The sequence below is a fragment of the Chelmon rostratus genome, chromosome 9 (assembly GCF_017976325.1).
Source record: "Chelmon rostratus isolate fCheRos1 chromosome 9, fCheRos1.pri, whole genome shotgun sequence".
In the NCBI taxonomy this organism is placed as follows: Eukaryota; Metazoa; Chordata; class Actinopteri; order Chaetodontiformes; family Chaetodontidae; genus Chelmon; species Chelmon rostratus.
In genome coordinates, this window is record NC_055666.1 from 14,041,620 (window position 1) to 14,104,695 (window position 63,076).

The window sequence follows — 63,076 nt, forward strand, 5'->3', positions numbered from 1 at the left end:
GGGGCCAACTGTCCTTGAAGATGTGGGACCTCCTTTACGCACCACTTTGTTGTGGGAAGTTGATGCAGTTTTAGACTGACGTTGAACTGTCTTCACCCTCCACTCAAGAAAACCTTTGTTGCTCTGGATGTCATAGAAATGTTCCTGGAAATAATAATATCTGTGGTTAGAGTTCTGACACTTTAAAGTTTCAAAGGAAAGCAAATAGTAAAATTCTGAAAAAGATCAGTATTTCACACTGTATTTACAATGCAAACTCACATATCCCTTTTTTGAGTATGGATCCTTCAAAGATGGGAAGAGTGACACAATCCCAAGAGCATGAAACTCCTTGGTTGTTTTGGCTACTGCTCTCCTAAAATATATAAAAACTGTTTGTGAAAAGATTCTTTCCTTCACTGAAAAAAAAGAAAATTTAGGTACTAGCATCAAGCTTCTTACCCTTCCTTTTCACGCATGTGAGCCACAATGATGTTCACCATTAATCGCCGAGTTGAATCTTTCAAACTCCCTGTGTCTTCATACTCCTTGATCACGGTCATCCCTGCTGGCTTTGAGGTCAGAATCTGCTCCACCACCTAATTGGAATAGATTTTTAAAAAGATCATAGCAGCCAAAAGTACTGATTATTTAAGGAAACATCAATCTGTCACAAAAAAATATCAATTAGGATTAGGCTTTCAATATCTGTAGTCCCTGAGTTTAATCTGCATCCTAAATTACGCTAACCAACTGGCAAACTGTCAAGAATGTAAATTATTACACTTACACTTCTTGCACGGGTGCTGTCCATATCAGGTTGAGCAAGTTGATATCCGGCATCACTTGTTTCACTTCTTGGGCTGCTTAAGCTCGAGATGGACAGTGTATCTGTTAGACTTGAGGAGGAGGATCCTTCACCTGGCTGCAGAAGTGCGAAATCTGAGGATAAAAAAAAAACATCAGTGTATAAGGCATAACCCTGACCACCAAAATCAACATTACTACTTGCTATCAACAGAGAATAGTTACTTAGTATTTTCATTCTGAACACAATAACATTCCCTACCACATGGTGTGAGTGTTATATACTCGGCCAGGTCTGCACTGTCAGCGTTGTCCTTGGAAAGGTCTGGTGGTTGGAGGTCTGAAAAGCAGACATTTGGTTGTACTTTTTTTAAAAATATTAAATTATTTTGATTAAAAAAAAATTAAACACTGACACATTTCTTTCAAAGGGAACATTTTTCTCAAGAATATCATCACTTAATAATAATAAAACAAACTGACACCACTTTACCACCATCAGTGTAGATGACAAAACAGACATCTTTAACTGTCGCAAGCTCCGGAAAGACATCCTCATCCACCTCTATTCCCTGGTCATCTGTGATTTTCAGCATTGTATCTTCTGGTATCAGAAATTTCTGATGAACTGAAGCATGACAAGCAATACTCCATTAACACATTATCATTACAGCCCCATGAATTACTTAATTCAAAATTAATGTAACTTACCCAAACCGATAAAATCGGAGAAGCTGATTTCATCCAGTTTAACATATTTCCTTGTCCCTTTGTATTTCACCTTTATCAGCATCTTGAGCACTTAAGGGAAAAAGGAGATTTAATATAAACATGAATAGCAAAGAATGGATTGTAACTGTAACAATCTGTCTGTGTTGGGGCTGTTACAGTATATAATGCATTATTTTTAACCATTTTTAAAGTAAAGGAGGCCCAGTGTGGTGTAGGCAAAAATTATATTTTGAGAAAAAATTGGGTGGGCTATCTTTTCCCATTTAAAACCATTTGCCAGTAGAAAAAAGTTACTGGCAGACTGAAAAACAGCAACAGTTTGTGTAAAAAATATGCTTATGCTCAGCATAGCCAATTTACAGAGCTTGCAATCTAATGTCTGCACACAACAGCACTCTAAACAATGAACTGTTATCACTGGTGTTCTCTATTAGCTTAGTCTGCATTTAATCACATTATTTAGCACTACTAGCCGACCGTGTTTCCACCATTTGATTCACAATTACAGTAGTCACGGTCGCGTTGCTTGTCAAAGTTTTTCGTGGTAAATGTGAAGCATTACTGTTACCTGTCAGTGTTCCTCTCGTGAAGGCCCCGGTGTCCTGTCATGCAGCCTTAAGCCGCGGCGTGTCCAGTCCGATGTTGTTACAGAAGTTAGTCTAAAAACGACACGCGCAGTAAATACACAGTAAAACATAGAAACAACCTAACGCGAAGCTAGCAAAACTACTTTTTAACGACACCAGACGTAATGAGAAGAGCCAGTGTTCATTTAATACATGAAATATGAGCGCGACTGGAAGAAGCTAGCTTACCCAGTTGTCTCACTGATAGCAACGTTCAAACACGTTCTGCAAGAGTTGGAAAATTGACATTCTTACTTACAAGTCAGTTAGTCCTGGCCAGTATTCAGTTTTATATTACATAAACCGAAACATATCAACATTAACAACGGTTTAAGAAGTAAAACTGGTCACGTACCTGTCTCTGTATAAGTAGGAGCGAGAGAAACGTTGTGAATGAACTCTCAGGTGGAGGTGATTGACTGCCCTGAACACCCAGTGAATGTACTACTTTTTTCCACACTGCTTAAGAGTAACAGTTAACACGAGCTGGAGTTTCAATGTGTGAATAAACTCCAAAAATTTTACTCCTTCACTGCTTTTTGTCCAACTCCTGATTTTTTCACTCTAGAAATTTGCTGTGTTGCAGCTTTATTCTCATTTATCAGCAACAAGGTCCTGTTTCAGTGAAACCCAGAGCAGAACTGTGACAGTAGCCACCACCGTGCTGGAAATCTATTACCTGAAATCTCTCATGCTACCACATTTGCCGATGTCACTGCCAACGGGATGATGTCGTGATATTGTCAGGTTTTTAAATGATTTTCTTCGGAATGAGAGAAAAAAGAAAAGAAGTAAATGGTAGATAGAGAATTGGAAGATGAAGGTGAAGCCAGGAGAGGAAAATGAGGAAATGCAGGAAGCGCAAAGTGGAGTGATCCCCGCTTTATGATTGAGTTATAGTTTTAAATGGCTCAAACTGCTCTTAGTTATTATTCTTCAGGGCTGCTGCTTCACTCTCCTTTACCCGTCCTCCCACACCTGTCTGCTCTGCTGACCTCTCCTGTTCTTCTCCTCCTCTTATCAGTGTCACAACATCTTTCTTCCCCCTCCACTTTTGTGGTTCAGTCATGCGATCATTTCTCCTCTCAGCCTTCCTCTGTTTGACTTCCCAGCTTACTTTATCCGCCATATGTATGCAAACATTCAATCCCTGGAATAAGGAGACATTTTGCATTTTGATTTGTTGGTATTGGTCTCTGTGATCGTGCAGGTGTGTGTCGGCACAGACACTCATCTTAAATTGCCTTTAAACCTCTCTCTGTTATCCTCTCATCCCTGTTATCATTTCCTCACAGTGAAAATGTCATTTCGAAGTCAGGCAGGTCACCTCGAGCACTGATATATGGACTGAACCCGAGAGCCAAATTAAAAGAAACAAAACATCAGGACAGAGGCTGACAGAACACTTTGCCACATGGTAGAAAATGTGACGCGTTTTGCTGGTGTGAAGTTTTGACTTCCTACAACCTACACAGTTTGTCACATGGAGAAAGGAAATGACTGAGTGTTTCTTCCCAGTGGATCTGTTTCTTTGACTGTACATAAATAAGCTTTGACAACTTTATTGTATGTGTGTGGGTTTCATTTTCCTTCTGTCACCTCCTAACGTTTTTTCCATCTTTATTCTGCAATAGTAATCTGTTTTTTAGAGTCCCTGTGGGAAACCCAATACCTAGTGACCAGAAATAGACACTGGGCTGGCCTGAGTGATGCAAAGCTGTGATGTAGAAGTGTTATGCATGTACAAGCTTTAACTTAATGAAACATGTTTGTTTTATTTATTTAACCTGGGTAAGAAAAGGAGGGAAAGCAGCAAAGTATGTGATTCTGATAAGATCAGAAAAAAAAGATAACATGTCTGAGTGTGGGAGAATTAATAGTGTGATTTAACAGTAATAACCTTTCATGTAAACAGCAGCGCAGTGTGCGATCAGATCAGGAACTAGTTGATGTTCACATCAGACACCAGCTGTGGCTCAAAAACAACCCATTAGGCTCCTAATGGAGACAAGGCTGCTCTCTTCTTATGAAGTTTACAGCCACATGCTAATGACTTGTACACAGTGGCTTGTACTGTAAGTAACAAGTAAAAAAACATTGGTGTATCACAGTTTACGCTGCTGTCCTAATACCTAGTGTCGCACCGCTTCCTCTCCTGTAAGCTGATCTTACATCTTCCTCTATGGTCTCGTAGCTGTTACACGCTCGGGTTTGTGCATTGTAACAGCTTCTGTACATCTCTATTTAATCCTCCTCTTCTCTCTGCTTTACTGTCATTGTCTCTTTCTAAAACGTCTTCCACCTTCATTTGTTTCTTGTTCGTCTGTCACCTGAAAGTGGGTTTGTGCCGTTAGCCTAGTGTGAAATGACATAACGCTCAGACTGAGTGAGCTGCTTTGATCTCTGTCACCTTGAACGCCAGCCAGCTGTGCCGCGATGCCACAATGATAACATCACCATGGAGATTGATGTGGAAGAAGATGTCCTCATTAATTTTCACACACTACAGAAAACACTGTACATTTCATTATTCTTATTCTATCTCTTCTGCTCTTGTCTCTTTATGTTTTGTTGTGCTTTAAGAAGATGTGCCAGGTGGAAAACTGAAAACACAGGGTGCCAGTTCAACATAAAGGTTACAACTTGATCTTGTTTTGCTATATTAGGTTCACCATGTCAGCTCTTGACATTTATCCTGACATGGACTGTTCCTGTGCTGTATATCACACCATGAATAGAGCTGAAACAGACCTACAGTTTGCACACAGAAGAAGGTTCCCTGACCCTGTGCAGTCACAGCATAATAATGGTCTGTGTGGTCTGAATGTGAATTAATCACAAGTGTTTTATTGGTTTTAGGATGTTGTAAACTACATTTTTAGTCTGGCATCTCTTCATCTGCAGGTCCTGGTGGTGTGAAGAATCCCCGTCTGAAAGTCATCGTCCTTCTCACAAGATCTGTGTCATCCGTGACGACCAGACAGACATCTGCACCAATCACAAGCAGCCGACCCACAGGTATCATCAGCGCATGATGTTAAAGGAGCGGCACGTACAAACTCAATGTTAGGTCACAAAAACACAGCTATTATGATGGGGAACTTTAATGGAGGCATTGTGGGAGGATCCATGAACACATAAATTAAACGGTTTGATGTATAGAAAAAAAGTGCATTATTTTATTGATTGTACTTAAAAATGTAGGCTTATTTTACTTCTATGGTTACAAACATTAGTGACGTCAAATCATCAGAAAGTAATAACTTTAATTTAGGTGAGTGCAATACTAAGTTTGGCGATAGAGCAAAGCTATTATTTGCATTCAGCTCATGTGCTTTTAAAACTACATTAAGTAGCATTGTTTGTGGAGTCTTTCTGCCCCCTAGTGGTAATAAAAAGATATCCACTGCAAGTGTAAACAGAAAAAGTGCAGAATGTTCAAAAGACAGCGTTTTATTACCATAAAAGACACTTGAATAGTGCACCTTTTACTAAACCTTCTTCATTCTTTGGTCTCACTTCTGTGCTGCTCAATGCTTTCACTTCTCTGCCCGTATCACCTTCACTGTGGCAAAAGATAAAGGACAATACTACCTCCTTTATTATACACACAAACAGCTGGCACAGATGCCATGTGTAAAGAGTAAGGAAAGATGTGGGGTACTCTATCTTCTCGTGTTCTCTCCTCTCCACTGTTTTTGCATGAAATAAATAAGTGTTCAAACAGTCTTTCATTAAGACAAAATGAATCCAGAAAGAGTGTTTGTGTATGCCAGCAGTGACTGGGCGAGGTCATATCTCCTGGGTTTTCTCTCTCACTTTCTCCCTTCTTAGACAGTTAATTCAATATGTGGTAAACAGTGCTGTTCTTTTGTCAACAAATTTCATTAAGCAACATTAGCAAGCACTGAAAAAAGGTGAAGGGGTGCAAATTATGGTTTTGAATTATTATTTCTGGAGCTGAAATGTACTGTTTGGAGAAAGCAAAGCCTTTGTAAACCGTGTTTGTGTATAGTAAAACGTGTCAGCAGCTCCTCACAGGCAGGAATTTACATAACATCTCAGTTCTCATTAATCTTCTTGGAGGGATTGTGTAATTGGATTTTTTTTTCTCTAACTATCCAAACTATTTCTTATCCCTCACTTACTTGAAATAAGATTTATACTGTTAAATTTCATTCTGAAGTAGTCTTGCTTTTTGCATTGCATTAGTTTTGTACTGCAGTGAATAATAGAATGTCACTTTGCACCTCTGTGTCTAATGGTGTGTCTACATGGCTTTCTAATGACTAATCTGTTCATCGACGATACAACAAATAACCAATCCTGTCTCAGCAAAATCTTTTCCTCACTTTGCTCTGTGAGTTATGTGCCTGTGTATGAAACATGTACAGGCTGTGCTTCCTTTAAATTATTCATCAGTGCACCTGTGATGAGCCTTTATCCAAAGTGCCCTGTAATAGAGATGAGGACTCAGTGACCCATGGTTCTTTGTGTATGTTGACAATGTGATGGCGCGTTCCATTTGAACTGGGAAGCTGGATTTTCCAAGTTCCCAGTCGGAAACTTTTACTTGAAAACCCCCAAAGTCAGATTTCTGACTCCGGCCTCAAAATCCAAGATAGCTACTCTGCACAGCTGATATGGAATGACTGATTAAAACACAGTCAAAATGCTTTTTACACTATGAAATACGCTGAAAAGCTAACATTCCTAAATTGCCTTTATTTTTCTTGATGTTTTTGAGGTGGATCTCAAATTTGTTCTGGAGTTTTCTTTATTCCAAAGAAGACAGTCAGTGAAATGTGAGGGACTGTGTCCCTGTTTGACTGGTCAAGATCTCATCAAACCACCACACAAGACTGAGAAGACTGGTGAGAAGCTTCAGAAGTTAAGAGATTTGGGTGGGTTGGTCAATTTGTTTACATTTACTTCTCCTTATTACTCTGTTGATAAGCTCTTGCCAAAGCCATTTGCTGCAGCAGCTTTCTCCACCACCCCATTCTCCTCCTTATGTGCTGTTTTTGTGGCTTTACTGTACATGAATGTTTATAAAGGTGGAATTGCTCTCTCAGCACAGCCGTGATTGCTGGATTCTGCTGGATTGGATTCTGCAAGAGGTCCCTCAAAGCAGTAACCATTTGCCATAAATGGTCGATTCATAGCACACATAAGTGTCTGAATCTTTTAAAGTTTTGTAATTTTCATTAAGATTTATTTGCAGAACTCTCCTGACAGGACAAAGTAGTATGTAGTATGGAACTGAGACGTAACTTATGAAGCGTTAGCCAGCTAATCAATTTGTGTGTGTGTGTGTGTGTGTGTGTGTGTGTGTGTGTGTGCATGTGTGTCAAAGCTGCTGAGTGATGCCAAAATGATGTATTCATGCATATGGATGTGTCCTTGATTTCAGAGAAGACAAAAACTTCCTCTTCTGTCTTTTTGAAGCATCCTTCCTTTTTGTGATATGAATATATTTACTGCATGTGTGCATTTATCTGTGCATCTTCTTATCTGCCTGTGTATCTGAATGCTCAGCACTGATCCACTGTACTGTGACAACATGTATTATGACCGCCGCATAGCTTTTCCGCCTCGGCAGTTAGATTCAGAATTATTAAAGAAGTTTAAGAAGCTCTGAGAAAGTTAGAGATAAATGAAAACTTTCTCAATCAGAAACGGTCTTGGCAATTGTTATTTTTACAATATGATTTTGTGTCTAGTTCAAGTTCTCTGTTATTCTTAGTGGATAGGTTTTTTCTGTATTTCAACTTGGGTGTTTGAGTCTGGAAAACAGTGTTAGGGCATCAGTGATACATTGACCAACTAAAAAATGCTCTGATCGGCTCATACTTATCTGGCAGATCAGATGAGGTCATTTATAATAGATATTTTTTAACTGACTGTTTTGAGTTGTTTCTTTCTTTATTGGATTTGGGTTGCAGTCAGTTTAGCCTCCAGTGAACACATGTGAGTCCACAGTGTCCACAAAACTGATCTAAACCAATATATGAGCGTGTGTCTGTGTGCATGTGTGCGAGCGATTGAGAAACATTTGGCTGCTGTGTTTCCTTTGCTTTATTTCCATTCCCCATTGATCTCAGTTAACAAATACTGCATGAAACACAGAGAGTGAGCGAGATGGAGGGAAGAAAGAGGGAAGGAAAGGCGGGAGGGTAATTCCCAACCATGATCCGGTGTTTGATATCTGACTTGTGCCTTGGATCAATAGTGTGTGTTTGAGGGAGACACACAGCCTTCCTGCCTGACTGGTTACTACACCTTCCTCCTGGGTGCATGTGAAGCCCCCCGACACACAAACAATACCTTCACATACAAACAACCTCACTAGTCAGCCCATATACAGTCCATATTTGGCCTTACTTTATTTCTTCATGTCTGCTTCTTCCCCCTTTCTACCCCTCTCATCGTCTTCTTTGATTTTTGCAGTCACAGTTACTTTATTTCAAATCAAAACACAGTGAAAGCAGGTGAATTTTTGTCTGTAAGAGGCAAATGTTGTACCTGTCAGCTTGTGTTGATGTTTTTATTCATGCAGCCATATTAAGAAACAATATTTTTGATTCTGCTGATCACTTCTTGAAAGTAAGGGTTGGCCTTAATGTCTTTTTCTAAATCACCAGTTGCACATGCATACACAAACTCAGTGTTTGACATAGCTGGCTTGACCTTGCCTTGCAAATACTTCCCAAATGACAGACATAAAACCAAAACAACTAATCAGTGCACACAAATAATTTGAATATGACGAAGTGTTCACTGCATTTCACATGTCGTAGCTGACTTGCCCTGTGTACAGTATAACAAGAACCAGGATTTTCTGATCAATAAGCAGAGCTGGAATCACCAGCACTTCTCTCTGTGCCCACGGTTGTTCAAATCTCACTTTTACCGTTTTCCTTTCCCTCTCTCTCTCTCTCTATTGCTCTATCCAGCTCCATGTCATCCTCCCCTCTCCTTCTCCATCTGTTCCATTCTTGTGCTTTATAGTGGCACCTCTGCATAAAGGGCGGATGGATGACCTACACATCTTGACTGCAAAGATGAATTACTCGCCTCACCGTCTCTCTCTCTTGTTTTCTGAAAGCTCTTTCACACACGATGTTTGCTTTCTGTTTGTCTTCCGCTTTACTAGGAATGCTTCATGTTTACCCATGCCTTACCAAGCAAGATGTTTTTAACCGTATCTCGTTCAAGCTGTTAGCAACCTTTGTGATAAGTGCCCTATCCAATTTAGTGCAATTCTCTCAAGCAGAAACTGGACATATACTGTATAACATAACGTCACACAGTACCATAAAGTTATAATCAACACTTCTCTGACACGACCTGTCACACAGAATAAGCCTCTCAATTTCCAAGGCTGCATTGAGTTTGGATTCTGTTTACTTGGGCCTACAAGCTTATTTTTCAACTGTGCACCACTTTGTCACTAGTCACTTCTTTATGACTTAAATTGAGGAATGCTAATCAAAAATCTTTCTTTATGCTTTGTGTTTAGTGTTAAAAAGCAGATTCTGGCTCGTGTGATACAGTTTTTAAACTCAAATATGGGCATTAACCTTAACAATTTGAATATTTATCGGGCTCTGATGTCCGCCCCTTTACCATTTCTTCTATAGATGCAGCATAGTGTTGTTGTACTTCATTAACAGTTGTACAGCAGTCTATGTGTCCTCGCTCTCCAGTTGTTTCTTTTTCCTGCCTTAAGTGAAAAAGAAACTGAACAAGGTCTAGGATCTAAGAAGCTGCCAAGGTGGCACTGTGCTGCTCTTTTTATTCCTTTTCCCTCTTACTTTCTTCTCCTCTCTTACTAACTGTTTATTGTAGTTGTGTATCTATCTATCTATCTATCTATCTATCTATCTATCTATCTATCTATCTATCTATCTATCTATCTATCTATCTGTCTGTCTGTCTGTCTGTCTGTCTGTCTGTCTGTCTATCTATCTATCTATCTATCTATCTATCTATCTATCTATGATCCATTTGACTTTAATCTGTTAGTAATCTAATGTATTTATGGATCCATGTACAGAACTCTACTTTTTGCAATTATCATCTCAAAGAGTGCAGGATCAGCTATAGTCTTGTCAGCTTGGGGCCACTTGGCACACAGTGTCTCATTCAAGATGACTTCAGCAGGGTGAATGCCTCCCATCACAGGGGCCCCTTCTGAAGGTCTCTCTTACCCACTAAGCCCCCTTGCGCTTTGAATGGACAAGTGTTCCTCGTGTATTCCCTGTGGAACAACTTTGATGTCAGCTCTGTGTCAGAGTATGACATCTTTAAGCCAGCCTGACCCCGCTGTGCTGCTGAAAGAAACAGTTAACAGGACATGATGTCTCTGTGTATCCTGTCCTTTGTATGTGTGTGCCTCCCAGTGTGCAAATGTTTTCTGCTGCAGCTTTCTGACTCACTGCCCAGCAAAAGGACTTCCATCACAGGCAGCAGTGCCGTTCCTGTCCAAAACAATTTGGGTCACGCCAAGCGAAACAGAAAAGAGGGTTCCTTCGAGACTAGTAGTGGGCCACGGTGTCTAAAGAGAGTGGAGAGACAAAGATGGAGAGAGGGGGAAGCCAGAGCAGCAAGAGAATGAGAGGAGGAAAGAGTAGAGTGAGTGTCAAAGTGAACAAATTAAGTTTGGGTCCAAACACCAAAGACTGTCTAAGTGGCAAAATGGAAAAAGAGTGAAAGGAAACAGGGAAAAGAGAAGAACATGCCTGATTTTTCAGTCAGGAGAAAGTTCATGTTTTGAGGTAAACAGCATCTTTTGAGGCAGAAAATATATTTCTGTATGTTCAGTTATCATTTTATTTATTCTGATTCTTGTTGAGACACATGTCAGATTGTTGTATATGTTATATAGGAAATGTTTCAAATTGTATTCATCTGTGTATGTGTGTTTGTATGTTTGTGTGTGTGTGTGTATGTATGTGTATCTGTGTGTGTAGTGGGTGTGTGCTTGTGAGAGAGAGAAAGATGTTGAATCACCACCTGTTATGTACATGTTTTCTCTCACCTCTCGCACCCATTTGAGCTGTAGAAGTGTTATTGTGTTGTGTACGCACACAGACACATACACACACACACGCACACACGCTCATCACGTCTTCCATCCCCAAGTAAATCTTGTGTTTTCTTCACATGCTGCCATCTCTGTTTATCAATTAGTGCTGCCGATCAAAGGAGAGACTCACACACGCAGAGAGAGAAAAAAAACACACACACTAAATATGCAGGTCAGATATAATTATCAGATTGTGTTCCTATGGTAACAGTCAAGACTTTGCAACAGATTGTGTGTTTTCTGTGTTACATAGAAAGGAGAGTTAGATGTGAAAATCGAAAGAAGAGAGAGAAAAATAAATTATGTGCATGTTTCTTTTTTGGGCTCTACTTGTTAATTTCCCTAAATATTTTTTAAAGGTGATGTTTTTTATGTCTCCCTCCTTGTGTGTGTGTGTGTGTGTGTGTGTGTGTGTGTGTGTGTCTGTGTGTGTCTGTGACTGTAGGGTTTTGTGGCAGTTTCTCCGACTTAACCCTTCTCCTCATTTTGGAGTCACTCTCAGTTTTGAGTAAAATTTATGTGATGAAGTGGTAAACGAACCAGATAACCATGAATTGGGATGCCACTTCTTACCAGCCAGTAAGTGTGGGCTTCTATTATTTATTTCTTGAGTAATTTACTGTAATGACTGCATGCAATTTGTTTTGCATTACTGCCCTCTACTGTTCATCATGTTTATAATTACTGTTTACATTTGAAACCAAGTGTGGTGGTGAAGAATCTCTGCTTTTGGGAAACAGAAGGGCAAAAATTAAGGGGAAAGAAGGGATGCAAATCAAGTGTGAGTGTTTGTGTGTGAGAGAGAAAGAGAGAGAGGGAGAGAAAACGTTTTTATATCGAGCTCATTGGATTCTGTATACTGAAAGTGAAGCATTGATGCATTGCACAAGACTAAAGTTAAACCGCACAATAAATGCCCAGATGTTGTGGTGACTGACTGGATAGTTTTGTGATAAAGGGCACATGGCACAGTGGAAACAGTGGGGGCCTTTTGTATTACAAAAACTTGTTCCTGGAGCATTGTACCATACAAGTGCATTGTGGTACCCTGAGTCACTTTTTGTACCCACACCCTTAAGTGTACAAACTGTACTTTTCATGAGTGGCATAATCAATAGAAACAGCACAAAACATCACTGCATCCTACATCATGTTACTTTGACCTGGTTTCCAGCAAATGCAATTTTGGCAATCTGTGTCGCCGAAATACCCTGCCTGATTGCTGGTGACACACACACTGCATAACTCTAATGTGCTGTTACGTACAATTTGAGTCACCAGAGGACCAAAAGGATGTGAGCCTGAAAAACAGTTTAGTTTTCTGAAAAATGCCACTCTCCTGGTGCAAAGCCCTGCCATTAGCTGTTAAAATGGTGAGGGGCTTTTTTTGTGTTTCTAATGTTTTTGTGAAGACCATGTATTAATTTGTAAAATTTACCTGACACCAACAGAAGAGGATTTCAAATTTTAAAAAGATAAGTTCAGGATAAATCCTCTGATCCATAGGTAGGGAGTCATTTAGTGTTGAGCAGCCAGGGCTTAGAACAGTTAGCAGAGCCCTGGCTAAGCATCTGAGGTTGTGCTTTGTCCCATACGGGAGCAGCAATTCAGCACTATTACTGGGAGCTAAGCCATGAAGTGCTTTAAAGGCAATTAGTAAAATTGTAGAATCCATTCTAAAACTTACTGGTATCCAGTAAAGAGAGGCTAAAACAGGACAGATATGATCTTGTCTTCTAGTATTTGTTGAAGGTCTAGCATCTGGGTTTTGTGCTAGATGAAGCCTTTAAATTGTTTTTTGTCTTAACCCTGAATACAATGAATCACAATAATCTCACCGAGATGATGTAAATGTCTGTATGACCTTGTCAAGATCATGTCAAGAGAGAAAATATCAGATTTTTTCGGTGATTGAAACTTTTGTTTTGTTTTTCAAGTGAAAGGTCGCTGCCAATATTTCTCTACAAGGAGCCAAGATGTTTCGTGAAGCTGGGATCTACTTTGAGTAGCAAAAAGAATGATTTCAGACTAGTTTTGTTTAGCTGGAGACAGTTTGGGGACATCCAGCTCTTCGTCACTGGTTTTAATGGACACATATTTGCCTGTCATCTCTATAACAATGGTACTGAATTCTGTGTTTATTTGTACATCTTAGTGGCAGCATATTCAGTATACACAGCACAGCAAGGGGCCAAGGATGGAGCCTGGGGGAACACAACAGGTCAGATGGGCCACGGAAGAAGAGGCATCACTGCCTTTTACCGACAACATTCTGTTTGTCTATCACAGTATCTCTGAGACCATTGTAATATGGTTAGTCTGATTTTAGTCTAATTTTAGTCAGGCCAGATTTTGATCTCTGGTGAGATATTGGTTCTCAATATATTGTCAGTCATATAAATGAATGCACACATTTTCACAAACACCACCAATCAAATATTCCTCTCTGTCTGCTTCTGGTCTCCAGACTTTCTTACCCATCTGTATCTGAATGTTGGGGCTGAATGTTCAACAAGCCAAACATGATCTGTGACTTCCTGCTGGACCAATCAGAGCTGAGTGCCATCAACCTGAACAAGTATGAGCTGTGCATTAAGTCCCTCTTCAACTCCTGTGCCTCCATCAAGGACGGTAAGCTGTCTGACAAGTGCTGTTACTGCTTCCATAAAAGGGGGAGTGGGAGAGTTTTCCATAGCCTAATGAAGTCTGACAGAGGGAACGATGAAGTTGCAGACGGGAGTCAAGAGGGGAAGAAGTGAAAGATGCAGCACTGAATCTGTATTGAACAGTGAGGTTTGCAGGCATGATGGTGGACATATTTTAAATTGCACTCATTTCCACATCCTCAAACCATCCATAAATAGGACATTGTCTTCAGACGGTCTCTGCAGGATTTCGGGAGAAGTGATGGAAACATAAGTGGTTGTTCTGCTTGATGCAGAGAGAATGATGAGAGAAAGGGAGGCAGCAAGACAGGCAGGAATGAAAAAACTGATAAGCATGGAATGGTTTTTGTTGACAGAAAATTTTGAAAGTGTGATCCAAAAAAAAAAAAAAGTAAGAAATCAAAATGTATTTTATGTGTTTGTTAATCAAACTTTTTTGTGAAGCTGTATTGTTCTGTGTTCGTAGGTTTAACTAACAGGTGTCGGTCACTCGCCCCTGTCCAAGGACATAACATGCCCAGCTTGGATGCAAAACGCCACTATATATTTCACATTCTTATTTCTTAGATTTAAAGAAATCATGTTCTTGTGCATTTGACATCTTTTACACAGGTTCCATTGGCCAGTCATTTATTACTGAGAAACATCTTTTACATGTATCACTTAGTCTTTTCCTCAAGAGAATACACATCCTCAGAAGTGGCTTTTGTGTGAGTGTGTGGAAATATGTATGTTATTAAAGGTGACTGGCTCCCTTTCGGTAGGCTGTGTGGGCATGTGAAGGACATCTGTACAGATTATAAAACACAGGTTTAAGGACAAACATCAATTTATATCAAAATCATATCATTCAAATGTCTGCTGATCACTGACTCGTCGCTGATAATCAAAAAAACAAACAAACAAGAGCTAGCCATCCCTGTCCAATTTGCTCAAAACAAAAATACCACCATCCATCAACTGTTTGGGCCTGGGAATTCTCCTGTCTTTGCAGAATATCTCTCAGAGCTAGCTCTTTGATCCAGGTGGAGAGCTGTGAGACTGTCATCTTGCTGCCTGTGTAATCTGGACTGCTGGAGACAGCCTGCAGAGCTTCTCTTTAAACATTATACTGAAACACAGTGAAAATCGCAGTTACAAGTGTACTGTCTTTTAGAGGCACATCATAAAGTGGTGTGTGGGTGGCACAGAGGACACAGAGATTTGAAAGGTCCCTTAAGTACGTTTTGAACAGCAGAGGGACCCAAAGACACCAAAACAAGCTCACAGGAATGAGCCTCTGCACAGTATGCTGTGCAGCAACAAGATCTGGCGAAACATGCAAACATTTTTCGAGCACATTTCGTAGAAGCTACATGAATGTCCTTAATAGATGAACCTTTCTTAGTAGTGGAGTAGTGTAGGTTTTAAATTGTGGAGGGGAAACGGAACCAAAACAATGAGCTGATATTGCATATGGTGTTGATATGGCTACAGTCAGGAGTGCAGGTGCAAGGTTGGCAGTATTAACACGTTCACATTACTGGGAGCCGTTTGATTCGGTGTTAAATATATAAACATAGAAATTGAAAAAAAAAATCTATCCACTTGGGAAACTCTTCAGTGTATGCTAGTTTAGAGATATGGTAATTTTCAGTTACAATTCAGGCCGTAAAGTATATTGAATCTTTTATTAATAGAAAATATGTGATTCCTACCTCTGGGGTAAACAAAACAGCAGGTATTCTTATCATCATAATGCAATTGAATACATAATCGCCTAAAGGCAGACTATAGTTTGTGGTTCTTTTATGTTGGATCGCATTTCATTCTTGTGTGTGTTTGTTTGCTGTTCTTTTTACCTTTGAGCTCAAACTCTCATATAACTGTTTTCCCCCGAGGAGATGATAAGAAACGGCAAACAATCAAAAGCAATCTGCCAGCCTCTTTTTAAGTTCACATGTCTGTGTTTATTTCTCTGCAGACGAGGAACAGGGCACGTCAGGAGATTTTGGCTACAGACGAAATGTCAACCTCTTAGCTGACCAAGAGAAGGAGTCAGATCCATCCCTGAGGAGCTATTGAGGATGATGAAGACTTGGAGTGAGGATGAAACTAGATATGTTCGGATGCTCTGCCCCATCTACTCTGCCATTAGCCAACCAGGGCCCCATGTTCTCTCAGCACAGATTTGAAGCCATTTCAGTGGGTCCACAAACTTAAGGGTGCTTAATAATTACAGATCAGCCTCTTTTTTTGCTCCAACAGAAACTGCTGTCTCATTGCTCTCAACCCTGCTGAAACCCAAAATGTGACGTGACATGGACTTCCTCTTTTGTGTCACTTTTCCCTCTCTCTGCCTTTTATTTGTCTTATTTTTTACCCTCATTCTGTCGTCTCTTTCCTTTTGTGTCTGCGTGTCATGGTCCGATCCTCTGGTCTCTGTCTGCAAGGCCAGAAATATTAGCTTCCTGTCATAAATATTGTATGTTTCTTCCAGGAAGGCCAGATTCTGGCTTATGTTCTCTGTCTCACCATCATCATCATTCACTCTCCTCTGTATTTCACCAGCGGGCTCCTTTCAGAGGTCTACAGTGTTGATGCATCACTATCACACTCCCAGACTTGGAGATGCTTGTAATTTTTTTCAAATCATGTAATGATCTATATATGATAATGATATATATATATATATACACACACACACACACATACACACATAATATTATATATTGGGGGATCGTGAATGATGGAGAAAGTCCAAGACACAGAAAGATTTAAGAAGCATTCTTTCCATTGTCACTGACATTGTGATGGTCAGGTCAAGATGTATGTACAGCTTGACCTGACCACAGAAGGATAGTAATTTATCTTGACAGTGATCATGTTGATATTTTTGCCGCAGTTTGCAGCTGCAGTTTGCAGTTTGTTGCTGCCATAACAGTGCACCATACAGCCTTATTCTTTTTCTCCAAAGCTCAATATGCTGATTACGTGAAATGTGGAGCAATATTGCTGTCTTCATTTCATTGTAAAAAATATTCATCCAATGAAACACCAAGTCAAAATCACCTTATTTTTCTATATTTTCTTTCCCCTTCAAGTTCAATTCAGACTGAAATTCTCAGGGACCACCTAATCGGACCCACTTAAAACCCTTGAGAAAGCAGCTGCTTTACACAGACCTAAATGAAAAAAATGAAAAAGAATTCTGTGAGACAGAAAAGCATTAAGCAATGACCAATGATGGAATCAATGGTTGTTTGAAGAAGTCTGATACTTGCTGCCTGTGGTTTTCACCGAGCAAGATCAACTCCTTCTCTGGACTGTGACGTGGTGAAAGAGTCTTAATCATGTTTTTGCATGTCCCTCAGGTGAGCAACAACATTAATCTCTTTGCGTCGTATTACGCTTGGAATATCTCACGCAGTACACCAGTGTTTAACCTCGTCCTCTCTGATAAACAGTTATCTTACAGATCATGGCTTGCCTTTTCATTAAAGAAACTAAAACAGCATCTTTAGCAATGTGTTTGTTGTGACTGTGAAGTGATGTGTCTGCTGATAGCAAATACATTCGAATCGGTATGTCATCAAAAATATCAGTGGCTGAAAAACAACTGAAATATTTACCGAGTGGAATCGCTCAGGTCGTCCACTAACTGCACGGTTCATTCCCTGCTTTCTCCTGACCCCATGTTGGAGTGTCCTGAACCTGAAACGGGTGCCATTAGTGTGTGAGTGTGTGCTTGAATGGTTGAATGAGAGGCAAGTGCTTTGATAAAAAGGGCTAAAGAAATTCAGCCCGTACTCAAGCAGGAGCAGACTGCTTGTTTAGTGAAATTAGAAGAGTAGCCTGTTTGTGCCCATCATGAATTCATTGATTAAACTCAACAACATCGCCTGCATTTGAATATTAGAAGAGTAGCTGCCAGTGGTGAAAAACCTATAATATAAAGAAACCTCATTCTCAGTCAGCTGGGTTGGTCTCGCCCTCACTGCCATTCAAGCAGAATCAAAGTTCTAAAATTTTAATAACAGTCAAAAAGCCTGTTTAAAAAAAAAAAAATAAACACCACTGGCCACTTTCCTATTTTGCTCTCCTCCCTTTCCTATCTATCTTGTCCTTTTGTGTCCTTCCTGTGGAGCTTCCCCTCTCGCCTTCACTCAGTCTTCACCTTCAACCACGGCTCACTGACATCTATTACAAGGCGCTCCACTTTCACCGAGTCAATTCCATCGATTTCCCTTTTGTATATTTGAATGCAAGATATTGATTTACTCGTTTAAGAGACAAATACAGCAAATGAACATAACCTCAATTCTCCCTGTTATGTTCCACTTCGTCTTCTCTCACTTTTGAGCTGAGAAATGACATTTATATACAATGAATGAGCAACAGCAAATATCTTTCAAAGGAAATGTAACGTTTACTGAATTGTGTTTTGTTTTAACATAATGAGGAAATGTTAATTAATGGCAAGTCTGGCAAGTCGCAAAAATGTTGATACTGAACACATGTTCACTGACAACATATTTCATTTGTTTCAGTCTTGCAATGCATTGTGCGCTCAAAGTGATTACACAATTATTCAGCTTTTTCATGCTCATGTTTAGGCTCTAACAGCATTTGGTTAATGTTAGGGAAAGGATAGTTGTGAATAAATGTCATTTCTTGGAGGCAGATGTAAACAAGCATATTTTACAGATCTGTCTTTTACAAATACAAAACTTACTTCTATTCATATTTAGTTTTAACATTAGTTTTAACACAGTTTCAACTGAAAAAAAATCACTGTAGCTAGAGATCTTTGTCTCTCTATGCAAGCACAGTGAAAACGTTTTGTCATTTGCCTTAACATTTTTGAAATTCTAATGAAATGCTGATATTATGAGCGGGAAAAGGTTTTGGTTTTACTGTGACAGTTTCACAATGTTTATCTGAATACATTTACTTCTCCATCCCATGCTATCTGTTCACTGTCCTCATTTCAGCAACAGCAGTCTACATGTGCCAGCAGCTGACACTCATGCTTTACAGCTGACAATTTTGCCTGCACCAGACTCACACATGCATGTAGGCTGCATGCAGTGATTTGAGTACAATCCCGCAGAGACACTGTTCCAGTGTAAAAAGCATTTTAGAAAATAAAACCCATGCAGTTATTCATTTATACTATGTAAATGCGAGTACTGCATTTAGGAGATGGTATTTCTTTAACATACTTTCACTCTGACATGCATGCATGCCATCCAAATGGCATCGACTTTTGATCATTCCCATCATCATCCCTCAAAGCAAGCTCGCCTCACTAGCCACGCCTTTGTCTTCATTTAATACGCTGGATTAAATCCATTGTACTGATAATGTCCTTTCTGTGGTCAATTTGATTAATGCAGCTAGAAGAAAATCAATTTTCCACCATCTTTCTCCCTGCTTCATCCCTTCCTCCCATCTTCCCTTCCCTATCAGTCTATCTGTGAGGTTGTCATGGTGGTGGCGCCGATATAATGATTTCAGACTGGTTTAAAGCTGTGCTGCATGAGTGATGGCATGGATTACTGCATGTACTAGACTCACTGGTATGAAAACTTGATTTTCCTGGGGAGTGACAGCCAGGATCTCAGTATCTCTGCTGCCACCACAGTAAATGTTTCTGCACTGGTACTCTTTGTGGTATAGATTCCTCTGAAAGTGGCATTAAGCTACTTTGTAAAAAATATCATGTGACTTCCATGATACTCTCTTTTACATTTTCCATTCTCATGCTGAGAGCATGAGCACATTATAAGCACATGAACACAGCCATCGATTGAGGATCGGTGTTTATGCGTGGGGCAGACGTTGTTGGAACAGATGTTCCAGCAAAGCTGCATGTGCCACATTTTTGCATACACAAATATGTCTTTTTCTGCATGTGCAAATGTGTACATTCCTTCTGTTTTTCCAGTATAGATTGCAGGCAAAGATATTATACCATCAAGCCCTGGGAAAGATGTGAGATTGATGGGAGCATCTGGTAATCTCTCTTTGGGGAGTGATAGGTGGCATCCATTGCTTTATCAGCTGGATTTGTTTTACAGCACTATCCTCCAGGCTAACATTGACAGGTAGCACATTGTTTGCTCAAGCAACTCTGCTTTTCCTTTCATATTTATTAGTCTGCATTAAAGTAACAGAAAATAAAACAAAAAAATAATTTTGAAATCTGACTTAAAATGCAAAATACACTGAACTCCTTGAGCCCTGAGGCGTGAAAGACAATTGGATTATGCCCTGGGTCAGTGAGTGGTGTAGGCAGGCCAGCTGGTCCATATTACCTTTGGGTTTAACCCCTTTCCAATGCATCATTAAGATTGACTGTGTGTCCTGGCCTCTAAATTGAGGTTATTGGTCTTAATCCACTGCGCTGATAAACTCTTAATAGCCTACACTGTGTGGACATGCAGCATGTCTCGCTGAAGGCCTCAAAAGACCTCATTTATATTTATGACAACCTCGACTCTCCATTCCTGATTAATCTACTTAATAGTAGGATGCACATCCGTAAATCTCCTTCTGCCTTCTGTGGAGAGCAGTGAGAGAGCTAGTGGTGTGAAAAGAATGTCAACTCTGAGATTTGGAAAAAAGAAAAAGAAAAAAAAAAGACTAATTCTCACACCCTAACACCCATGCTACTGCAATCCCAAATCTTTGCACATGTCCCAGAACCAAAAACTCACAGCAGTGCACCAGATGGCTAGTAGACGCGGACAGTTGTACATTCTCATACGCATACAGCATGTCCTAAGAAGATTGGTTTAAGTCATAAGAAAGCTATTGAAGTGCTGACGATTATGATCCTCTTTTGCACTGGAGAGGACAGAGAAAGGGGATTCTGAGACACATACTGAGTCACAGATTAGTTAGTCAGCAGAGAGTAGGTGCTGCTTAATTCCCTCTGAGGAATTCAAAGATTTTCTCATCTGTGTTGATAGCTGCAGTTTTCATGGTAAAAGCATCAGAGATTTATCATGTCAGTAACAGCAAGATTTACCCGGGAAACAGGTCAGGTATCACAGAGCTTTGATTTGTTCAATTCTGAGGTCTTTTTCATTTTTAACTTTTATAGGTCCTGGATGTTGGACCTCTCTGTTAAGTTTCACAACCTCTGATTATGTAACTGTCTGCCTCTCTCTCTGGAAGTGTCTGATCAGATGCATCCTCACTCTGCCTGTCTTTTTACCCTACTCACATTTCTTGCGATGACAAGCAAGACTGTGTCCTTGAATACCCCTGAGAGTCCCTCTGTCCACCTTCACTCATCCCTATCTCCCCTCAACCCTACTTAAGCAGATGGCCACAGATGGGATAATAGAGCCCCGTGAACCTGGTGGCATCTGTTTTGGGTCACGCTCTCCATAACTCTCGCACATGCATACCTATACAACACACACACACACACACACACACACACACACACACATACATACACACTCTTTCTTATGGTCTGGTCACTATGACATCATTACCTGCTAAGAGCATGAAAGGTCTCTCTTGATATATTAGAGAGCACAGTGTGACATTCTGTAAAGGGCAGCCATATAGGGTACACATTTATTGAGCACTCCATTTAGGTGGCTATATATGAGGAAATAAGTTCATCATAACTGATGAAGATGCAATAACTCACACGTGCCTCAGAACTGTGCTTTAAATTTACATAATTTAAGTGACACACAGTCTGCTGAGATGGATTAATTCAGCACCATTTACACACATAATTTGTGTGTAAATGATGATGATAGTTTTGAAGAGACATACAGAGATCTAATTCTTGTATCAAAAGAGCTGCACAAAAACAGTAGATCTACCCATCAAGTACCAGTATTCATTGACAATTTAAATTAGAGGTTACTGCTTTGAGTGTGTGAGCAGTGTCGAGAAGGTCAAGTTTGCTTAATTATTCATTACAAATACAAGAAAGCACAGTTTTTCTAACACGGTTAAAATATCATTTATTCTGGTCAATTTGTAAAAACATCAAGACATGAGCACAAAACATGCAAAGCAAAAACAAAAAACAAAACAAAACAAAAAAACTGAATTTAATAAAAGATGGAAACCTTATTTATTCCTTAGAAACAATCTTGTAGATATGTGTACATACTGTCTATCCGGAGAAACAATTAAAAATGACAGGCACAGAATGAGGGAATTACACTGTGATCGTGGAAAAAACGTTTATTTTTTTGTAAACAGGACAATCATGACCCATGTTGTGTTGGGCTGCTGATTTATTGACTCTATTTTTATTTGAAAAATTATCAACAGGTTTCAGATATTATTGGCACAATGTCTATTTGAAGCTCCCGTAAAGCTAGAACACAGAATACTAAATTACAACTTATAATTATAAACTTATAATTGTGTTTCTCACTGCTATGATAAGAAATACAGTTTCTTATTCAGCTACAAAGCTGAGGATTCAACAACCTGTCAACTGTCTCTGCTCATCTCTATGTTCATGTGTGACGACCAGGTGAAATGAGGAATAGCGGCCCTGGTCAGCACAGCTCCCATGCACAGCACAGCAAGCGCCATCTATTTCTACGCGACAGATCATTACAGCTCTGATGGTCGACAGATGGTGATGAATTGGCGCTGAAACTGGAGCTGGACAATTTTGGAAGCAGTCAGTTGCACAAACTGCTATATCGCTTTTTTTCTCCATGATGTAGCCATCATGTGAGTGCCAGACCCAGACAGAAGCTCCACACACTCTCCCTTTTCACCAGACGTGGGTAACACCACAGGGATAATCCCTGGGGCTTGTTGCTTCATGCACAAGCACATGTTTGTTCTGATTAAATAAATAAATAAATAAAAAACAAGTGAGATACTGCAGAATTCATTCATTTGTCCTTAAACCAATGCTGCCATCTAGCGGTCTAAATATGTACAGACCCTAGTATTCTTGCATTGCTGCTCCATATAAATAAATTTAAAAAATAAAAAAAAATGCAGGGTGCGTCTTGGAAACACTTCAAACTTAGTGTCTTGTCTCCCCATATTTTTTTTGCTATTTTTACTTCTGATTGAGGCTGCCACCCTCATCTGGCGAGTATATTTTTTAAGTATATTTTTAGCATACCTTCTAATAAAGATAGTGAAAATGGAAATATAAACATTTCAGGAAAAGTGACACACCAGAACTTGAGCCCGCTATGTTCATTAAAAGAAAAACAATGTGCGTTGGAGGTTCCTTTAAAGCGCATATGTCAAACTGATTCCATAAAGGGCCGTGTGGCTGCAGGTTTTAGTTCCAACCAAGGAGGAGCACACCAGGCCAACCAATCAACATCAAGCGATCACTTAGTTATCATCTGAAGCCTGAGATCAGCTGATGAATTGATTCCAGCCTGGTGTGCTCCTCCTTGGTTGGAATGAAAACCTGCAGCCACACGGCCCTTTATGGAATCAGTTTGACATGCCTGCTTTAAAGGATACAAAAAAGTAGAAATACAATAAGATTTTGATGGTCAGAGTGTTTGCACAACTTCACTCTGCAACACCTGTCATCCACATTGGTCCCGTACTTTTTCTAGCAATCAGGGGTCTGAAGATAGATAGGGACTATGGTCACAACATGTGGCATATAGTCTAACAAGTTAACATAAATGTAGCATTTACAGTGAACGGAAACCTTTTAGTTCAAAATATTTCCAACATATCAGCTTTTATGATGAGTTTAAAGTGTGTACCGGTAATGTTTTGGGGTTTTTTTTTATCACCATTTATATCTCGTGTTTATCTCCTCTAGAAAGTACCAAATGTCATTGAGAACAAAACATTCTGAGAGACAAAAGGTCAAACTGATAAATTTCACTGAACATGACCCACCAGGCTCAGCAGTTAATTGCTGCGTTGCAGAGTGACCTGTAACCCTTAATAAGAACCACACCATACTTATACTGTACTCAAGCTGCAATCTCAGGCTTAAACATAGCTCACCCAGCATCCAACCCAGTAATTTGCACCTACATCATCAACCTCAACAACAGAAGGTAATTTGATTGAACTGCCTGGCTTGAAACACCATGGCGGATTTCTTTTTAGAAGAGGCTTCTATCCCACCAGTCACACTAATTGGACAGCTGACCTTTCTCTGCCTTGAAATTGCCTACTCATCAGTTTGGAAGCCACATTGTCACAAAACCCATAGGCTAAAAGGGTGGCTGAAGCCTGCTGACTTAGATACACAAAGGGGACACACCCATATGTGTAACATTCAAGACACCAGTTGCATCACAACATGTGGCAGTTAAACTTGACATCTGGTTGATGAGCAGGTGGACTGGCATGCTGCTGAGGACACCGAAATTGTTTTGGCGTTCATACACCGACACAATGAAAAGTAAATCAAACAGTATACTCTGCTGTAATGGCTTTTCTTGAATTGCCATTTGACTATCTATTGCTGGATATTTCAGAAAACATTCAAGCATATTTTGAACATGTGGAAATGGATTCAACATCACATACAGCAAATACATTTTTTTTTTTTTTTTTTTAGAAAATCTGTTAAAAAAAGCTGACAACTGAAGTGCTCGTTTCTGTTTGTATTCGTCTGGCAAACATGTTCTCAATATGGGCAGTAGATGTCACTCTTTACTCTAACTATTTAAGAAAAACATGCTAAGTAGGCTAATGACAAAGTAATACGTCGAAAATAAAAGACAACACCAAGTAGACGCGGGGAAAAGTCTACCTTTAAAACAATCTGTAACAGAAGCAACAGTAAGGAAATGTCTTCGCCGGTTAGGCACAACCTGTTAATTCAACGAAAGTCTTTGAGTCACGTCACACTAACTACAAATCCCATGATCTAACAGATATAGACGCCCACCCAGTTTCTACGAATTTTGTAACTTCTGTCCAATCGTTGTTTCGATTTTTATGAGTGACGTACCAGCCGAGAGCTGTCATTGGTTTCTATGTGGTTTCCAGGAAGTGAACGCCACTATTCTAACCACCTCCCACATGTGAGCCCTATCGATAGCACCACGCGCAGCGTGTGGAGGAGAGAGAGAAACCGGTCTCGAAGGCAACGTCACTCCTCGGACCACCGACTCGACGTAGAGCAGCGGATAGACAGCGGAGCGGAGCGGCGTTGTCCGAGGCAGGTACCGTAGAGACTCCATTTATGCCGATATATACTCAACGTTTGAAAAGCTGGCAGTTGGTTTCCAGTAGAACAGAGGAAAAGTAGGTCGTATTAGATAAGAACAGGGTGGACGCTAGGGCCTGGCAGACTGTAGGCCCGCTATTCTCCGCGCACTGTACTGATACAGACAGACCGGGGAAAGTCTTTCTATCACGGTCGGTCCAGCTGCCAGTAACGGTACTGGTCAGGTGCCTCAACGGACACCGCGCCACTAGTTTGGAGAGGTACCTGATTCAGATAATTGGGACCAATGTTTTGCTAGTCTAAGAAGACTGTGAATATTGGGCAATCTTGTTACTGGCCGGTTACCGCATATGTTTTGCTCTTCTTTTTCCACGTCTTTTCAGGTGCTGAAGCGATTACAGCAGAAAGATGGCGGACGACCCCAGCGCGGCGGACAGGAACGTGGAGATATGGAAAATCAAGAAGCTGATCAAAAGTTTGGAAGCTGCCCGTGGGTAAGTAATCGATTTGAGGTGTATTTTGAAGCAGTGGCAGTGCAAACTAAACTAGTGTTTATTGTCTAGAGTGATGGTATGAATGTTGACCGCCGCAACAGCTGGAGATCGGCTAAGTGGGGCCGAATTTGGGAGTGGTTAGCTTAGCATAGCTAACTTAGCTTGCCGTAGGTTTTGCTGCTAGCCTGCTAATGCTAAGCACAAACTGCTGTCGCATTTTGCCTGACTGAAGGTTGGAAACATTGTGTTAGTTCTGAGGAATATGTGTTTTGATTTTGTCAACGTTTGTGTTATGGGTGACATTGCGCGGCATGTTGTTCCACAAATGGCTTAAGGCTAGAAACGGTAATGTTAGCTGTGTTGCTAATGAGACTCGCTAATAGACGTCATCTCTGGAAAGAGGCCGCCATGGGTGTCTTTATCAAGAAAGCACGTTGATAAAGAAGGAAGGCCGGGTAGCTTACCGTTGAACGTCCACATGCCTCGTTGGACTCATCACACAACTTTTAAAATTACGTTTTCCTGGCCTTCATACATGTACGTTATTTCATAGAGCCTCTTCATTCGTCAAGAGTACACTAAGTCTGTTACCTCATGGCAGCCGAGCAGCTCGGTGTCAACGTACCATACGTTAAAGCTTCACCGGCTTCAAAATGGTCAGTTTAAAATAAATCAAGATCAGTTGTTTGCTGGTACAGCCACTGTGGCCTCCTTGAATTATCAAACACGACATATGAAATGTGGGTGTTGCTACATTGGTTTCAAGCTTGCTCTGCGACAGCTTGTCGTTTAGTGCTGCGCAGAATTTGCTGTCCTGGCTCCACCGCCTGCCATGTCACACACAGTTGACCATTTGCCCTACATTCATCCAGCTGCTGCTACCTGTCCGCGTGTGTGTGCGCTTGCGCACGCGTGTGTGCGGTGTCAGCCTGTACTGGCATACTTTGTCTCTTGATACTTGGTGAATGGAGAGACGGTGTGAAGCAGTGGTACTGAAACTCAGTCCTCTGCTCAAGGGCAGAGATTGCATACAGTGTAACTGAAAGCCCACCTTATTTGTCCCACAATCTTTCACGCCTTTGTCAAGGTGATATTTTACATGGGACGGTCGTGTGTTTACAAAATGAGATGAGAGTAAGAGGTGGAGTTACTTTTGAGATAATAAAATAAACAAGTTCAGAGTAGTTCTTCCGAATGATCAAAGTTGATTATAGTTAGTTTGGATAACACCAGTCATGCCAGTGACATTTTGACACAAATATGAATTATGTTGATGTGTTGTTTGACCTGTTGCACTCTAGTAGAGGTGAAACACAAATATTTATAGTGTGTTGCCAGACACCACATTCCATAGAGTCTTCTGTGTGTGTATGCCTAAGTGTAAATCTAAGCCCTAACATTAAATCCTTTCTCTCTGTTTAGTAATGGAACCAGTATGATCTCACTGATCATCCCTCCCAAGGACCAGATCTCCAGAGTGGCCAAGATGTTGGCTGATGAGTTTGGAACTGCTTCCAACATCAAGAGTCGAGTCAACAGGCTCTCTGTACTCGGGGCCATCACCTCTGTACAGCAAAGACTAAAACTCTACAACAAGGGTATGTGTTGTCAATAAAATTGCATACTTTTATGTGGGGTTTTGTTTTGCAGGGGCAGCAGTCAATTCCTATCATAACATATTTAAATGAAAATTGCCTTATATCCCCCTGTAAAGGCCAGATAGATAGTCAGACCATTCTTTCAACCTGCTACTTAATAAGAGGGCAATATATAAGTGGCAGTAGAAGTGGTGGTTATTGTATTAAAATTGTAAGATGGGCAGCCATAAGCATTGGAGAAAGGTATGTGTTACAGTCAAAGTCCTTCCATAATATCATACATCATAATAGAAAAATATTCCTTGGCTATTTTGTCACAGAATGCTGTGGCCTTTTTAGCATCTAGACAGCAACATGTGCTGTGACTAGGGTTACTACGGTAAGAGACTTTTGCAGTATGATTATGGTCCCAGAAAACATCAAGATATATAGTATTATTATTCTAATATTATAATAAGTTACAATGATCCTTAAACAATTAAAACAAGGTTTTTTTTAAGGGGGTGGGGCTGGGGGTTGTTGAACAAACACAGCTAATTTCACAATATGTCCAGACAGAGTGGTTTACCGCTGCAACCCAAGCAATGACATATTTGAGAACACTTGATTATGGTTGCTCCCACTCCAGAAACCATACATTGTGTATGCATGTGTTCAAATACCTGACATTTGTCTAATCCGTTGGTCTCTTACTTTTTCTCTCATGCCAGTGCCACCCAATGGTTTGGTGGTGTACTGTGGCACCATTGTGACAGAGGAAGGCAAGGAAAAGAAAGTCAATATCGACTTTGAGCCTTTTAAGCCAATCAACACCTCCCTGTACCTCTGCGACAACAAGTTCCACACCGAGGTGAGAGCTTGTTCTTGGTCTCTATGTCTGCATACAGTGATTCTTGGGACATTAACGTTGGTCTGTGTCTTTTTATTTATAAAAAATTACTTATAATGCTTTCTTGCACATTCTCATCATTCCTCCCTAACACAGGCATTGACAGCCCTGCTCTCTGATGACAGTAAGTTTGGCTTTATTGTGATCGACGGTAGTGGGGCACTGTTTGGCACACTGCAGGGAAACACCAGGGAGGTGCTACACAAGTTCACTGTGGACCTACCCAAGAAGCACGGTACTGACCCACAATGTTAACTCAATGCTGAGCTTTTGATGTTTTCAACTGCACAGTATGGATCTTTAGAGAACTGATCAAATATAACTCTTATTTTTAGTTTGTGAAACATTGTCAAGACTGTCCCTCTTATCTTTATTTTGCTTTCAGGCAGAGGAGGGCAATCTGCTCTGCGTTTTGCTCGTTTGAGAATGGAGAAGAGACACAACTATGTGAGAAAAGTGGCTGAGACGGCTGTCCAGCTCTTTGTGTCCAACGACAAAGTTAACGTGGCGGGAATGGTCTTGGCTGGCTCTGCTGACTTCAAGACTGAGCTCAGCCAGTCTGACATGTTCGACCCGGTGAGTCTGTGTCTGTGTGTTTTCTGAAAAAAAGCATTACCATTAAGTATTTCCTGTGTAATATATCATTAATTAACTAATGTGAATGACTTTCCAAACAATTTAGAAATTAGACTACTAGTGGGTTTAACTGGATGTTGTTTTTAACTTGCAGTTATAGCACTTAATTCAGAGGCTAATGGATCTTTTAAACTTTGTAAATAGTGTATACAGTCATATCATCATGAAAAGTACCTCCCTCAACCCACTCACATTTCAAGATCATTTATGTTGTGTCATTTAGTGTAATTTACCCTTATCTCGAGGTTGGTTTACACCAACAATGCACCCCAGCATTGTCTTGCAAAGGACAACTTGTAAAGTATATTGGTTACAACGAAAAACAACAGAAACGACAAACATATTTGAAAATGATTCCCATATCCCAGACTTTATTGGGAGCTTGGGTTGGCAGTTCTGTGTGGTAGTTTCAACACTGGCAACTCTTTAGTCAGCTTTGCACAGGTATCCTGCCACAGCTCTGGTAGGAACAAAACTGTTTCAAAAATATTTCTGTTGATAGCCTTAACCATTTTCCTGTGGGAGGGACTCTGGTGAAAATACCACGATTTAATTCTCAAGCTGCTGGGTTTGGAGAGAAAAAATAAGTAAAATGACTATTATACACATATGCACATTAGGTTTGCTTCTAATTATATCACTTTATGCCTGTGGATGTTTGGAAAGTGTGTTTAATCTTTATGTGTCTTTCTTTTCTACAGAGGTTACAGGCCAAGGTTTTGAAGCTGGTGGACATCTCTTATGGAGGAGAGAATGGTTTCAACCAGGCTATTGAGCTCTCAGCAGAGGTTCTCTCTAATGTCAAGTTTATCCAGGAGAAGAAACTCATAGGTGAGTCGTCCTATTGAGACATTGGAACAACTGTTTGTAGATGTCACTAGTCATTAAAGAAAACGAAAGCTTTTTTTTAGATTTTCCTAATGATTATCTTTATAGGGCGGTACTTCGATGAGATCAGTCAGGACACGGGGAAGTACTGTTTTGGTGTGGACGACACACTCAAAGCCCTGGAGATGGGTGCCGTGGAGATCCTCATAGTCTACGAGAACTTAGACACCATGCGCTACATTCTACGTGTGCATGGGGCAGAGAGCAACGGAGCGGAGAACGGTACACTATCACATTTTTCATTGTTGAGAAACAAGGCAATAAATATTATTTTATGATGACATTATGGCATAATCTTCACGTCTCCTTGTGATTTTTAGATGAGAAGACTTTGTACTTAACGCCAGAGCAGGAGAAAGACAAGTCTCACTTCACAGACAAGGAGGTGAGCACTACGAAGAATAGGCAGATTCCTGTGATTTAAGGTAGACCTGTTACCCATCATGCCATGTGTTCCTGACTCTGATTGTGTCTCTAGACGGGGCAGGAACATGAGCTGATCGAGAGCATGCCACTGCTGGAGTGGTTTGCCAACAACTACAAGAAATTTGGAGCCACGCTGGAGATAGTCACAGACAAGAGCCAGGAAGGGTCCCAGTTCGTCAAGGGCTTTGGAGGCATTGGGGGTGAGCACACTGTTGCTTATGACAGGGCTTGTGACACTGGAATTGTGCATTTCTACAGGTTAAGAAGATAGGATATGTGTAATTCAGTAGTTATTCATTGATAAAGGTTTTTTTGTGGCTTAGTAGATGTACTGTTCTTGAACTAGAGAGATTCAAGTCTCTGTGTATCCTCATGTATGCACTGTGCTAAAGTGTCCATGGGCAAAATATGAAGGGTACCTCTGAAAGGCTCTCCGTTTTCATTCCCCACCCCCTTTTTCCCTCTGCAATCTGGCATACAAGTTGCTTAACCTAAATTCATTTTATGCTGAGCTCAGCAACAATTAAGACATTGATAGCCAAGGTGATATGATTGCAAAAATGTCACAGTCTAATAATAATCATCTGCTTAACTTCCTGAACAGAAGACTATAACCTATGCAGAGTAGTTTATGGCTACGACTAATTCTGCTTAAAAGGTGCCTTTTCAGACTACTTTTAGGAACAAACCTGTTTACATATAACCCTGGCTACATCAAAGTCAAGTAATGTGGTATTGATGGTGTAGCGTGGAGAGACTTTTCTACTTCTCTTATATTTTTTCCTTGATTCACCTTCCTCCTGGCTCACCCTTAGAGTTTTTTTTAAACAGGAAGGTAAAGAAATTCCGCATAGTGAAGGCAAATGATATGAACGCACTAGAAATTTCAGTGTGTTCAGTTAAGTTTCACAATATCCTTCCTTTCCAAGTGTTTGAATGTTGTTTCAAACATTTATCTTGAAAGTATGTGTGAGTCATCCTGCCAGCCTCTCTGTCATAACTTTAAACATTAGTGGCATAAATCAAAGTATTCAAAATATATTTTAAATTGTTTTCTGACAAGAACTCTCATTCTGATGTGTTGTTGTCCACTAGACATTAGTCAGAGCGCTTAATCGTGCAAAATATTTTAATCCCTTTAAAAAATGTTTTTACAAATAAACAAATAGAAGTTTCCTTTACATTCCCTCCTTAACCTGAAAATATTTTTTTGTTGTTATTTTGTAAGTCAGCAAGTAGCACTAAAAAAAAGAGGATTTCAGGAATTCACCCGCATGGCTAATGAGAATTAATTTATCCTAATACAAATTCGTCTTTTGATGCTGCCATGATGAAACCAAACATGACATAAGATGGCCAGCCATCATATTACCCATGTTAATCTACCATCTTTGTGTTCCTCAGGTATCTTGCGGTACAGGGTGGATTTCCAGGGCATGGAGTACCAAGGAGAGGACGATGAGTTCTTTGATTTGGATGACTACTAGGTAGTCGGGGACTGATATTGAGAGAAAAAAGAAAAGCAAAGGAATGAATGAAGAAATAAGGAAAGAAAAATGCCACCTCTCTTGCAGCAAGTGAGAGGTGCAACCATGTTGACCATATATATGACAGACACACCTTCCAATTTACCTGTCGCATACACAAACTTGCACATACATTTCATCTCTACACAAGACAAAGTACATTACACAGGCTGAAGAGGAGTGAGATTTTCTTTCATCCAGAGAGGGAGAAAGCCCTTCCTGAATAAATCCCTGCCTTAGAGTGCTGGTTCCTTCCCCTAGTTGGATTGGACTCGACTCATTTTTGTTCTTTTTTTTGTTCTTTTTATTTTTTTTTCTCCTCCCCTCCATTTTGAATGAACACAACAGCAAGTTCCCAGATTCCTCGCTGCCCCTAACCTGGTCTGAAGATGAACTTTGGACTCCTCACATATAGAAAATATATTTTCCTTTCTTGCCTCATCATGTCCCTACCCTCTCTCTCTTCTCCCTTCAAAGCTTTCTCTCTCTTCTTTTTTCATTTCATTTTTTTACTGGTAACTGCTGCTGTTGTATTTTATGAGAGTGGGGGATTTTTTTTACCTGGGTTTCTGTAGAGAAAGGGGGACAAAGTATTAAATTTGAACTGCTGAAAACCATTGATACCTCCTCATCTGCTGTGGTCTCAATCCTGTGCTGTGTCTGTCCGGTTCATGAAAAGGCTGACCTTTTCTCTGCTTTCCTATCTTTAAATGAATATATTGTGATAAGCCATGTATGAGTGATAAGTATGCATGACTGCTTTTAGTTGATCTGTTGTCTCCTTGGTTAATCAGGACCCACCATCTCATGTTGAAACTGAATTAATTTTACATTTCAGAAGGATGTCAGATGTCTTGGATATAGGTATTCCTTAGTGTCCCACTTGATAGGAGTCATATTCAGGTACAATTAAATTCTCAGATTTTTATATATATATATATATATATATATATATATATATATATATATATATATATATATATATATATATATATATATATTTATTCAATTATAAGATTCTACCTATAACATATTTGAAAATGAGTCTGACAACTTCATGTAATAAGTAATTTGCTTGCCTCTATTAGGAAAATAAGATAAAGGATAGAAATAAAGTTTTCATTCATAACACCAAATGGTGAGGACAGAACTGCCTGAGGAGCTGTTACAGAATAGTCTTGTTGAATACACCAAACATAGATATGTTTTATTCTGAAAGAAATATGTATTCAACATGAATTCACAGGACCGGCTAAGGAAGTAAACTGCATTAAGAAACTTGCTTTGATGAATTCTCAGAGTAGTCAGTGACTGTTGAGGAAGGAAACAAAACATCCTGCACATTACAGCATTAGACATGTCCTGTGAAGATAACATTACAGTTCTGGGACTTCAGGATGTGAGTAATTCAAACATATGTGCTGTCAACTGTATTTCTTAAATTCTTGTGGGATTCATAGCAAAGCATCAACAAAGGTGAACTAAGGTAAAGGATAACTAACAAGTGCCTGAGTGCCCATCTTACTGAGTTTTCTGGGTAATGTTGCTGAAGGGAGCTTGGAATAGACCTGTTTTACAGCAATCTCTGATCATGCATTTCCAGGTTTTACTCTACAAAGCTAGCCAGGTAACTCGGTGACCGTGTCCATGTTTTTGCAATAGGTCCCTGGTGTAAATCTTATGTCACTATTTTTATTCACTTGCATTCATTTTAAGCATGTATCATCCTGTTTGGATTTTCTAAAATATGCAATAAGATGGAAATGTACTGTAACAGCCAAAACCTCTTATCAAAAAGTGTGTCTTGACCATATTCTCACAAAGCCATAGGAACGCAGAACCTTAAATCCTTCTGTGACAACTTCTGTTTTTATTTCATGGAGATGGATTTAAGTTACCAATTCCTTTAATCACACATGACATTAAAATAGCCAACATCCTGCAGCATCTTTTAGCAAAGCTATGCGGATGATTGATTTTTGCCTTAGTGTATTCCTCTTCAGGATAGCAACAGCATCTTCATCCATTTGCCCTTTTGTTTGGGGGAGTCACCGGGGAAAGCCTTGGTAGCACGGGTAACCAATCAATAAAAGGCAAAGCTGTGAAGTTACACCCCCTTTGACAAAATCCGTCCAATCAGAGCGTTTTTTCATTTCAGGGGCGTTCCCATCCCCCACCCACCCTTTTGACACTGCCCTACCAAAGCTGTGTGGTTGAGCGAAGTGAATGACGTCTCTGCATTTGCGGGCCGCCGACGCAGGGCTGGGTTTCCATTTTCAGAGCGAGTTTCGGGGGGGATCGTCAACATGGAGCCGGAGATGGAGGACAAAACGTTGGAACTGATGGTAAATTCCTTTTTTTATGACATCCTGAGCATCCGAAGTGTTCAGTATAACTCGTATATTGTGGGAAGCGCCGAGGCTCGACTCGACGGCAGGAATGGGCTGAAGCGGCTTGTCGGGAGAGGTGGAGGAGAAAGGAGGGGGGACCAGAAATCAGAGGGAGGGCCTGAAATTATCGATACATTTTGCTAAGAATGCTCCGCATACTGGTCGGATTGGGAAACAATACCTTTACGTCAAAATCTGGTTAATGTAAAACATGTGTTGTTTTGGATAAAATTGGCAAACAACGGGGAAATTAAAGGGTTGATGCACAGTCGTCGGCCGAAGACAGCCGAGGATTCTCGGGGTAGCGTTCACTGCGGTGACGCTGCGCCACTTTAACTGGGCCCTGTCTGATACTTAGCCGTCCAGCTAACACAGGGGAGAAGGCGATGAACCACGTAAATTTACGGGTATGTTATATTATCTAGTTTATGTTCAGACAGCCTACATGGCAATAGATGTGTGGAACAGTCAAATAGATTCCATAATATGACGGAATGTAGCTAAAATCGTAACGATGTGCTGCTTGTCTGTTTATATTTTCAAAGTGCGTAGAAGGAAGTGTATTGCTTTTTCATTCACATAGCGTTACCACGATTAGCGAGGTAGCAATTAGCTTAATAGCTAGCATGCTAAAAATGCTAGTTACACTTGACATCCGTTACCAGACCAAAACAGTCAATTGATCAGGTAGGTAGAAGCACTTTTGGTTACCAGAGACATCAATTGTCGTTATGATATTGTTTTCCTCTATACATGGCCAGGTTTGGTTAACAAGTAACACAGTTTTCTTGTGAAATTATGATTTCTTGTTAAGATAGCCATCTAGGCTAACGTTAGCTTCCTAGTTGCTAACATTAACATTACAGGGGTCAAAGTGGTCGTAAGGAAGACGTCAGTTAAGAGGCACAAATGTGTTTTGTCAATGAACTTACACGTGGATAGAGTTGCAGTTTATTTTCGTTTGACAAGTATTCATTCTCCATATCTAAAATACCGCACAGCCCTCAGTTTCTCTAACAAACAAATCAATTGTATCGTTACACTTGCGTTTGACAAATCAAGTTGGGCCTAAAGGTAATATGTGAGACTGCTTAGTTAATTATATGGACCAGACGTATCCAGTGGGACACAGATTTACCTGTGTGAGCAGTTCTTCTCTGTATTTGTTTAAGGCTTCTCCCAACAAACACTACATATGTTTATAGGCCGTTAATAACCATTGAAATAAATGAATTGCAAGTGTATAGTCAAATCACTAATGGAGCCAATCAGTAGGTTTCCCACAATCAGACGAAGGTGTTTAACAGTTCATCAAATTTCAACAGTAATTCCCATCGCTGTGTGAAGACAGAAAAATAAGTTACAAAAACATGTAATGGATACTTTGCTTTAAACATCTTGACTTGTTCGATCTTTATTTTTGTCTTTAAGTTAAAATGCAGAATATAAATACTGAAAATAGAAATGTAATAGCACGCTTACACGGCCACGGAATAAGAAATCAATGTTGAAAAGAGAGTATTAGTATGGATCTGGTCAGGAAAGTAATTTATTTGACAAGAGTACATGCTGTATGTAGCTCATGGACTCTTAGGAATTTACACCTCACCTGTATTTGCTTGCTCTGAAGAGTGGTTACACATATCATCCTTCAGGGTATATACTATATGTACTACTAGTAATTATTATACATTTGTGCAGTGTTTGGGGACCATGACCTTACAGGCCTACCAAAAAAATTAAATTTCGTCTGGATTGTGTCTGTGTATTTAATTTGATTTTATTTTTTTGTCCCAGTGTTATTCACTAACCACTCATGAGAGTGGGGATGGCAGAACAGCGGGTGGGGTTTCTGTCAAAACAATAGTGACAATAAATTGACAATTAATTCCATTGCCCCTCCCTCTCCTCTACCTATCCCCACCCAGTTCATGTCTAATAATGCTTCTGTGTGTATGTTTATCAGTCTGTATCTTGTGTGTGAAGGGGTGTGTGTTCCTGCGCTCACTGTGCCAATGTGTGTGTAGCTCTAATACTGGTTTTTCCCCTCACTATCCCCCACCTCCTCCCCTCTTCTTCTCTCCTCACTTTTGATGGTTACACACCCACCTCCTCTCAATTTCAAACAAACGTTATTTTTTTTCCCATTATTTTCGAATTCTTACACTCTTTCACTCCCCACCTGTCCCATTCCTCACCAACTCCTCACCACTTCCTACCACCTGTCCATCATTGATCCATCCATTCACTCACCTCCTTTGGTTTCCTCCTCCCAACTTCCCTCATGAACCCCCTCTACTTTTCCTTTACTTCTCATCTCTGGTCTCTCGCTCTTCCCTTTCTCTTCCTCCCTCACCCTGTCCACTTCGTTCTCCTCCTCCCGTCTTCCCTTCCTCTCTCTCTTTCACACAGTGCTCTGTGCCTCGCTCTCTCTGGCTGGGCTGCTCCTCGGTGGCTGAGAGTTTGTGTGCACTCAGGTGCCTGCAGAGCATCCCCTCCACCCGGGCTCACAACCAGGTTCTGCCTCTCTCCTCTTAATTCTGCTGCTCCTCCTCCTCTCCCTTCCCTTCCTCCCTCGCCATCTCCTCACCTTTCACTTTTCTTCGCCCACTCCACACGACTCCTCATACCACCTTGGTGCAGACAGCAGCACCCACTCACCCCCTCACTCTCCTACCTCCTCACCTTCCGTTGTCCTTTCCTCCCTGTTGGAAGCACATTGCTCTCAGGTTCTTCTCTGGTGCGTCCTCAAACTCTCTCTGTTTCAAACAGAATTGCAGCTTTATAAGCTGTAATTGACTTCTTTATAATCATATCAAATCACAGTGCTTGCATCTAAATTAGTGCATAGAGTGCTTAAAAAGTCAAACAATGATGGTGCCATGTCATGAAAACTGGAGATTTTTATAATCAGATGAGTTTGAATAGTAAACTATTTACTAAATCCTGTGGCATGAGGAGAGGTTTGGATGAAGGAGGTACCAGAGAATAACCCTGCATTGAGGAGTAACGTTTTCTCCCCTTCTACCTGGAGGTGTGAGGGCCGAGGTGGGGGGTCTTCCTTCAAGCTCTGAGAGGCTACATGCTTGCTTGCCTGCCTGCCTGGCCAAACCTGGTCTGTCTGTTTTTATTTCTCCTTCCTTTTCTTCTTCTTCTTTGCATGATCATCAACACCAGCAAGCCCATTCTGGCTTCTTGTCCTGTCTGCTTTGGTCTTGGTACCTTTTGTTTGTTTGTTTGTGTGGTTGTGTTAGTGCCAACCACTGACAGAGAACATCTTTATTGGTTTTGCTCATGCAGCAGCATCCCCACAAAGTTAGATGGATAACTGCACTGAGCCAAATCTGGAATAGTTCTTGATGAGAAGGTTCTGGGTTTTGCTTAGAAAATAATATCTAGATGACTTACTAATCCTGGAGAAGCACTAACGAATAGCCGATTAGAGTATAAATACAGACTCTATTCTAGTGTTTTTGCCAACATAGCCATTTTCAGAGACTGTGACCTTGGCTCAGTCATCACCTACACAGATATGCAATATCATTGACCCTCTCTTGAGCCTTGTGTGTCCCATTTCCCCAAACAGTTTGTTAACATACTTTGGAACAGGGTATATACATTGTTTGGGGGGGAAAAAAAATCAGAGTCACCTTACAAATAATGATGCATTTGTCCCCTGCTGGGGTGCTTTACATGTATTTATGCTCTGACCAGGTTGTACTGTTCCTGCTCCTTTCTGGGTATGCTTTAAAGTGTCTTTGTAGTTCAGGAATGTGCTGGTTGGATGAACATGTTAATTTTACAGTATGCAATGGTGTTGGTTCAAGATAGCCTCCTAAAATCAATTGTCCAGCATTTCCTCTGCCACAACTCAAACCAGTAAACATCAAGGCCCCAAGGATAGCAGATATTTCATCTTGGTTGGTATGTAATGATGAGTGTAAGCCTATAATATTGCTGCCTGACTGTCCATGACTTCCAAACAAGTGAATAAGCTATAAAGAACCTACTATATGCCATTTCTAAGATAGTATTATTATTATTATAGTGTTGAGTGTTAAGGGCAAGGCTGATTGGTCAGCCTCTCATGCTGTTACTGTCAATAAGTCATTTGTGCCATAACCCTGTTATTAAAATGACTCAAGTCTCTCTAGCTTGTTTGCAGTGCACTTGTAAAAGGACTCTATCATTGTAAGGCTTTAGTCATGCTAGAAATGGGTGGGATCTGGTTACCTCCCAGTTTTTGTTTTTGTTTTTTTTTTTTTAACTCTAACCTCTGTATATGCTGTAAGACCAGTATCTGATTTTAGTTTCATTACAGTCATGTCTGAGCTGCTGCCAATGACATACCCAAGATGCTGCAGTTTAATTTCCTGTCCAGACTACTTAGCCCACATCACAGACAAGCAAGCAAATAGATTCCTTTTGTTGCAGTGCTCAGTTTTTTTTTTTCACTCCATATGTGTGTGTATGCACGGGTGTTTGTGCGTGCACGCCTCAGAAGTCATTATGTTTACCCTTCCTTGGCTGTCTTTGTGGCACTCTTGTGTCCAGCGCTGTCCACACCGCTGCCCTGGCTCTCACAGTGCCTTTAACACAGATGCAAAGAGTACAGAACACTAACCTGCACCTTCTCTTCTCTTTGTTTTGTTCTTCTTCTGCAGAACACATCAGGGATGGAGTCACAGAACCTCGTGGACGATCTGTCGCCAAAGAAGAACACAGTTCTCAAGGTGTGTGCGTGTTTGTTTCTGTGTGTGTATCAGTTAATTTAAACTTGCTGTATTTCAGTTGTGTATATACTGTGCTTGAATGACAAGCCCTGACAATTAATGAATTGTTTACTTTTATTTGAATCTCCCACTGAGGGGAGCCCTCATACAAAGGTTGATAATAAGCTCTCAGAGGTTTTAAAATCATTGAAAATTAAACAATGTGCAATTTTCTTAATTTTAAATATGATTTATGTTGGATACTATCACATCTTTTTTTTTTAAATCCACATCCTGTGCCCTTCATGCCTTTGTTCAAGTAAAAACCTCACACTGATGTTTACATCGGTGTTTATTTTAAAGTATTTTTTCCCATTCCCACACACCCCCACCACTGCAGGCTTCTTCTGGTTCAGTAAGCTTTAGCTTAGTCCTTTCTGAAACAATAAAAGCCTCCTCTTGATCCTGCACACAAAATGTTAAAAGGCTCAATACATCAACTTTCAGTTTTAACCCCATTTTTTTCCAATACACTCATTCCAGTAATGGAAAAAAGACTTCAAGGTAATGATATGTAATGAGATGATATGTGTGAAAATTTAACTTACAGCTGAAATGAATTCCTGTATGACACCCAAAGACTTCAAGATTGCCGAACTTGACTGATTTGCCTCATATGAGTCAAAATTCTTTCTATCTAATACAAATTTCACCGGCTGGGGATTAATAAAATAAAGAAAATCTAATTTTATCTTATCTTAAATACATAAATGTGCCCCTGATCTTTACAGCTTAGTAATGGTCCTGTTGTGGGGTCCCGCAAGCGTCCGTCAGAAGGGAACTATGAGAAGGAGAAGGAACACTGCATCGCCCTGTTTGACCAGTGGTCGGAGGCCGACCAGGTGGAGTTTGTCGAGCGCCTGATCTCCCGTATGTGCCACTACCAGCATGGCCACATCAACTCCTACCTCAAACCCATGCTGCAGAGGGACTTCATCACTGCGCTGCCAGGTACAAATACAGATATGAGTGATGTGTTGAGCAGCCGCCACTCCAGTGTGAGCTCCATCTTCCCTACAATTAGGCACACATAAGACTCATCATTTACATTTTTTACTGATATCTGTGAAAAGTGTTCTGATTTGTTAAAAGAAAAGATTATTTTAAAGTTAATATGATTCCAAAATATATCTTCTGCTGCATGAGGACAACCGTTGCAGTTCAGAGTAAATGAGGTTCTAATGTTTTTTTTTCTATTATTGATTTTTAAGGCATTTTTGAAGATTTGAAATAATGATAAACATGCTTTACTTTTGAAAAAGAAAATCTGAAAATAATGATCCCCAGGCACAGATAAACCAACCAGATGAGGCCCTATTAATTTTGCAGTGAGCACTCACTCAGCCCCTTCTCTTCCTCCCTCCAGCCCAAGGCTTGGATCACATAGCGGAGAACATCCTGTCTTTCCTGGATGCACGGTCGCTATGCTCGGCAGAGCTAGTGTGTAAGGAGTGGCAGAGGGTCATCTCTGAGGGTATGCTGTGGAAGAAGCTCATCGAACGAATGGTCCGCACCGACCCGCTCTGGAAAGGGCTGTCTGAGCGACACCAGTGGTGAGAATAGACCCATTTACACACACATTAGCTATGCTGCTTTTGTTTTGCATTAAGACCTAAAAATGGCTGAAACACTGGCAGGGGCTAAGAGGATGGGAATACAGGTAAAGTACTTGTTTTCAGTGTGTCTCTTAGTCTTCTAGTTTTGACTTTGAATTTAGAATAAGGAGAGCCTGAGGAAGTATAGTTATACTTGGCTGGTCCAGTGGATACAAAGCAGATGTCATTCTTCTGTATTTCTTGCCCCAGGGAGAAATATCTGTTCAAGAACCGTACATCAGAAGTCCCACCCAACTCCTACTATCACTCCCTTTATCCCAAGATCATCCAAGACATAGAGGTAAGAGACCGTGAAATGGATTTCAGTATTAAATGAACATGTTTTTGTAGATTTTAGTCATTTTGTGCAGCTTTCATCATCGTACCAGATATTAGTCTTCTTTCTTGTTCAAATTGTCACTTTGCTGTCCGTACAGCCCTTATTGTAGTATTTCAAAAATGTCTTGTAAAAGAGAGGTGACTCAAAAGTGTAATTTGCCGACATTTCCCATTGGTCAACACATTAGATTTGTTTCAGTATGTAGCAGGTTTACTCGCGCTGCAACACACTGCAGATGTTGCTCCACTCATGTAGAAAATGTTGACTACAGCTAAGTAATGAAGTTGAATTAATTGTCTTGGTGTTAGTGTTATTCTAGTCACAGCAATCTCACAACCGCGTTCCACCTCGCTAGATTTCACATCTGCTTCTGTCCTTTCTAATAACATTACATAACATGATATTTGCCTCCATCTTGTCTTGCCACTTTCTCTCATTGGTTGCCCTCTGTGTCTGTTTGTTTTCGTCATTGCCTCTCCCTCTTTCCTCCAGACTATCGAGGCTAATTGGCGATGTGGCAGACACAACTTGCAGAGGATTCAGTGTCGCTCAGAAAATAGTAAAGGCGTTTACTGTCTCCAGTACGACGATGACAAGATCATCAGTGGCCTTAGGGACAATTCCATTAAGGTAGGTTTGTATAGAACATCAATGACTGTCTGAGATCTGTGAAATTAGGATCTGGCTCACTGTGCCCACCCACCGATTGGCTCTTTTTCTACACTTTCTGGTTCAGAACTCTCTCAGAGATATATGTAGTGTACATGTTAGCCTGTACTTTGATCTACAAAGTAGATAAGTAGTAAGTGGATGGTACATAAACGGACAACGCACTGAAAGCTCCTGGAACAAAGTAATTGCCTAGAATTACAGCTGATGGCACCTGTTCTGTTAAGGACCAGTTCATGAAGTTAGAAGTAGCTAGATGTGTTCATAGAATGAATTTTGGCATCATTTTCGTTCTGTCTGTTCTGTTTATGGGTTACTAGAGCTTGTAAGACTTGTGTCTTGTGTATGTATTTTAACAACACTGATTTTTGTGTCACACTCAACAGAACTTTATCCAAGTTGGATACATGAGTGCTACTACCTTTTGTTTGCAAAGTAATGAGTGAGGTTGGTTGTTCCCTCTGTGGCCATCAAACTGCATCGGCCTACCTTTCCCACACACAGATTATCAATGATAACTACACCTTTTTATACAAAATGCAAAGCATTGTTGTCTCAACCTCTCAGAACAGAGGTTTTTCATAAACATTAGTCACATTTCAGTGTGTGTGTAACAGTATACCACAAATAAATCTGGTTTAAAATCTCGAAGGGGCAACTGCATGACTGTTTCATAGCCATGAAGACTGGTAACACATATAAACATCAATATGTAGATTTGACTGTTACATGGTTAATATTTTCCAAACTACTCCTGAGGCACTGAAAAAACAAAGTAGGCATGTGTCGTCTGCCCTGCTGACCCAAACTTACATGTAAAAGTAATGAACATCGAGGCCGTTTGTGCATTTAAGCACCAGCAGTGGAGAGAGCCAAAAGTATTGGCTGTGACAAACACAGGCATGCTGTGTGTGTGGTTGTTTACTTCCAACCTGGGTTTGTGTATTTATGAATTGAATCTCTTCTTCTGGCTCAGTATGACTTACCATCTTATTGTCTATGGCGCTGAGCTGAACCAGCAGACACCGAGACAGAGCACAAGTGAATTACAGGATAAAACGGCTCAGCTCCAGACCCGTTGTGTTTTCCACTTATCTGTCTGGCCGGAGAGGAGAGTAGAAGATGATGAAGAGGAGGGGAGGATAGAGGGAAGAGAAGAGCAGATTTGTCTTCTTATTGTTCTGGAGGAGGCTGACGCACAGGCAGGGAAGAGCTGAATGGCTGTTACGTACACACACAGAGCTCAGCACAGCAGTGGGGAAATGGGGCATGAACACTGATGAGAGAATAGGCCATTCTTAACATGACCCAAATCTGCAACCATTTCACAACCACTTATTTTTTTTACTCTTTATCTGTGTCCTCCTCTGTTTGTATCTCCTTCTCCCTCTGCTTCACTCCTCCTCCTCCCTTCTCTCCTTCCCCTGTCTTTTTTTCTCCTCACAGATCTGGGATAAGCAGTCTCTGGAGTGTCTGAAGATACTGACCGGTCACACAGGCTCAGTGTTGTGTCTGCAGTACGATGAGAGGGTCATCGTCACCGGCTCTTCTGACTCAACTGTCAGGTACGAAACATCTTGTTACAGAAGGAACACTCTGTATTTTGGAGTAGGAGCCAAACCTGCGCCAGCAAGCTCATGAATGATTGAAATCCCTGCAGAGAAAATTGTTACTCACTGATAATTAGGCTGAATGTGTGGATGACTACTGGCAGAACTGTGCTTGAATGAAATGTCAGTCATTTATCTATATTTACTTATCTTAAACTTTGTCAGCATAATGAGAGAAAAAGCAGATTTGTAAATAATACATGTATTATTCCTAGAAATGGACTTCAGTCATAGAAATTGTGTAGTCGTCAGGAAAACTAATGCAGCTTCTCCGTATTTATTTTTGGGTTGATTAGTCACTCGGGTAAAGACAGTAAAGACAAGTTAACACAGACATCAGTGCTGAAGCCCAGAAGTACATGAGATTCTTGTTTCATGTATGAAAGTGCACTGATGCTGAGGCTGAATAGTTGATTTTAAAAGCTAGAGTGTGGCCGTCATGCAGCTTCTCTAACTGAAAGGAATGCGTCACACTGGAGATCAGGTTAGGTCAGATCCACAAGGATACGCGTAAATGAAAATAAACTGTACATGCTAGTGTACATACTAGTAATAAATAGTTTGTCGGTCATACATCCTTCGCCTGACGAATTTTTCTGATCGTGCGTACATATCTGTCCCAGATATGAACGCAGCATCTCAGGAATGCCTTGATGGAATTTCTTCACATTGGTCACAAAGGCGCACTTAGATTGATGAACTGATTAGATTTGGGTGGTCATAGGCCAAGGCCACTGTGACCTCACGAAGCACATTTTTGGCCATAACTTGTGAATTCATGTGTTAATTATGACAAACCTTTGTACAAAGGGTGGTTTTATGTCCAGAAGGTCAAAGGTTGCCGTGACATCATAATGTTCTACAAGCACACTTTCTGGCTGCTCATTCAACACGATATGAAGACGTGTGTGTGAAGCATTCACGTTTTTACAATTTGTAGCTTCACAGCAGCATCTTTATTTGAAGCGTTGTCGTCCACCACAGGCTCATTGGTTTTGCTGATATTGAGCTTCAGGTGATTGTCGTTGGATTGGTGTCTGGACAGACATCGATGTAAAATACAACTTGACTGGTTGGCGTAGGCAAACAACTCTAGTAATTCTAGTGTGTGTGTGTCTGTGTGTGTGTGTGTGTGTGTGCGCGCGTGTGTGTGTGTGTGTTGACACTTGCTTGGCTACTGCACACAGAAGCTCAGCATTAATTCTCTTATTACTTCACACTTCAGCCATACGCGTTGGGCAGCATCCAAGGAAAATGTGACTTCGCTTCCTTAGCAACAGCTTGACAGGCACTTTGTTTGTAGGTTTGGTTGTCAGCTTTTCCAGTGTGTTCTGCGTTTGACTCTTAATGCCCAGCGGTGCAGTTCAGTAACATGTTCTTCACAGCTGCTTGTGTGTGAGACACTCTACATTGTAAAGCTAATAAACATGATTCTCTCTCATGTCTCCATTGTTTTCCTTTTTCCTTTGCTCCCATTACATGCCTTTTCCACTCTTCATCGTCAACCTTCTTTTCTTTCATTTTGACCACCCTTCCCACTGCCCCCATCTCATTTTTCTTTCCTACTCACCCCTTCCTCCTATCTTTTCCACTTTTCTCTCCCCTTTGTCATTTCTTCTCTCCTTGTCTCACCCCCCTCCCCTCTCATTCCACATCCCCATGTTTCCTTCCTGCCCCATTCCACCTTTTCTTTTGCTCTCTCTGTCACCTTTGCCCTTGTCATTCGGCCACTATCATCTCTCCCTCCTTCTGTTTTTCTTTCCTCCTCTTGTTTCTCTCCATCTCTCTTATTCTACCTCTACTCCTCTGCAGGGTGTGGGAGGTGACGACGGGCGAGGTACTGAACACACTGATCCACCACAATGAGGCAGTTCTTCACCTGCGCTTCGCCAACGGCTTGATGGTCACCTGCTCCAAGGACCGTTCAATTGCCGTCTGGGACATGGCCTCCCCGACTGACATCAGCCTACGTCGCGTCCTCGTGGGACACCGGGCTGCTGTAAACGTGGTAGACTTTGACGACAAATACATCGTGTCCGCCTCAGGGGACCGCACCATCAAGGTAACAAGCATTCATTCATGAATTCAAAGCAGAAACCCTCTGATTAAAAGCCGGCCTAGACAGAAATTTACCAACTTGCTTTTTGAAAGATTGAATAGAGAAAAGTGGGCTTTTGTTCGGTTGTGAATTATATGTACTGAAATGTCAAACTTGTTCTATAGTTTTAAACCCACCAAGTAAGTCTTTAATTTTTAAAGTTGTTGTTTGGTAAGCTGTGTTCTTCAGAATAAATACAGGCCATTGCTTTACAAAGCTTTCTGTGTTGCTCCCCTGTAGGTATGGAGCACTAGCACCTGTGAGTTTGTGCGCACTCTAAATGGTCATAAACGGGGCATTGCCTGTCTACAGTACAGAGATCGTCTGGTGGTCAGCGGCTCGTCTGACAACACAATCCGGTATGTGTGTGTTGTATATATCGTGTAATATTTGTATTTGAATGTGCATTGTTAAAATAATCCTGGCAGTTCGTTTAACATACAAGTAAGAACAGTTGGACAAACATACTTTGAGTGCAGGGTTGTTTTACTTTATTGAATTTCATGATACAAATGTCATTGTTTCAAATGCTGTTCTAAACCACTAAAAGCTGTGTAAACAGTGTAGGGACTGTATACTATGTTATGTGTTCACTTAGGCTTCTCTTTTCCAGGTTATGGGACATAGAGTGTGGGGCATGTTTGCGAGTGCTTGAAGGTCACGAGGAGCTGGTGCGCTGCATTCGCTTTGACAACAAAAGGATTGTCAGTGGCGCCTACGACGGGTCAGTCTCGTACACGCACGCACGCACGCACACACACACACACACACAGTGCTGTGCACAGAGACACATTGTGTTCCTGACGTTGGGTCGTGTCATGTTTCTCTCTGCAGTAAAATCAAGGTGTGGGACCTGCAGGCAGCCCTGGACCCACGAGCCCCCGCCAGCACATTATGTCTGCGCACTCTAGTGGTGGGTATCGCTGATTTAGCCTGTTGCCACATGGCTGACGGATGCAGCTCATGCACAAGTGTGTCAAGCTGCAGTTACCTTAAAACACACTAAGTTCGCCTCGAAAATCTCAGTGATAAATGATTGAAAAAATAAAAAACCTCAACCCCCCCGACTCTTTTTCACATGAACTTTAACAATCACTTAAAGTACTTGTTAAACCTTATCTTCCTGACTGATAAAATGTTCCGCATTTACATTTATTACCATTGGTCACATTAATGTTGAATTGTATTGTATTATACACTGCAAAAAAGGGTAGCTCAGATATAACATATAAACACTAAATTTGAGAAGAAAATTACTTAAAACTAGCATCTGTCCATGCAGCAAGTAAATTTTTGCTTGATAAGAATTCTTGAAATAAGATTTTGAAATCCAGAAATAAGTTATAATGGCTAAAAATAAGATTTTAAATCTTGGCAAGAGTCAAATAATTTGCAGTGTACTGAGAAGTGTTTCTATATATGGCATCTGAGGTTGGCCTGGCAACATGGTGAAGAGAAATAAAATCAAAAATCAAATGTCCTCTCATATAAACCTGCGGGTGAACTGAAAAAAAATATTTGCAAAAAGTATCTCCAAAACAGCACTGATATCAGAAGCTAAGTAACAATCTCTCAGTCATGTTTTCGTCTGGACGGTCAACCTGCACTTTCAGCTGCGCTTCACTGTCACCGTATGCGCAGCATGTTAACACGGTGTCTTTAATTCATTGTGTTTTTAGGAGCACTCTGGCCGCGTGTTCCGCCTCCAGTTTGATGAGTTTCAGATCATCAGCAGTTCTCACGACGACACCATTCTGATTTGGGACTTCCTGAACGTCTCGACCAATGGCCAGTCAGAGGGACGGTCTCCCTCCCGCACCTACACTTACATTTCTAGATAGCAGGTATGAAGACACACACGTTCACATTTAGCTGATAGGACCTGTGTGTAAAAATGTATCCCCCTGCATCACACATAATGTTGTGTGCATGTGCATAGTTCAGAGATTGATGCTCGGCCAGTATGCTTATTGCAGGCTCTTTTCTACCCCCCAGGTGGCGCCATCCACCGCACCTTTTCTCGGAGGAGCCCAGGGCTGATGGGCTGATGGGTGCACCCATCACGGAAACAAGCCCATCTCTTCTCCTTCCTCCTCGTCATCTCTCTGTCCACCTCCCACCCCGCCCCCGCCACCTCCACCTCCACCTCCCTGCCTGTTCTGACAGACTCTTGAGCTTGTGCCCATTGCCTGCCAGTACCGTGACATGCACCCACAGACACGCGCACACACAGGTCTACACTGATGAGGATTCCCTACTACAGAACCAATGCAACTTTCCCAAGAAGTTCACCTTCTACTTCTAATTTATGTTTTGTGAAGTACTCTAATGACAGTATTAACTTAGACATTATGTAAGTCACAAGCTCCCTTTTGTCCCCCTGATGCAAACTTAAAGCAGCTTCTGCTCCTCAGTTTTCAATCCCTGCCAAAACAGGTTTCCACAGATATGGAATCGCTTATAGATATATATTTATATATATTACACACACACACACACACACACACACACACACACACACACATACATACACAGTGGCACAGTTGGACAGAGGATGACCGGAGCTGTGATGCGGGAGGCAGAGACTCTTTACTCAGCTCCAGGAAAGGAGGGAAGGACTGGAGATGGAGGGAGTGAACGAGGGAGAACTGTGTCGGGGGTGACTCCCCCCCTCACTCTCTCTCACTCCTCCCAGTCTCTCTCCGCCACCCCTCGCCCCCCCTCCCCTCTAACCCCGAGAGATGCACACTCGCTTGGAATATGGGGGCACGCACACACTCAAGTTTGCGTGAGTGTGTTTGTGTATGTGGACTTGTGAAACGGCAGAACAGAGCAGAAGCGTCAAACAGACAGACATGCATGTGAGGTTGCCTTGGATACAGCATCCCGGTACACCTCTGCTTTTTTTTTCTCTTTAACTCTTACTTTCTTACTGTTTTTTATTACTGTTATTTTCTCATTTTATTTGAGTATTTTGGTTCTTAGTACAAAAATCATACTAAGCGTAGTCCTCTTTCTCTTTCCCCCTCTCTCTCTCTCTCACTGTCTTTTTCCTCATTCTTTCTTCTAACTTCGACCCTTGTTCATCTGTCCCTTTCACTCCATCTTTCTCTCCCCATCATCTACGTGCTTGCTTTGGTTATGAGAGAAGCTGGAACTCAAGAGCTCAAATTTAGCTGTAAACGGAGTTGTCTTGTCAAAAATTGTGTTGTATATTAAAAATGATTTTTTAAAGAAGAAAATGACCTTATTGTGAATAAAGTACTTGACAGTGGTGGAGTGTTGAGCCAACTGTAACATGAATGAGTGTCTAATTGTCTGTCTGTTCTTGTCTGTGTGTGTATGTGTGGGTGGATTTGTGCCATGCTGCCTCTATCTGACATGTAGATTCTACACTCGGTACTTTCAGTCTGTTCCTTTCATACTTCAGACAGGCAGCAGGGAACCTGTGGCAGTCTGTCCTACAAACAACTAAGAATTAAGATATTTTTAATTTTATGAGGCATTCCTGATTGTTCACAGAAAACACAGATTTTTATTTTTCAAGCAATTTTAACTTGATCTGATACCAGATTTCTCTGAACACTGCAGCATTTTATTGTCCTCCTGAGTGTGGAAAACTTCTGCTGATGAAGACATGATTGAAAGCGTGGTGAAAATAATGTTAGTGACCTGTGATGATTTTGTTTTTTGCTCAAACTAGTTCAAGACTTCACACTGCTCTTAAAACTGTGTGCCTACATGTGCACTAGCGTCCTGCGTTTGATTGTATTTGGGACATGTTCAAATGGAACATACAAACTCTGATTATTCATATCTGTCTGTGATTCTAACAGTACCCATGTTTCTGATCATCTGTGTACAGCTGTGTCTGAATTTCTCACCCTCCCAGCTGTGTTTTGTACCAACAAACAGTATCCTGGTTATTACTAGTATGTAAAGCATATCAATGTTTCTCAAAGCCAGGATAAGATGTTTACAATAGCAACACATAACCCAGATACGCCTGATCATAACCAAGATACACCAGTGTGCATGTAAACATTCACTGAGCTCTGATTGGACTGTGACAGAAGAATTGTGAAGAAGTAGTGGAAATGTATGATGTCCTAAAGAACGCTGCATCGGTAAAAATTCTCAGAACAGAACACACAAACCTGCTGTAGCTGCACTTGTAAGCGCTTTCAATATGGACGGCAGCACTTTGGTAGGTAGTTTTAAATCATCTTTTAGTCCCATCACTTTCTACGTGTTTTAAAGAGATGATGTATCTTCCTGCAAACTTTCAATCACATGTACTCACTTTATTAGCAATGTCTCAGCCCTTAGACTTTCATCGGGTGACATAAATTCAGTCTATATGAAACATTAATAGAGTCAGTACAAGTGAATAAAAGAATGTACAATTCCAGACAGCCAAAAGTTGTTAAAATAACTGAAGGCCAATTTGCGTCTGCCAATTTATGAATTTTAAAGACAACTTTGTTTTGTTTGTAACCACTTATATGTGGTACAAATTCACTGTCATCAGTTTTGATACCAGTGTGCAAAAGCGTATTTTTTTTATTGTTACTTGTTATAATGTTGACTTGAAGTCACTTAATGTGAAACAAATGTTACTTTGTTGACATTAGCAGTGTATTCAGGATGGCCACCAGGTGGGAGTATAAACCTGACTATCTCCTGCAGTGTAATGTGTTTATGAGACTTGGGCTCTGACTGTTTGGCAGTCAAGTTTGGAGTCTAAATAACCTGTTACAGTAGATCACATACTAAGTCTTGTAAACACTGCAACTGTGAAGGAGGAATGTATGTTTGAGATGCTTAAAGTGGTGCCTTTACAGCAAAGATTTGGCTCTTTAATACAGCTGTTATTGCACGGTGTGTATTCTCTCGACGAGGAGAAGGAGGGGAGTTGGCCTGCTGACGGGGTTGGTTTTCAAAATTTCTGGGTTTAGTTTAGTATAGTAGAATGTTTCAAATTCTGGGAATAAGTTATGTGGGATGGATTTGTGCTTGGTGGAGCACCATTAGTATATGATGTGTGTATGTGTTGGATATGGGTGTGTGTGCTTCCTCTGGGTCTGTGGGATTTTGGCCCATAATTCCTGCAGCTCTCAGGTCACAGCTCCGTTCTCACGCACATATTTGGCATTCCTTCCCCGACATGATTACCATACACCTTCCACTCTGGGTTTGGCTACGCAGAATATTTCCATCATTCCCGAGTGGAACTGGAGCAACGTTCCAGAAATGAACAACTCACCCCACCACCCCCTACTTGCTCTTCTTTATCCCACCCCCACACCCCGTTTCCCTTCCACCCCACTGTCTCCTCCTTATACCACCCCCCTCCAGCACAGATTCCTGCTGCCTTGCAATAGGAATCCTCTGGTACAACCCTTTTTTCCCCCTGAGTCAGCTGTTTGTGTCTGCCGGCATGATTGGGTCATTTGGCAGCGACATCTCTTCAGTGACCTCCTGCTAGGATAGGGAAGGAAGGGGAGGGATGGGGGGATAAGAACAGGATAGATGAGAGCAGAAGCAGCTATGAAACTCTATCTCACTACTGCATGTTTCCCTTCCACTGTTCCGTCTGATCCTTCGTGCTGTGTATTCATGACAAAACTTTATAATGTGGAGGTGACTGTTGATTTTTGCACAACAGTTGGAGCTCAGCAGTTTTCAAAGGGCTCCTGAGTGAGGCTGCTCCTTCTTAGATTTGTATTTCTGTAAGCAATTTAATGTATGAGATTCAAGCTTCGGTGACTTCTTACTTCAACAACAGGAACTATGAAAACTACAGAATGCAGCCTTTAAGTGATTATCTCTATCAGAAATATACTGTTTTGACTTGAAAGTCCTGCAGGAGCTGAAGAGCTTTTCCCACATGAAGTGTTGTGGAAAAATGCAGAATTTCATAGTTTCGCAGCAGCTCTCACACCTGGTAGGAGAAAGAGAGTAAAGTTCATGCCATTGCATGACAGTCCGCTGTTGATACTTGCTCAAATCTATTATGTAGTGCTCTAATCACTTTGCAGCCAGCTATGGCTGCAACTAAGAATGTTTTAGTGGCAAGCAATCTGTCTATTACTTTTTAAATTAGCCATATTTCTTTTCATCTATAAAATATGGCTAAAATTTATCATGGTGGATGGAATTCTTGATTCAAGCCAGACGTTAATGGATAAAATAACTAAAGGGCAATGTTTGTTTTTAGTTATTCCACTGAATTAAATACCTAAAACATTAAGGTACACTGATGCAAAAATCTCCATATTACCATAAATGAATCCTGCACACAGACTGATTGCAGTATTGCCTAATACAACTGAGATGATAAAGGGATTGATATCTTGGTATGAATGGTATGTATCATGGTATACATCATCATATCGCCCAACACTACTGTCTTTATGTTGCTTGTTTTGTTTCACCAGCATTCCAGTTTTCAATTGAAGGAGGAATGATATAAAACAGAGAAAAACCATCCAAGAAGCAAATGTCGGTTGTTTTGCTTGATACATGACATAAACCATTATTAATTATCAAAACAGTTGCAGATTGATTTTTTTTAATCAATCAACGAACTGATAGCTAAAGCCAGCTAACCACACCTGGAGCCTTGGTTAACTTGAATCTCTTTTATAATATATCCCTTGACACAATGTTGTGAATGTGAAGAAGCAGTTTAAGGAGGCTGAGAGACACAGGGTATGTTTCTGTAAGGTTTACTGAGTCGAGAAAGACTGCCGCACACAGAGCTGAAATAAATAAATGAAATAATTTTATCGTAATAATTATAGTAACCATCATAGTAAGATTGCTTATTTAGGGTTTCTGTCTTCTTTTATATATATAATATATATAACTTTCAATAAATTGTTCCCTTTAATATTTTTTCTCCTGTGTGTATGCAATGAGACTTTGGTTTGTTCCACTGAATGTCCTGGTAGCAGCATTCTGTATCCACGGTATCACACAGGAGCATCATCCCCTGGGTCGTTTCTATAGCAATGCTAATCGACAAGGCACCCTCCCCGCCGTGCTCACCCCTGTGCTCGTCACTCTCTGCAGCTATAAGCAGAGGGTGTAGTGTCCTCGGGGGGGCATGGCATCGGGAGGAGTCGTGAAGAAGGTCTCCAGTTGTCTTTGGTCGGTCGTTGGTTTGGTTCACGGTGATTGGCTGGCTGTTTTTGGTGCAGCTTGGTTTTATACATTCTAGTTCCTAAAGCTTCAGTCCCTGCGGTGAGTTGTCACGGGTTCATGCAGGGACTGAATGGTCCCTTTCCAGAGTCCCTTGTGATCCAGCTTCACTCATGGTTGTTGGTGCACTCACACACACACACACACACACACACACACACACACACACACACAATCTTAAGCACACTTCCTTGTCTTACAAACATGCATGTATTCGGTGAGCCACTCACTCGATCATTCCCTCATCCATCCTTCCAGTCATCCCACAGTCTCACAGGTTCCCACCAAGTTTAGCAGTGAGACAAATAAGTGCGTCACATGTCAACAATCCATTATTGGTCCATTTGATCTGTACAGATCATTCTATCCCTTTGTCCACTCCGCTGTTTTGCTGTCTTCTCCTTCCTGTTTTCCCTTTATCCTTGGCTAAGCACCCACTCTCTTGTTCAATCAGTCTTTCCCACCCTTGCTCTCTCTCTGTATGTTCCAGTTGTAATCCCATACTTGACATTGTCCAGCTGGTCCAGAACAGGAGACATGAAGGCCTTGTGGTTTTTGTGGTTGTGGAATAAAGGCCTTCGTAGAGCCTGGGACTCTGGCTGCCCTTCAGGTTTGCTGTCAGTGTTTCTGGCCAATGAAGGGAAGCAGTCCAGGTCCATAGAGCTTCCAGCGATGAACTAGAAATGGTCCAGTTGTCCAGTTAGGGAACTAAAACTGAGAGAAATGATCACTAACTAAGGGGCTGTAGTGGCAAATTAGTAGGTGTGAAGCTAAACCCCATGAATGATTCATCAAGTTTCTGGTCAATATTTGTCCCAACACAGGGAGGTGTTCAGTCGTGTGCGACAAAAGAGATGACTGGGTTAGCTATTGGCAGGCTCAGGTCAAGGCTTTGGATGACAAGACAGTGGGTGCTAGCGTTAGCCACTACTAGCGGGGCCCAGTAGCGCGCACCCTCTTGCCCCGCTTGCTGACCGTGGTGAAGCGGAAGGGTGTGGTGAGGTCGGGCTGCTCCCCAGGTGGGAAGCGTTTCATGAAGTGTACGTCCTGCTGGTTGGGGAGTGTGTGGGGGCCCCGGCGAGGACGGCCTCTTTTAGTGAAGCCCACATACCAGCCTGTGTAGCGCGCTGACATCAGAGCTGTGTAGTGGTTTTCCAGAACCTTTTCCACAAAAACGCAGTCTGCGCTTCGATTACTGGCCTTCTGAGAGGGCAGAGAAACCACAGGTAGACACACACACACACACACACACACACACACACACACACACACACACACACACACACACACACACACACACACACACACACACACACACACACACACACAATGGGAGAAACAAAGAGAGGCTGGTCAGGAAACTGTAAGATCCTACGATATTCTTGATAATCATGTCTCCAAAAGGAAGAAGTCTCACCTTTCCTACCAGCTTGCCGCGGCGGTTCATGCACAGGTAGAAATTGGTTTCTTTGCCCCGAATTCTCACCTGGCTTCCAAAGGTGTCGGCCTCCACTACGAGCTGGGCTTGTGAAGGGACAGACAGAGGGACAGACAGACATTAGAGCCACAGGCATTGAAGAGAAATACAGTGTGTTGTGTTCACTGAATTTCACAGGTTTTTAAGGTTGTTTCACATAAATACTAGAGGTGGAACGATCAAGATAACCCAAATTTTAAGCTCACTTAGTTTCATGTTGCGTGAGATCACTTGTCATTATAAAGAACAACATTCAAGCTTACGTGAACAAACCCGCTGCCAAATAGCGTGACACTAATTGCACAGATTACCAGCCACCATTAAATCAGATTTGCCTTTAAACCAGATAAGGTATTCACATTCAATCACAGTTTTAGGATTCATAGTTGCTATTAAACGTGCTGATAAATCACACACAGATGTAAATGTTGCTGGCTGGACAGATGGTTGTCAGATAAGCCCAGTCACACACATGGATGTGAGGCCGCTGACCACAAATGGGCCTCGTAAAAAAGATAACAGCCAAGAGTAGACGGAGCATGGTGGGCTGAGAGAAGCGGGGGAACACTCACAGACTGAGTGTCTGCGATACTGTTTTAAGGCGTGTGCACGTGCATCTCCGTGTATATGTGTGTGTGCAGGTGCACACACGTTCATCCTTCCAGGCAATATCGCTTCACCAACTACACATCTTCAGAGAGCGCTTGTGCCTGTTTAAAAATAAATCCCTAAAATGGTTCCTACATGACCTTAGTCAACAAAGGGGTCAAGAGAAATCAATACCTCCCTCCCTCTTGCCCTCTTCCTCTCTTCCCCCAACTCTCCTCTTGTCTCCCTTCTGCTCCTTCATGTTTATACCTTCATGCGCCTGCCCCTTTTTTGCTTTATTTATTCTGTCTCTGCTCTTGGTTCCCCAGTGTAATACCTCACAGCTATAGTTGGTCAGTTTTGGGTGGATTATTCTGCTTAGAAGTGGTATTTGTCAATAAACAGACAGGCTTTTGCATCTATGGTCCCGTCTGTGGTTTAAAGCGGCGTGTTAGCGGCCTGACATGTTTGTGAATGGACGGGATGTGGAACACAAGCCACCGCTGGAGTGCACACAGAAATATGAACTCTAGCTTTATGGCTTGGCTTGTTCTGCCCATTGATTCTGTGTGTGGTTTTAGAATGGGTTAGACATCATTACAGACTGAGAAAGGTGGAGAGGTAGAGGTAGTGGGGGATGGACAGAGGGAGTGTTAGAGGATGGAGGGAGGGAGGGAGAGGAGGCCTGCTGTTTTAAATCCAGAGGAGACAACAGGGAGGATGAGAAATCAATGGAGAGATCAATGAAGGAGATGAGTTTCTAACGCTCGGTCCGACATTCTACCTGCCAGGCTTCTCCCGCTAACTCACACTTTTTTTCACCAACACCTTCTCTCTCTCTGTCTCTCTGTCTCTCTCTCTCTCTGAGTCAGCAGCCAGTCGATGAGGTCTTTGTACTCCCAAGACAAGCTCCACTGCCCCTCTGCCAAAGCCTGGGGAGGCGTGTGTGTGCTTTTGTGTGTGTGCCTGCACAGTTGCGTTCTGTATCCGTTCATGCATTCACTCGGTCAACCTTCAAGTCTTTGTACTTGCAGCCGTTAGTTGGTATGAGTGTGAGTGTGCGTGCGTGTGTGTATGTGTGTGTGTGTGTGCAAGAAAGCATTTGATGTTCATACACATGCAGTAAAGTGTTTGCCTGCACTCTACTGTGTGTGTGTGTGTGTGTGTGTGTTTGTGTCTTACCATATTTGTCTCCATCTTCTCCTCGGGCGCTGATTCTGCGTCCCAGCACCTGGACGTGTTTGCCGCTGGTGCGGCTGTAGAGCTGGTAAACCCGGTGGTGTCGCCGACTCATGGTGTCTCGCACCTGTGTCTGGTTCTCCACATGCACACTGAAGTTGACCCCATCCACACCAAGTACCTGCTGGTGAAACACACACACACACACACACACACACACACACACCCAGAGGTTGGCACACACACACATGCAGATACAGAGAGTCATGGACAGGCTTGGAAAAACTGCACGTACTATCAATATACAACTTGTCTAATATGCTGTATGATCGCTCTTTGCCATGCATAAAGACTCTCACCTGTAATGGATTGCACATCACCAGCAACATCTGGATACATCTGGAAAAAGTAGAAACAGATGAGTTTAGAAATATGTAAGCAAGACTGAATGTTGGAAGAGTCATGCGTGACACCATCATTTCCATCTCTTTCTTCTCTGCCGTTCTTTCTGTTCAACATCTCTTTTCCTTATTGGGTGATTACTCACACTGCTGGGCGTGTGGCTGGCACAGCGACTTGACATACAGACAGGCAGATATCCAGGGATCGGCAGACAGACAACACCCAGAGCAGTGTTTATCGTTACGCTACCCGCCTCCTGTCCAAACCTACTTTCTGACCCGGTTGTGACTTTTGCCACACCAAAATGTGGCCTCCAAATGACCCGATTGGACCGTGGCGAAATGGCAAACATGCCGAGACAACTAGAACATGTTTTGGTTTGGACATCTAAAGGAATGGGCGGGCTTAGTTGGCTGCTCTGTGTATGTAGACAGCTGGGCTGGACTACAGGTGTACACTGTGCTGTGATGTGGCTTTGGACAGCGGCGGACTGTGGTTACATTTAGAGATGCTATGAATAAGTGAGAACATGAGCTACCAAAACGTGAGGAAAGGTGATTTATGGCGGAATAAATTGGTGGGGAGTAACTGTGGCGATGTAGCATGCAAAACTAATGTGTGTTGTGCACATGAAAATATAACTTTCATGTATTATATCTTACTACTTACTTGGATATCTGGACTGATCATCATTTATGATTGAAACAACTGGCTACAGTCACAATTAAAATTCTTCTCATGTTATCGCATTGCTTAATTGAAGTATAGACCTTGACCTTGGACATATCAAATGTTATTTACAGCTTTAGCAAGGGAGTGATTGTGTTGCGCAAAATCCACTCTGGCAGTCCTTGAACTGCTCTGAATTAGTGGCTGAAGACTTGATGAAGTTCAGAACCAAGTGTGTGGGCTGAAAAGCAATTCTACGAATTCTGTCCTTCTCCACCTCATCACTTGCTATCTCTCTGCATGCCTCTTTTCTCTCTGCTTCTCTTTCTCTGGCTTGTTGTCCTCCCTATCTCTCCTCTACCTTATCTCTTCCTCCCCGTCTCTGTCCACTCTACCTTTCTTCTATCATTCCCTGCCTCCCATCTTCCTTTATGTTTGGGGTTAGCAGGGTGACTCCTCTGCACTGTCATGGGCATGCACACAGATGTGCAGATGTGTGCAGGGTGTATGTTTGTGTACAGGAGGAGCAGGCAGCTGACAGCTGGGCCAAAGCAAAGACGTGCACGCTGCTGAGAGAGGGAGATAGCGAGGAGGAGAGAGAGGTAGCCTGAAAGTACACAAAGGGATAGGGAGAAGGCAGGACAGGGGAAGGTGATGTAGATCTAAAAGAGGGGAGAGATAAAATCAGAAAGACTGGGCAGATGCACAGATGTGAGAAGGAGGAGAGCGGGTCAGAAAAGACCGACGTTACATCTCGAAGGACGGAGGAGAAAAAGTGGCAAAATGAAAGACAGTAGTGTAACCACAGAGTGTGGTCTGGCGTGAGAAGTAGACAAAAAGATAAATAATGGGAATGAAAGCGGAGGGAGTTCAACTCATGCACATCATAACATGCCACTGCCTCCTGACTGACACACACACACACACACACACACACACACACAAGCCAGCTTTTCCCTCTTTCTCAACATTTCTTTCCCATAGCTGGTGTGTTGGCCCCTGAGTCGTTCTAATAGATGCAGATATCCCGGGCAATGCAGTTGAGTGTTGGCCCTCACATTTTGCCTGCGCAGCCGAAAAAACCTGAGCGCCTGTGCATTGTGAGGACTCTCAGCTGTTAAAACACCACAGCTGCACTGCCGCCGAGGACACTGCAGGAAAAGTGCCTCGGCACTGGATTCCCCCGCTCCCACAAAAACCACAGACACTCCATATTATGCCAGCCACAGAGAGAAAGAGAAGGAGAGAGGAAAGAAGGAGACAGGATCAGCCGGGGGTGGGGGAGGGATGAGAAAACGAGAGAAGAAGAGAGCCCTGAGTAAAAGTCGGGGAGAGTAAAGACAGAAGGAGGTATGGAGAGAGGGAAAGCCCGGTGCGCCTTGGACGGCTGCCAAAACAAGCAAGGGTCTGACATCATAAACCTGCGTCCCAGCAGATCCACCATATGGAGGCTGCGGTTAGACTAGCAGGCCTCAGCACCGAGGACTGGGCAGCAGCGTGGAGTGAGAGCGGTCGGTCTGGTGGGACTCAGCATGGAGCGGCGGTTTCAGCTGTGTGTAGCAGTGGTTAGCGTGGTAGGCCAACACTGGAGCAGCGGGCTTCGGCATGGTGCAAGAGTTTCAGATGTTCAGCAGTGGGCCTCGGTGAAGAATAGTGGTTGGGCTAGTGGGCCTGTGAGTGGTATCAGCAGTAATAAGGCCTATGGTGGAGCAACAGTTAGGGAAGCAGAGGGCCTTGGAGCTGTGGCTTTAGGAGAAGAGCAGTAACAGGTTGTTGTGGCAAAAGGCCCCGTCACCTTTCTCTCTGGCTGAGGACTTTCAGTATGATCAGGCAGGTAAAACAGCATTGATGAAGTGTCTGTGGTAAAACTGATTGGATCTGAAATACCTAAACTAAAACCAGCAGACTAAACAGTGAGACTGCTCCTCCTCAGATACTGCCAGGGGCGCCATCATTCATCAGTTATTAATCCATACTTTTTATCTGAGCGAGTATCTGTGGAAACATGGGGTATAGGCAAGACAGGAAGACAGATGTAGGCAGTTAGGTGGGTAAGTGGAGAGAGTGTGAGGGAGACACAGACGGAGAGAGAGAGAGAGAGTGAGGCAGACACCAGCAGCAGCAGCAGCACACACCCTGTCCAGGTTGTGTGAGGAATGAGAAGTATCTGGAGATGACTGCCATCTGGGAGAAGTACAGCCGACACAAAGAAAGAAAAATAAATCCCTTGGCTTTTAACAAGACACACCTCGAATGGGCAAACTCAAGCCCCCTGAGTCTGTATCCTCCTCCCTCAGATTTGCTCTTGGCACTTTATCATTTTCCTATCCCACTAGATAAAGCCGGTGTTATTTGACTCAACTTCTGAAATATTTTCAATCTGGGGGAAAAAAAAAAAAAGCATTTTCTTGGCGATGGGAAAATGGCCTTTTCTAAGCCAGCTTGGCCATCCCTGAAGTAAGTGCAGATGGTGATGGAGATGTTTATGGCAGGTTTTATGAGTAACAGGGCCCTGACTCTGACCCAGTGACCCTGAACTGTCAGCCAATCAAAGCAGGGCCTTCCGTGGCATGTTTTCTATGGGGACTGATGAGGAGTGATGTAATTGTTAGACACTGCAACCCTCCTCTCCATCATCTTCATCTGTATCTAGGCCTGTCATGAAACTAGTTTAAACAACCGAAGAAAGAGATAAGACCTGGGTGGATAAATACGATTATTACATGACAACGTGATAAAAGTGACTTACAAGACGGTCAGCGTGGAAAGAAGGGACCACATTGCTTCCCCCCTCCACTATGGAATTTGGCCCAGAGACAGTCTCCTCGCTCGGTCTGAGCCAGTCCGACAGTCCGCAGTGTCCCCCTCTGTGTTTTGAATCCGCTGGATGTTGTACAGAGTCAAAGAGTCAGCGGACACTCCCGTTGGCATCGGCGGCGGCGTGCCCCGGTTCCTCCGGCGTGGGTAAATGTGCGGGCACGGGCGATTTGGGGTGTGAGGCCGGGGTAGTTGTGCCACTGTGACCGCCGGGCAACCTCTAACAGCTGTCCAGACCAGTGGAGAGACAGATGTGCGAGAGGGGCAAAGGGGGAAGGTTAGGGCTTTAAAGGCTGCGCGTCCTCGACAAGGAGAGGAACAGGTGAAAGCGCGCTCACGCGTCACAGATAACCAGCTCCAATCGACCTCGCTGACCCTCGGAGTGATGCTTGTCCCTGTGGACAGCTGCGGTGCGTGCGTAATCTTCTGCGTAATCCAATGCGTAACGTTTCAGCGCAACAGCAAGCTTCTGGTCCCCAAACGGAATGATGTAGTAGGTGAGATGATAAAAGAAAGTGGTGGACTGTTTGTTCCGGCAGAGGCAGGAGCGAGAGACAGGTTTAGTCCCAGCAGACCAGGGTCAGGAGCTGCTGGAGGTGGGCTACCTGGGCTGGCTGATGGAGCAAACGGCGAGCTGGAGACGGGGGTTCTGCGGCCGCAGGGTAATGCAGGGCGGCCTCGGTCATGACTGCGCCCCCACGCTGGCTCAACGGGTCTGTGGCTCAGGTGACACCGACCAACAGTGTCCGACAGTGAGGGTGATAAGGTCCCGGAGCGGTCCAGCTCAGAGGGGTATATGGAGAGTGCTGAATGAGAATGGGAGGGGATAATAAAGGGGAAAGAAAGACGAGAGAGGGGGGGGGTGGCTGGAGAGGATGGGAACAGCTGTGACTGGGTGGCGGACTCAGCCACCCGCGACACCGCGAGGAAATAACAGCCACACTTTGCACCTGATTTTCCGGACTTCCCCGCTCGCCTCAGCCGCTGGTTACCGCCTGGCTGCAGTAGTCCTCCCTGCGCCCTCTCGACACAATACCAGCCAAAACACAGCACGATGACATCACCTCCAAAATGTTTGAAGGGGGAAAATGCAATCCGATCTTTTTATTTATTTTTTTAAACGTAGAAAGTTTAAGCAGTTTCTGTGAAGGGGGAAAAACACGAAAGTCTCCTCGTTCCGAGAAAAACGAACTCCGCGGAGCACAAGGAGACGAGTCGAGCTCGCCAGTTTCTGAAGAAATAAAAGTTAAAACGGGCGCACTGGAAACGTGTTTACTGAAAATCACACTGACAGATCGACTCCCACTCCAGAACCTGCACAGTCCCTCTTCCTCTTACAGTTGCATCTGTTTCATTCAGACACCAGGAGAGAAAACGCAGGAGAGAACGCAAAAAGGACCCAGCCGTGCGTTTTATATCCACTTCACTGGTACTATGCAGATCCTTCTCCCTTTCAAATATCCCGAGGTTTCCTTCCATAAAAAGCTCTTCTTGAGGGGGGCTGCACAGGAGAGGAGCGTCGGCAGGCACAGACCTCACTCCAAGAAAAACCAGAACAAGATTTTAACAGACGCGGATCAATCCTCCCTCCCTCCTCTACTCTCCTCACTCCCTCCCACCTCTCTCGCTCTCTCTCTTTCTCTCTCCCCTCTCACTGCCTCGCGCACACACGCACATGCACACTTATTGGATCAAAATGGGATTAGTCAGTCGCTATGCGATGCCGACCCAACTTACACTGCAAAAATATCCATTTTAACAAGTGTTCCGTTCTATGTGAAAAACATCTGCGCTAATGAGGTGAGATAATTTCACTTGTTTACAATGCAAACCAACCTCGAATCAGGCAATTTTCTTTTGGACGATTATCTGCGTTATTCTGCCTTGTTGAACTAATATTTGTTTGTGGAAATTCCTGAAACAAGTAGAATACGTTGGAAACAATTTGAATGATGTCATGGTATCGGGAGGAATTCGTTCGTTTCCAGAAAATACGATTTTGAAGTGCATTTCAAAACAAATGAGTTGGACTCTTCAAAGTGTGTCTGACAGAAAGAGAAAGTGACAGAAACTTTTTATGAAGCTCTCCAGAAAACAAAGACACCTGCTTCAGTCAAGTGAACATCCGAGCGGACTTCTTGCCCTCCATTATCGCCCCTGAAGATAACCTCACCCCAGCCGGCTCAGTGGCCCCGGACTCAGGATGGAGGGTGGAGGGCAGTGCGCGCGCGCGCGCGCGCACACACACACACACACACGCACGCTCTCTCTTTCTGTCTCTCTCTCTCTCTCTCTCTCTCTCTTTCTCTCTCTCTCTCTCACACACACACACACTTCAGAGCCGCCGCGCTTTCAAGTGATGTATTTTGACTCCCCATTTCATAACTTTTAAGTTAAACCTTAAGAGGGAAAAATGAAACGGAGAATGAGAGACAGTCGGGAGGGCGGTATGTAAGCACAGACACGGATCCAAAACGAACATTTCTCAGGGATTTCGGCAGCAACGCCCGCTCTGCGCTCCCAAAACTCCCTCTCACCGCCGCACAACCGCAGACGGTCAGCCAAGCCAACACAACACTCCTGCCATACCTTTCATTCACACACACACACACACACACACACACACACACACACACACACAAGAGCGCAGAGAGAAAGAGAAGAGGGAGAGTAAATGTGTGTGTCTGTGTGTGTGTATGTGTGTAATAGAGGTGGGAAGGGGTTGGCCTCATACATCAGGGACAGTTATCTTGGCTCCAAGTGTAGGCTTATTCTTTTCAACATTGTACTTTCAAATCTCTCTCTTTCTCTCTCTCTCTCTCTCTCTCTCTCTCTCTCTCTCACACACACACACACACACACACACACACACACACACACACACACACACACGTACGCTTCTGCAAGTGGACAGGGTTGAGCTGGGCCGGGTAGGGGTACTGTGGTTGAATGCCTTTCCAGTCATGCTCCATAGACAAGCCTCTGGCCTTCTTTCCTACTACTGGCTCTCTCTGTCTTTGCACCTGTGTCTGGGTGCTTTTTTCACTGCTCACCGCACGGCTGCAAGGGACACGAGTGTAAATGTTGTGGAGAGGGATTTGAACCACATTCTGGTGAAGAGGTATGGGCCCGTCTGGTACTCTTAAGCCCAGATGGAAGGGTTCAGAACAGGGACTGTAGCATATCTTAGTACAACGGTGGAGTAGGAAATAGCAGGCAGATCAACTCTATTCACATACTGTACACAAAAGCGGGATTTAACAGTGGTAGCAGATTTGTAGATAGTAGATTTTCCTGATGCTGAGATAGTCTTACTCCCATTGTAAATCTGTAAAATTTATGTTACACTAAGATTCTTCTGGGAAACAATGGTGCATCTGGCTCAGCAGTATGAACATAAGTTTTGGTTGAAATACAAAAAGACAAAATTAAACTGAGCCCCATTCACATCTGGAGTCATAGACAGTTAGAATAACATATTGCTGCTCAAGCACTCAAACCTCAATTGTGACTGTAATTGGTTGCTCGCCAAGCAAAGCTTTACCTGCAGCAAGTCCTGGGAATGACACACAGCTTGCTCCTTCTGAGGAGCTGGTGATGGTTGAGGATGTTTGACAAGTGTTTCAGCTTGCAGAAAGGTGGGATTTCATACCACCACCAGGGTTACCTGGGTTTGGAAATGTAGACCTTTTCATGCACCTTATCCAAAAAAATAATAATTTTTTTTAAACCAACCAGGCTTTTTCTTTCTCCTTCT

General features: G+C 42.2%; 3 protein-coding genes across 5 annotated transcripts; 2 read left to right on the plus strand and 1 right to left on the minus strand.

Annotated features, from left to right (window-relative positions):
• The first annotated feature begins 24,908 nt into the window (after positions 1-24,908).
• etf1a (eukaryotic translation termination factor 1a) lies at positions 24,909-32,124 on the plus strand. The gene is made up of 11 exons (XM_041944834.1): positions 24,909-25,045; positions 25,434-25,544; positions 26,967-27,142; positions 27,853-27,992; positions 28,128-28,266; positions 28,417-28,607; positions 29,369-29,498; positions 29,604-29,777; positions 29,876-29,940; positions 30,034-30,181; positions 31,386-32,124. The coding sequence occupies exons 2-11, from the start codon at positions 25,459-25,461 to the stop codon at positions 31,466-31,468; spliced, it is 1,332 nt and encodes a 443-aa protein (XP_041800768.1). The 5' UTR covers positions 24,909-25,045; positions 25,434-25,458; the 3' UTR covers positions 31,469-32,124.
• Positions 32,125-33,724: 1,600 nt separating this feature from the next.
• Positions 33,725-48,723, plus strand: fbxw11a (F-box and WD repeat domain containing 11a). Of its 2 annotated transcripts, none has more exons than XM_041944832.1 (13): positions 33,725-33,852; positions 38,562-38,630; positions 39,401-39,620; positions 40,036-40,222; positions 40,475-40,565; positions 41,097-41,234; positions 42,720-42,838; positions 44,696-44,945; positions 45,222-45,340; positions 45,595-45,705; positions 45,816-45,894; positions 46,661-46,825; positions 46,977-48,723. In XM_041944832.1, exons 1-12 carry the CDS (start codon positions 33,814-33,816, stop codon positions 46,820-46,822), a joined length of 1,584 nt encoding a protein of 527 aa, XP_041800766.1. In that variant the 5' UTR covers positions 33,725-33,813; the 3' UTR covers positions 46,823-46,825; positions 46,977-48,723. The 2 variants fall into 2 exon arrangements, with proteins under 2 accessions (XP_041800766.1, XP_041800767.1); XM_041944833.1 differs by lacking the exon at positions 33,725-33,852 and adding an exon at positions 34,090-34,304.
• Positions 48,724-51,802: 3,079 nt separating this feature from the next.
• Positions 51,803-59,732, minus strand: fgf18a (fibroblast growth factor 18a). Of its 2 annotated transcripts, none has more exons than XM_041944836.1 (5): positions 59,252-59,732; positions 55,791-55,830; positions 55,435-55,615; positions 53,605-53,711; positions 51,803-53,387 (listed from the first exon to the last, which is right to left on the minus strand). In XM_041944836.1, exons 1-5 carry the CDS (start codon positions 59,281-59,283, stop codon positions 53,118-53,120), a joined length of 630 nt encoding a protein of 209 aa, XP_041800770.1. In that variant the 5' UTR covers positions 59,284-59,732; the 3' UTR covers positions 51,803-53,117. The 2 variants fall into 2 exon arrangements, with proteins under 2 accessions (XP_041800770.1, XP_041800769.1); XM_041944835.1 differs by having other exon boundaries at positions 51,803-53,390.
• Between the last annotated feature and the right edge of the window lie 3,344 nt (positions 59,733-63,076).

What these genes read in the sequence shown, in the direction of transcription:
- fbxw11a (XM_041944832.1), top strand. Translation starts at nt 33,814, where the DNA reads ATGGAGCCGGAGATGGAGGACAAAACGTTGGAACTGATG. An exon ending in AGAAGAACACAGTTCTCAAG is followed by an intron (nt 38,631 to 39,400) that starts GTGTGTGCGTGT and finishes TGATCTTTACAG; the next exon opens with CTTAGTAATGGTCCTGTTGT. An exon ending in CTGTCTGAGCGACACCAGTG is followed by an intron (nt 40,223 to 40,474) that starts GTGAGAATAGAC and finishes TTCTTGCCCCAG; the next exon opens with GGAGAAATATCTGTTCAAGA.
- etf1a (XM_041944834.1), top strand. Translation starts at nt 25,459, where the DNA reads ATGGCGGACGACCCCAGCGCGGCGGACAGGAACGTGGAGATATGGAAA. An exon ending in AGTCTGACATGTTCGACCCG is followed by an intron (nt 28,608 to 29,368) that starts GTGAGTCTGTGT and finishes TCTTTTCTACAG; the next exon opens with AGGTTACAGGCCAAGGTTTT. An exon ending in CCAGGAGAAGAAACTCATAG is followed by an intron (nt 29,499 to 29,603) that starts GTGAGTCGTCCT and finishes TTATCTTTATAG; the next exon opens with GGCGGTACTTCGATGAGATC.
- fgf18a (XM_041944835.1), bottom strand. Translation starts at nt 59,283, where the DNA reads ATGTGGTCCCTTCTTTCCACGCTGACCGTCTT. An exon ending in CTTTCCACGCTGACCGTCTT is followed by an intron (nt 55,831 to 59,251) that starts GTAAGTCACTTT and finishes TACTTTTTCCAG; the next exon opens with ATGTATCCAGATGTTGCTGG. An exon ending in TGATGTGCAATCCATTACAG is followed by an intron (nt 55,616 to 55,790) that starts GTGAGAGTCTTT and finishes GTGTTTCACCAG; the next exon opens with CAGGTACTTGGTGTGGATGG.